General features: G+C 31.6%; 4 protein-coding genes and 1 pseudogene across 4 annotated transcripts; 2 read left to right on the forward strand and 3 right to left on the reverse strand.

The window, feature by feature from the left end:
* The first annotated feature begins 20904 nt into the window (after positions 1-20904).
* LOC132934793 (uncharacterized) lies at positions 20905-22495 on the forward strand (annotated as a pseudogene).
* A 54-nt stretch (positions 22496-22549) lies between these two features.
* On the forward strand, positions 22550-23606 carry LOC132937550 (uncharacterized). The gene is made up of 2 exons (XM_061004374.1): positions 22550-23400; positions 23458-23606. The coding sequence occupies exons 1-2, from the start codon at positions 22795-22797 to the stop codon at positions 23539-23541; spliced, it is 690 nt and encodes a 229-aa protein (XP_060860357.1). The 5' UTR covers positions 22550-22794; the 3' UTR covers positions 23542-23606.
* A 628-nt stretch (positions 23607-24234) lies between these two features.
* On the reverse strand, positions 24235-24980 carry LOC132934800 (uncharacterized). Its single transcript, XM_061001165.1, has 2 exons — positions 24342-24980; positions 24235-24270 (listed from the first exon to the last, which is right to left on the reverse strand). Exons 1-2 carry the CDS (start codon positions 24978-24980, stop codon positions 24235-24237), a joined length of 675 nt encoding a protein of 224 aa, XP_060857148.1.
* Positions 24981-30496: 5516 nt separating this feature from the next.
* On the reverse strand, positions 30497-35379 carry LOC132934808 (uncharacterized). The gene is made up of 10 exons (XM_061001178.1): positions 35340-35379; positions 35083-35142; positions 34960-35025; positions 34853-34909; positions 34730-34795; positions 34597-34656; positions 34466-34540; positions 31903-34399; positions 30956-31857; positions 30497-30510 (listed from the first exon to the last, which is right to left on the reverse strand). The coding sequence occupies exons 1-10, from the start codon at positions 35377-35379 to the stop codon at positions 30497-30499; spliced, it is 3837 nt and encodes a 1278-aa protein (XP_060857161.1).
* A 976-nt stretch (positions 35380-36355) lies between these two features.
* On the reverse strand, positions 36356-37853 carry LOC132934818 (uncharacterized). Its single transcript, XM_061001190.1, has 4 exons — positions 36718-37853; positions 36569-36661; positions 36455-36511; positions 36356-36391 (listed from the first exon to the last, which is right to left on the reverse strand). The coding sequence occupies exons 1-4, from the start codon at positions 37402-37404 to the stop codon at positions 36356-36358; spliced, it is 873 nt and encodes a 290-aa protein (XP_060857173.1). The 5' UTR covers positions 37405-37853.
* Positions 37854-72089: the final 34236 nt, after the last annotated feature.

Raw genomic sequence — 72089 nt, forward strand, 5'->3', positions numbered from 1 at the left:
AAATATATATATGTACCTACCTACTATATACCAGTAGTAATCAATCTGTGGTAAGCGTACTATTGGTGGTGCGCAGAAGGCTACGTGGTGCCATGGTGGTACGTGGAAGGTTATACATAGTGGTAGGTAGTACGGAAAACTAATAGATTAGGTAATAGATATATGTCTGTAACGGATATAATATTATTTTAAATTTTATGTAAATCGGTACTAAATAATAAATATACTAGGGTTAATTAAATAATGTATTTATTAAATTGTACCTAATATTACAAAATAATTACTAGGGTAAAAAATTTAATAACATTTTGAATAGTTGACATGACCGAAACGGTGAAACATAATAGGTACATTTGAGTGGTAGGTACCTACGTAAAAATAATACAATTTAAAAACCTTTGCTGTTTGTACAGTATATACTACTTATTAAAAAGCCCGGTTCCGGTTTTTTAAATTTTCCGCAAGTCTATATATTTTGAAAATTGAATGTTATATTTAAGCCATCTTAATTATAATACTTTTCCACTACTTGACTGTTTTTTTTAAAAGAATAGAACACTTTTTATGGGCTACATTGAACTTGGATTTTTTTATTTTATTTCAAATAATGGTACAATATAATTTGTAAAAAAAAGCTTAACATTATATTATTTTTGAAGACTTATTATAAAATATTGAAAAAGGAGTTGTATGCGGCCAGTAGAATATTACCCTCTGGGCTTCTTAATAAAATTCGAATAAAATCAAACGATAATTTTGTAATAATATTATAATTCAACGTATACAAACAAAGAAATTGTACGTGGTAGATGTATTGATAATAGAGAAGAGACTTCTATTGTTATAAAAACTAATAACTGAGCATGCTATACCGGACTACTGTTGTGGTGCGCCTGACAGATGTTAACAGGTACCTACAATCCTATTCATAAAACCTATTTACAAACGCCCCGGTGGGACTTTCATTTGGGCGAATGACCCAAAGTAACATATCGTTTTGGTGAATTTATACATATCATTTGAGTGAAATTTACATGAGCCCCTATTTATCTAATACATCGTTTGGGCGAGCTATAAATATATAATTATCAACATTTATATTGACTAATACGTATTCCTCCCCATTTTTAGATACTTAGGACCTACTGGTATCGTTAAAAATGTATTATATTGTCATATAATTTATTATATATTTATTATCTCAACTAATTTTTTTTCATTAGCATGGTATCTCATGCTTTATTGGTATTATACTTAAATGTATTATATTTTCATATAAATTATCATAATATTCAATATTGTATTAAAAATCATAACTAATTTTTTTTATTAGTATGGTATCTCATGACCATTTGTTTAATATAATCGATTATTGTTAATTTTCAGGTTTGATATTCTTCCCATGATTTTAATGTATAGTTTTGTTTTTCTTTAGTATTTTTACGTAATACATTGAGTAAAATGTTTTGTCTCCGTCTTAGTACATTCTAACAAATTACCGTTCACTATCTATGCTCACCAATCAGCCGAAACGATATAATAATAATATTTAGCTGTAGTAAATATTATAAAAATGATTGCAGTATGCCTACGTAATGTTACTTTACTATTATTCAATAATGTATAAATTCGGTTAATTTCTCGCCCAAATAATACATGCTTTACTCAGGTAAATTTTAGGTTATTCGCCCAAATTACTGACGCTCCGTAAAATACGTCCTATTAAGTACTGTAAAGATAATTTATTTCGCTGTTTGACATATTATTATGTTCCGGCACACGCCGCACGCACTCATAAACGGTTACAGGCGCTTCCAGGCGGAGCAGCGTTTGACTCTCAAAAAATAAGTATTGATGCCGCGCGGCTTTGCCGAAAATACGCCCACACACACGCGGCATAGGCGAGCGGCACAAGCCGGGCGGCTTTCCTTTGATGTAGACCGCCTACTAGGCCGATCGGATATTATGCCGCGCGGCATCAAAAAAAGCCGCGAAAAATGTATTTATGTATTCATACTCATGCCACGTGGCAAAAGATGCTCCGTCTGGACGCGCCTTACGAATTGCGTCCATAAATACGAAAATATACATAGCGACATCCTATTGTTGCGTCCGCGATGTGAAACACGATGATTCAAATCGGTTGAGGGCGAAAAAAAAATTCGAGTTATCGAAAACTCGATCCAATAAAACGAGTTTGTACTATCATACGAAAATGAGTGCATATATTGGTACTCTGTTCACCATAAGTCTATACTTTGAATTTACTGTGCATGGTTTCATACTTTTAAAATATAATGTATTAACGTTATATTTATTTTCAACAAAAAAGTGTGTCTTTTTATCGTTAACGTATACTGTTCATTTAATACTGCTGTAATGCTGTAGTCCAATTTTCGGTACACGGTTGAATAACCGGGCGATGAAATAAGCGAAATATAATATTGTTGTTTTCTAAATTCTAAACCGGACAAATAGATAAAAATAATGTGGCTCGGTCGCCAGATTGGTATCACAGAAGGCCATAGCCACCGGCCGACACCAATAATGTGTCTATATTATTATTATTTATTAAAATTAATATTATTGACATTCGCGCTGTGACCAACAGAAGCGTAATATAATATTTCTATGGAAAAAATATCTCTCTATAGCATGCATTGGAGTAGGATAAAAAAGAGATTTCTGGAACCTCATCACGCTGGCGCAGCCCTATACCTGATGACTCAACCCGTTTACACCTCTGCTCAACCCGTGGGTTGAGTCATTCTATCACACACGTATACGACATCCCCCCCCCCCAGCCGCCCCGCTTTTCCTATAACCCCACCATCTATCAAACACTTATACGATATACCCCGCACCACCCGGCTCATCAATATCAATTAGCCACCGCCACGCGAGGAAAATAATTTCAAAATTTATTTATCGAACCGGGATTTGAACCCGAGTCGGTCGCTTCTCTAACGACTACCTAATCGCTGCGCAACTTACTCGCATAATATGCATTAATGATAAATTCTATCTCATTTAACTGGTGTTTACGACTATCGCTCACATACGTACGAGATGTATAATTTCCCCCCACCACCACTACACCAAAAATGTTCATAATATTATTTTATAGTCATTTTCCATGCAGGCTCATGCTACAATGCGCATATATGTGGGAACATACATACATTCTTGTTATTGTATGTTTATATACACAATACTATCAGGCTAACCTATCCTGAATAATATTACAGATACTTATATTTTTAATCAATCATACATACATTGAAATATTGTATGAGATTACATTAGACTAAATTCATATAGCTTATATATACAATATACATACATGGATTATAGGTATATACGAGAAAAATAAATCTCTTTAACTCTTATTATTGTTATTATTATTCGTCAAGTGTAGTGAGAATTATAATATATATATATATATAACAATAAGTAAAAAAACAATAATACTAAAAACTATTATCGACCCATCACTTAGTTCTATAGTTACCTACATGAATACGCGATACCTAGTATGATATTATGAAAACCCACATTAAATTATATGTACATATTCGATATTACAAACGCCTAAACATATTTTATAGTTAACATAACTATATATACATATAAACATTCATATATATATAGGTACACATCAATAAGTCATCTACATATAGGCATACACATATTACTCACATAGTAAGCACACACTTGTATACCTATATCCTTACATATTTGATATTCTTATATATTTAAACAGTATTCATGCACGCATACATATAGACTCGATTATTTCAAATAATTATTCACATAAAATATTTTCGGTATATAATTTATTCAATACCTGGATTCTTTAACATATATTAATTATTATATATTTACATTAGATAAGTACATGAGATATATCACAACGTCGCCGTACATACTGAAACAACGATATCCAATATACAACAATTAAATGCAATATAGTACCTGATCATATATTATAATTTACTCATTTTTCGTTAAATACGTAGGTAGAATTTATGCAGGAACCTAAAAATATACTCAACAATGTGAATATACATTAAAATGTACTGATTTTGATAAAAAAAAAAACATAGCTGTCAGTGTGTAAATACAGAAATCTTGCTAATATAAGTAAAAATATCAAAATTGCAATAAAGCATAATATGGAAACATCACAATATTTTAGTAAAAAATGGGCAAAAATATCATAATTTCATTAAATATATGTAATATTATAAAAAATATCATACCCATGTCTAATTACCATCAAAGGCATATATATATAGTTTAGTTATTAAATGTATCTAAATGCATGACCATCACTATAACGAGTCATTATTACAAGTCTCAACATCCGAAACATATCGTTGCACTATAATATAATAGTTAATACATACATACATACATACACACACATACACACGTACATTTATTTGCATACATATTTACTTAAACAACATTCATGCATACATATTTACTTAAACAACATTCATGCATACATAATATAGACTCGATTGATTATTTCAAATAATAATTTATATAAAATACTCTCGATATATACCTATTTTGTTTGATACCTGAATTCTTAAACATATATTAATTATTATTTATTTACAGTAGATACATGAAATATATCACAACGTCACTGTGCATACTAATACAACAATTAAATGCAATATAATACCTAAACAATCATATTTAAATTCCATGGTTTCGATAATAAAAAACATAATATTATATAGTTATTTTCATCACATATTAACAAAAACAAAATAAAATGTACCTACGTCAAGCTGTGATAATATTTCACTTATGATATCATATAGAAAACCATAGATATTTCAATTATTTTTAACGCATATCTTACACAGATGGCCCAGCAAGGTACCTACAACTTTACACATACCTATCTACAAATATTATACAATAATATATAGCGGTGGTGTTACATGCCTGTGTGTATGCACACGGTAAAATAAAAATATTATACAAGTGATATGACTGTTGTACGTATGTGCTGATAAAATATACGCATCAGTCACTTGAGTGATATGTAAGTTGTTGATGTGCAAGCACACATGCGTTTGTATATATGTGATATGTCGGTCAGGTTATTGATAATATGTAAGTTGTTGTATGCGTTTTCTCATGCACGGGTATGAAAAATATAGAATACGAGATCAGAGGATCAAGGGATCAAGGATAAGTGATAGCTAAGGTAATGATTAAGGATTAGTGGTTAAGAGGGGTATATGTGTAATAATAATATGGTAGGTGTGATACATAATGTAAAAAATAAATATTACACAAGTGATACGGCTTTTACATGTATGTTTCTCTCATGCGTTCTTAAAATATATCAATTGTTGATTACCAACAGTTAAGGTTTTATTAGCACACAAACATATCGATGCATGACTAGTCCTGATGAATGTTGTTTTTCTCAGATGTATTACATAACAATTGATCAAGACGTTGTTTAATACATAATGTATCCGTTGGTTCGAAAGTATAAAGGAGATATGAAAATTAATATACCGTTGGATATATAATATGGATGGGGCATCATATAAGTTTTTATATATTACTACCTAGAAGATATTGAAATACCGAGAATTGTATGTTACTCGGATAATGATACAATTTCATAATCCATTTAATGGATAAGTAAGAACCTTGTAAATATTTATTGTAAACCTTAATAGTATTTTAATAATATTGAAAATACTTTTTATACATCGTGTCTTTTTGTTTCATATAAATTATTTAATTCCCTATAAATATTAGAATAATCTACGCCTCACATTGCGTAGGTGCTGGTGCGGGGTGTTTGGCGAATGTTGATTGAGACGGCTGTGGTGTAACCTTATGTAGCATTATTACCAATAAATAAAAAAACTTTGTATCATGATCGGGGGGGACGAGCAGTTAAATATAATATATCCAGGGAGAATCGTAGGATCCTATAGATATAAATACCATAGGTTAGGCGCAGATATGTAGATATCAGAATCTTAAATAATATATTTAAATTACTAGGATTCCATTTCAGTTATAATTATGGTTTATTGTCTACTAAACACTGGCAAATAAAATAATACTCGCAAATATAATATTCCTAAGCTATGTTCTATTATACTATGTGACTGTATCGTAGTCATACAGAGTCGTAGTGTGTATTGAGATCTGAGGTGTATAGTGAACTGCTTTACTAATCCATGGTGTGTGTTGGTCATAGCCCTTGCAATTATGTGTGTGTGTTTTAATATTAATGTATCGATCAGCAGTTAATCGTACATAAGGTAGAGTTCGTATTATATACATAAGTGTTATGAAACATATAAATATATGTTATATTATTATATTTATAATTGTTACAACTTGTTTTGAAATATCACGGTTGTTTTTATTTTACACAAAAATTAAAATATTAAAATGAAAAGTTAGTATAAGCATATTTGTGTTTAATTCAAATATATTAGATATAAACAGTGAAGTCGAAATAGGATAGTATAATTTTTGTATTTAGTGACCAAACTATATACTCAAAGACGACGTCTAAGACCCTCAGAGTCGATATCCTCTATTCTCCTTAGTCGGTATACCTACTAGTTACACAAATTCATAATATTGTGTGCCATAAATATATAATTTTGTGTATGTTGTCGAGTAATCCTTTGAGCTGTATAAAATAGTTAGATCTATGTATTTTAATAGGAATTACAATTTTGTAGTAGTAATTGACGAGGGATGGCGGGGGTGAAAATACTTTTTAGGGTGGATGGATTGGAATGTTTAAATGCATCTACGTAATTGCGACTATGTATTTTGTAAGTATGACTTTTGTGTCTTAATATATTGATATGTACCTAAGCTGTATAATATGTTTGGTTTGTGTGTGTGTTTGTGATGTTGTTTGTATGAGTATATGTACATAAACTAAATATATATGAATACTGCATATACATATATTTTAATAATACTTTAATTTTATAATATGTTTGGGTGTTTGTGATACCTGATGAATGTGTGTATGTATGTATATAATATGCGACTATGTAAGTATCTAAATATGTATGAACTATCCTATGGGTATATGAGTGTATGTGTGTTGTGCTAGAGAAATGTGTGAATGAAACTCATCATCATCTGTAAACGATTAAACGATTGACCATATATACATATATATATTATAAATATTTCTGTATGTTGTCGGGGAGAGAAATGTGTGAATGCAAGCGAATGTACCTATATTTCGACGTGTATATTTTGAAAATTAACATTTTTACAAGTTTATGTCTGTGTGTGTGTGTGTTTGAGATTTATTCTCATGTATAACGTATGCTTAGCGAGATGTTATTCCAATTTGATTATATATAATATTTTTTATGTATGTATGTATGTATGTATGTATGTATGTGTATGTGTGTTTGTACGTAAGTGCGTATGTAAGTAGGTATTTATAGATTTATGTGCGAATGCTTAAACGTTTGATGGGTTTAGAGTCTAGACGAAGGAATACATAAAAATAATATTTATATATATATACATTTAAAGATTATGCTGACGCCAATGTGATAACTGATAACATAGATATGATAACGCGGTGGCGGGTCGCGCGCGTTCGTGGCGGCCCTTGGCATGGTGTAGTGGTGGTGTGGGGAAATTATACATCTCGTACGTATGTGAGCGATAGTCGTAAACACCAGTTAAATGAGATAGAATTTATCATTAATGCATAATATGCGAGTAAGTTGCGCAGCGGTGAGGTTGTCGTTTGAGAAGCGACCGACTCGGGTTGGTAAATACATTTTTAAATTATTTTCCTCACGCGGCGGCGGCTAATTGATAGTGAAGAGCCGGGTGGTGCGGGGTATATCGTATAAGTGTGTGATAGTTGATGTGGGTATTGGAAGAGCGGGGTGGCGGGGGGGGATGTCGTATACGTATGTGATAGAATGACTCAACCCCTTCGGGTTGAGCCATCAGGTATAGGGCTGCGCCAGCAGGCTGAGGTTCTAGAAATCTCTTTTTTATCCTACTCATTGGTAATATCAAACTTAACTCTTAATATTAGGGTTTATGGCATTGTATACAAATCAGTAAACCAATACCACAACGCTACTGATATAGATAGCATTTAATTTGTTAAAAGGTCGCATTTGTCGTCTCCGTCATACAAGTGCACTTGTACACATGCGTATACCCAACATAGCAAAATATGAACTGATATTAAATATCAATAGGCATGTAGGCGATATAGCACTGTCCTAAATTCCAAATATAAACAATATGAACATTGAACGTTCGTCGTTCATAATAATATTATACTAAAAATAACTGGATCATTTTTATCTATATAAATGAAATCACTATTCGCTTGTTATAAATAAAAATAACATTATTTCAGCATTTACTCACAGAAATAAACAATAATACTCACTGGGACCCAACACCGAAGAAAACTAAGATAATAAAATTCCTGAAATTGACAGGCCTTTACAATTTAATTTAATAATATTTAACCCGACTGTACACTATTTAACCACACCTATTCTGTAATTTCAATGTTAATACCTAACTTATATATAAGAATACCTTAAAACTATAAATAACTATTGTATACTTCATATTTGTAGCTAATGACCATAGTTGTCGGGCATTATATTAGATCAAAAAAAAAAAAAAAAACAATAATAATATTATTATTCTTCAATATTATATACCTAATAAAAACACAAAATGGAATGTAATTTATGAAAATAAAATAGACAATGAACGAAGAACTTTAGTTATTAATTAAAAACAAATAATATTAAATTAATTATTACTTAACCACAAAAATTGATTTTAAATATATTTAATAAAACAAATTAAGTAGATACGACGCGGGCATCACATATAATAAAATAAGTACCTAGCAGGGGCGTATACAAGGGGGGGATGTGGGGGTCAGATCCCCCCCCCAAAAGGCCTTTTTTTAAATTTTATAAAATAGTGTTCTTAATGACTTAATGTAAGGAAATTACAAGAAAAAAAATGGCAAGGATTTTTTGTAAATTTTTATTTTAACACATTCAACAATTAACTAAAAATAATTTACTTAATATTAATCAGTAATCATATATTTATTTCATATTCATATAATCGTATTATGTGATATTTGATAATATATATGTTATATATACAAGTATAATAAATTATTATAAGATAATAATATGTGGCAGACCAGCCACGGGCCGTCGTCAGTCGCCACCGTCACCGATATCAACGCGGCGGAGACGACGCCCGCATGTCCGTGCGTATAATAATACATTTTCCTACACATTAGAAAAAGAAATATAAAAATAGCTAAAAATAGCTTAAATAATAAATATTATTATCTAAAAACAAAAATCAACCACAAATATTATGTCAGTTGTACGAACAAGTCATAACTACATATAACTACTTGTAGAATTTAAAATAAAATGTATTGAATATATATATGTTTTATCATTTATTAGGTATTTAAATGTGCACATACCTAGGTTTAGGTATTTTTGTTCCATAAAAATTTGTTTGCAACTGATCCCCCCCCATACAAAAGTTATGTATACGCCACTGGTACCTAGTACCTATACGTACGTAGATTTCTACTGAAAAATGCTAATCTATCAACTATCGATCTCAAACGTATGCATTGTCAATGTTTGAAACAAAAAAAAATTATAACAATTATGTAGGTACATTAAAATAATAATAATATTATTTAATAATTAATATCTACAAAATTTGTCGCCTCTGACCTAAGTTAGCATGCTACTGTTTTTCCTGGTTGTTTATTGGCTGTTCCTTTGACTTGTGTCACATTTACCGACAATCCTCGGGAACGGCACCAGTGACAAATAATATTGTACAAGACGTGCCGATTCGATGGCATGGCAAGTATTAACCACAAGTACCAAATATTGGCCGAGTCCCAAGTACACCAGTCGTGGGAATGTACGGCGTACGCAGTTGCGTCACGAACATACAATTTCCACAAACAGTTTTGAGTGGACGGGTGATTACTAATTTTTTAAAAATATTCAAATATTTATATTTACTTATCATTATTGAATTAATATGTTGGTATATTTTACTGGTTTATTCTATATAGGATTTAGCAAATTTAATATGCAACAAAACACGCTGTATAATTGTTGTTTTATGTATAATAGGGGAACTGGGAAGATAATAATGATAATATTATATTCTATGCGTATATAATATAATATTTAAAGTATAGGTTAGGTGATTAAACATTAAAACATATAATAAAATATATAAAAAAAATATATATATAAAATAATAAAAAAAATAAATAAATTGTTACCTACATTTATGTTAGTTGATATACCTACTGTAAAATAAACAAAAAAAATGATACTCATGCAGGTTTTTATTTTATGTATGTACCTATGTGTGGGAAGTGGGTGAGTGGGTGGTTTCAATATTTGCACCTATGGTCTATGGATAACGTCATGTTGGTGACGCCACTACAGAATGTACGGTTGCAAAATATTATTCGTACTGTAGTAAAAACACTCATCAATGTGGACTGTATAAAACTATTTTATTCTTGGGTCTCTCCCATGCTTTGTAACGGTGGCGGTGGAGGTAGAAGTAAAACGAGTCCGGAAACAATTATTTACCGCCACCGCGGTAGCACCGTCGAGACTAAATAATTTTACCGACACTGCTAGTCTCTGCATTGTGTGGGGGACCTTAAATAACATGATAATATTTTACAGTTTTTTCATACTGACCGGACAATAAGAAGGCGAGGAATACGCAACGGCTAACAACAATGGATACAACGTAATAATTAATAACAATATTATTTATTATTATTTTTGTTTTCCGATACGGGCGACGCGACAGTCGTCGCGAGTCCCTTCTCCCCGCCACTACATACCGTTCCAAACCGTTATCATTATCGTAATGTCGTCAACGAATTATAATATTATAAGACAAGTAACAACATATTTTCATAATAATAATAATATAACACTGTGCAATGTTTGTGAGTTTTTACGATGGTTCAATTTTTCAGCATTATTCTGTATAATATAGCGCAGATTAAAAATGCACATAACTCACATAAAAACTGAACTATCGTATAAGAGACCCACACACAAACACAGATAATTTTCTCATTCAGTATATAAGTTTCATAATTCGTAAAAGTTATAGCGAATCTACCTATAATAAAACTTGATGGTACAAGAATTATAAATTTTTAAGTGAGTCATGAGCATTTTTAATTTGCGCTATATAATATACACAACGCTTGCTAAAACATTGAAGCATCGCAAAAAACCTACATACAAAAACAGACAATGTTCTCACCATTATAATTTTAATAATATAGGTCGAACCGTTTTAATTAGTAAATTAATGAAGCTAAACGTGAACTGCTGAGCGTAAATTTGCAATTGTACGCACTTTTAAGACGAAGACGACTAATGCGAGGTTAGCGTCCTCTTGGAGGATAACGTTGGCGCAATATTTGTTTTCTCTACCAGGCCCACGCGCCCAACATGTACCTATAAAACGCATTCACGTAAAATCGTTTATGATTAGGTCGAAATCGCATACTACAACCAATTACTTAGTACAAAGGATAATAATTTTAGGGGTTTGACAATCGTCGGTTTTTATTATTATTCGACTTTAAAAAAAATTTAAAAATTGTAAATTTTAATGGATACCTATTTAATCGTTTCGAATTGAATATTCCGAAAAAATTATATTGTGCCATATATAGTTACGCTGATAAAAATTTTCCCCCATCATTTTTGTAACGGGTGAACGTTAATAAAGCACGACGTTATAAAAATTAAAAATGTAAGGTATAATATTAATGTTGTTATTGTTCACAAAAACCGCAGCAATTGCCACAACATGCGCGTGCGTGCGCGGTGCGTCATCGAAACGTGTTTCGGAGCTAGGGAGAAAAACATTCATTATCAGGGTAGCCGACCTCCTCGGCCAATCGTGTAGCCGCACGACTACCTTCCACCGCCATTACTATCGATAACAACCACAGCATAGGCCGCAGCCCCTCGACCAGTCGTCCGCGTTCTTCATTAGCGTAATATCACTGTTTCCGTTTGGTCTGTCGTGCTTACGTGCCATCGCCTATAGTGATATTATTAACATTACACACCATAACTGCGCTGTATACACGCCGCCGAAACACGAACGAAATGGCAGAAAACTTGAGATTGGAAGAACTGGACTGGGGCGTTGACAACAACAATAACGACGCACATGCCTGGGACGCCAACAACAACGCCCTCGACGTAAACTACAATAACATCGACGACAACAACAACGCACTCGACGTAAACGACAATAACATCGACGACAACAACAACGCACTCGGCGTAAACGACAATAACATCGACGACAACAACAACGACGTCGTCGACGTATTCGAACCGGATACGGAAAGGGAAAGCGACTCGGAGCCGGAACGAGACGTCATCGCCGTCGATGAATCCGAACAGGAAACGGAAAGCGATTCGGAACCGGAAGAAGAGATCGACGCCGAATCACACGCGACACGGGAACGGATATGTACCAGATTAGGATATTGGATTGGTAGACCAAACACTCACCGAAACGGACACAGAGCCAGCCCGGAACACCATCGACACAACAAACGACGGCGACTGGAATAAGACGTCCCTGTGGCGACGACTGCAGAATTACGATTGCAAGGTTTGACGTACCTATATATTGTTTATGTTATTATATCGAACTATGTAAAATAAATCGTATTTTGTGTCTCTTTATTACTGTAATAATTGTATAATATTATTGTTTACAAATATTGTTATAATTGTTAACTAATAAAAACCAATTTTGATACCAATTAAACATCTGTTTTTATAATTGTATTAATAACATATTATTATAATATTATGAGTTAGTTGATATTATATTATATCATATCATTATTATAGTTCTTATTAGGTACCTACATAAACGAAACGGTTTGCAATTATTTTGCATAAAGTAAAATAATATGGTAATATGGTTTTACTGCTGACCTACAGTATTATTGTGATAAATGGTATATTATAATATATTATTCTTGGAAATAATAAAAATCATAATAATATATAATAATCATAATATTATATTATGTTTATGGTTATTGTACTAAATGGTAGTAAATACTTAATTGTTTTATGAAAAAAATGTTGAATATTTCATATTATGTAGGAGAATTAGCTATCAGTTTGACATTGGCTCTGAAGTAACTGATAAGTACAAATAAATTGAAATATTCTAGGTAATTAAACTTATTTTGAACATCAAAATTATTACATAACTGAAAACTATTTTACACAGCTGGGAATATTTCAATTTAAACTACACTGGCACAGTTGTAAATTTCAAAAATGTATTTGATGGTAAAAAGGCAAAATATGTAACCAACACAAAATAGACTTTTTAACTGATAACATTAAAGACATATCAAAATATTAATACACATTTTTTCCCAAGTACCGTACACCCTCACACTATTAACAATTTGATAGTTCCTGAAAATTGTATTTTAGTGAGCTAGGCGGCTATCGAAACGTTTATAGTGAGTTTTGGCTAGTTTAGAGACAAATGGTATTTTGAGATCAGAGTGAAGGGGGGTGTGGTTAGAAACATAGAATGGTGCTTTTAGAATTGTACACAGAGTTTTGGGATTGGAATCTTTGAATGCGGTTGATGTTGAAAATGTTGACAGTGCCCCATAATTGAATCCCATAAGTTCATGAAATACCTTAATTAAACTTATTTTGTACATCAATAATATAACTGAAAATTATTTTATTACATGGTTGGGAATACTTTAATTTACATTAGACTGACACTGTTGTAAATTTAAAAAAATTATTTGATGATGGAAAGACCAAATTATGTAACCCACAAAATAGAGATTTTAACTGGTAATTATAGTGGCATAATATACATTTTTCCCAAGTAATATAAACACCTAAACCATTAACATTTTAATCGATTCTGAAAATAGTATTTTTGTGAGTTAAATCAACTAACTTTACCATTATGGTATTCTACTACTGAAAAAATTGAATATTAATAGGACATTTATAATACTTTAAACTTAAGAATATAATGGTATGGGATTTGGATCAGAGATATGGCTAAAATGTTAACTGAAACTGATTCTAATCAAATTTTAAGATTTATATAAATAAAATATAAGAGTACTAAAGTATTTATATTTAAAGAAATTTCAACAACATAACAAGTGTTTATAGGTAATTGTTTCAACCACCGCTGTAATTGTACTTAATGAGTAATTTAGAAAAAAGTCTTGATATCTTAAAATCAAAATAACAACTGGATATTTGGCGCTGCCAAAAAAAATGAGCTACTCTACTGTTTTATTTAAAATGTAATTTTTAAATGATTAAATTTAGATTAAATTTGTACATTTTACTCATTTTAGAAAATTGTGGTTTCAGAAATACCTATTATAGTGATTAATGTAAAATAACTAAGATAATTTTAAATTGTTATTATGAAGACCTAACTAATACATTGATAAATAATTGAAATAGGTACCAAAGGATACATATTATTATGCATAAAATATCACATCAATGTTCTTTGCATAGGATGCAAAAAAAATATAAAACCATTTAAATTATAATTACCTATATGTATGATATTATAGTACAAAGGTCATAAACTAAAATAAAATATTTCCAAACGTTACCAATTGTTAATAATAACTAGATCTCAGATTAACACTGATTTATACCTAATAATATAATATTGAAAACTTAAAATATGATGTAGGTACTAAAAATGTAATAAAAAAAAAAAAATTAAATGTATAAAATAATATTATATTTATTAAAAATGTGAAATTTAAAACCATGTTGTCAACATGGATGGGATAAAAGTATTCACATCACACACTTTACAAGAATATAAAAACAATATTAGAATAATATATGTGGTTTGTCTGTAGTTTTCTGGTTTAAGTTAGTTACCTTGAATAACATTGATGGGAAAGTTTTTAAAAATGAACTAGATCAAGTTCAAGGTGGGAGTGGTAGGTACTTATTCGTTATTAACGAATGTTGGCTTGGACAACTGTAGATAAATATTATTGACATTAAACTTACCCAAATAGATACATTGTATTACTTATAAATAACAAATTTTTTTGCAGAGCATATTTCCACATCACTATTCATTCACTTGGTAATTCCACGGACTGTCAATACCTAGTAAATTTCATCATCAGTTCAAAATTAATAAATAGTTGTTAAGTTAATTATTATACAAAACGTTATCTATTAATCATTTATTATATATTCTTATATTATATAGTAATTTTTTTTTTCAGTTTTTTGTAAAATATCCCAATGGCCTTTGCTGTGAACTGCGAAGGTTATCTTTAATTATAACAAAAAAAAACTTATTTCAAATACATATTTTGAGACTTGATTTATAGAGAGCTATCAACAAGGTTATTGTATTTTGTATTATTTTATTAAGTAGGTACAAGTGACCGTTTTAGCGGCACCTATACGAATTTGCGATCCATATTCGTAAAATATGATTGTTAGATACACGTAATTTTGTAATGTGATTACTGATTATAATTCGTATACCACGGTGGCCTGCCGGAAAAATAACGAAATAATAAATAATGAGTACCCGCATAATGTTCATTAGCCAAAGCGGTAATTTCTAATAATTGTAGTATTATTTTATATTTCAAAATAAAATATTGGGCATACAACGTAAGAATTATACTTGTGTCAGGAAATTCCCAAAAAGTATACATTAAAAAAAATATTGATATTTCAAAACATTTTAAGAATACTAAAAATAAACTCCTTGATTTAAACAAACATTTTATCATCAAAATGTGCCTAAAAATTAGATTTAGAAATTGGCTATTTCAATTTTTCCAAAATAATTTAATTTTTACGATTGGTTTTTAAAAAAATATTATACTGTACTTGTAGCGCAAGGGTCTATAAATGATTAATAAATAAATAAAATATATATTTAAACGATTAGAACAAAAAGTTATTTAATTTGTCAGGTGTTTCTGTTACCTACACTTTGTATAGACACAATTAGAGAAAAAAATAGTCCTAAATACGCCTTTATATAGGTAGGCTGCTAATGATTAATAAACTTGGAATAGTGGGTCGGGCCAAATCTGTACGCCTATTAGCAAACACTAGTACACCGCAACTGATAAGAATTTTCATTGTCAACCGCGACATAGTTAGGTACCTCATCGGCTACATCTCTTTCTTGCGTACCTATTGCTTGAACGTTATAGCTCCTTTATCGTTCAGAAGCTTCTGTGCTTCCATCGTTATCATTTCTCTCTCGGTTATGACTTATGTATTTTGCCATGTTGGCCTAAAACCGTATCCCGAATAAAAAAAGTTACAGAAAAATAACCAACATAATTAAAAACTGAAACCATTTCAAAAATGCTCCAACTACAATAAAACATTAATTTTACATGAAAAAATCAAACTCATTATCTTGCACAGAAAAATTGATTACAAAGGTATATATTTATTGTGTCCAATGTATTATATAGGTTCGAGGTAACTAACCATACATAGTACATGGTACGAGGTACCTACACCGTATGTAGGTACATGGTACAATAGGTTTTATACGCACATACTAATTTACCAACAAATAATAATAAATACCTAGATACTATAGAAATCACTATAAGCACTATTTTGTAGTACAAAATAATATCGATACTAGTTAGCTGTACATACACAATAGTATTATGTCTTTGCGAGTAAAGAACCGGATTCTCTTGAAATTTCAACTTTTTATTGCGTATTCCAAATCCTATAGAAACAATACATATTTGTTGTGAATCGGAATCGACTATCAAAACTATCGAGTGAGGTAGATTAATTATTTAAACAAAGTTTATTTTGTACTAATTTGCAGTTTGGGCACTGCAGTAGCCAGTGTTATTGAATTGTCGTTCATCATATAATAATTATTTATTTTATTGTATCATGACAGCAGGGGCGAATCTAGTGGTGGTGGTTATAATACCCCCCAATAATTGGTTTCTTCACTATTCAGTTGGCCATTTTACATTTATGAAAACTCATAACTGTACATAATGGCCAACTGATAATTTGTATACGATTGTGATAGTGATATACTGTCTACTGACATTGACTAGAATCAAGGTTATTAGAATATAGTAAATATACTAATATTATTATATTCTAACACTGTCTGGACTAGAATAATCAATAATACCTATTGTCTATTATCGGAAAAATGAGAATAGATTTTGAGCGGAGCGATGAATGTATATTGATTTTACAATGAAGTGGTCTTTCTTTTTTTTTGTGTGTGTGTACACGATAAGTAGTTGAAATAATGCTTCAATTTTCAACTTCAGTATCTTGTTTGATGGGAAAGTGAATATTGTTGGTGCATTAAGGAGGTAAAATTTTTAAATTTTCAAAAACGCCAGGAAAAACAACATAAAAATACGTAAAAATTACAAAAATTTGGAAATTATTTTGAGTTACAAATTCATTAAAAATTTTCTTTTTAAATCTAAGATTTGAAAATGTAATACAAGATTCCTCATAAATTTGTCTACCTTTATCAAAAAAAAATGTCTACAAGAAAGGCAAATTCAATTTTTATGAGCGTTTGAAGTTAAAAACGATATTTGAAAATTTCAATGAATGTTAATATCAGCATTTTCTATACGACATACAATTTTGAAAGCAATTTGACTCTTTTTGAGCTGTTTACGGACATTGTCAGTTTTCAATTTTTTTAGTTTTTTTTTCTATATATATCAATAAAATGTTATTTGCTGGGTAAAAAAACATGAATATTTAAAGCAAGGCTCCTGATATATTGTTACAATAGCAGTTCAAAAATATTAAAAATACATAGGCACAATTTTTTTTTATAAGCATTTAAAGTTTGAATTTTGACAAAATGTATCAAATTTAAAATTTAATAATTATTTTGTAGTAAAAAATTTATAAATTGTTCAAAAGGATTGAAAATTTAAAACAAGGTTCCACGTAAATAGGTAAATATATAAATTACTTAATTCACAATAATATCATCAAATATACTTGGTAATAAACTAATAACTAATAACATAGGCTGACTGACCGTTTTCGCTCAGAATCGTTTTTCTTAAACAATGATTTTATATCATTGAATTTAAATTTAACAACATCATCCATTACAGTGATCCACTAACTGTACAGCAGGGCGACATCCACTTACCCACTTTTTATTAATTACTTTGTTTTGTTTTTTTTATTATTATTTATTATTTTATTGCAAATGTGGTACTTACCTAATGGAATATATTATAAGAGCTTGAATTTTTAATTTACTTAAATAATTAAACATTGTAACAGCTTAACGATGAAAAGACGACAAAATAACAAAAACAAGTTATCCTGGATCAATTTTTAGAGTTGACCAAACTACTAACTTTTGCCCCCCCCCCCCCCCAATAAAAACCTCCTCGGTACGCCCCTGCATGACAGGTAGGCAGGGGCGGACTTACCATTTTTCTGCCCCTAGGCATTACAACACTAGCGCTCCGTACATTGGCGTGCTCCCATGTTTAATCTTTAATATTGTAATTGATATTTTTTTATAGGTAGCCAGGTAGGTACTGATTAAAGTGGTGAGCACTTTAGTCCCTATAATCGTAATCGATAAGTAGTTTTTTGAGCAGTATGCACTATGCAGGAGACGGGCGACAGTGCCAGCGTCGCGCGTCGTCACAATGTTTTTTATTATTAATTACTTTATTAAGTCTTATTCAGGACATCTGATTTCCAGAATTAATTCCAGTATTCTAAGAATAGACTAGTTTAGTGGCCGCGTGCCTGCGCACACTTATTGTGGTGCCGGGTACGGGGTGAGGTGGGTCATCCCTGTCCCCGCCTAGCTAGTAGAGCGGCTATATACCATGTACCCGGCGGCCCGAGGTAGTATATTTGACTGCCTTGGCTGGCGTTTTGCGAATGCGACATTCACAATATTGTGTTTACGCCGCACACATCGTATTATTTTGGCGTATTTGGGGGGGGGGGGTGTCCTCCATGTCTGGACACCCCCCGACTTTTTTAAACAAAAATCTTAATATATGGGACTTTGATGTTATCATTTATTTTATAGTATACTTTTTTTTTTGTTATAAAATAAATATTAATTTTTATATAAACGGCAAAACTAAAATTAATTTGATTGGATTCGATGCCAAAGAGACTTATCTAAAATTTATCAGGGACATCCAGAAATTATTTGAATTTCACCGGGTCATTACGAATCACGATAATAAGAATACCTGCAGGCCGCAGCGAAAATACAGTAGCAACGAAAATACTGTGATCGCATGTAGTATATTATTTTAATCTAGTTTACAGTTTATCAGTTTGGAGAATTTCATTATTAATAATATGGTATTTTAATATAGGGGCGGTTAAATGGTTTCAAGTCGGTAGTCCTATTATTCGATTTTTAATAAATTTTTGAAATCAAAATTTGCACAACTACCGGGTGATTTCTGAGAGATCGGCCAGACTCCAGCCGTCAAACGTACTTAAACAATTTAAATTCACAATTGTTATTACCTTAACCACTGTTAGTGGGCATTAACAGTATTTTGTGACACTTTGAGAACGATTCGACCGATTAATAGGCGTGTAACACCAAAAAACTAATTCTTGCCACCGCATTTAAAAATATAAATATGTTGTCAATACCCCTCCCCCCCCCCCTTTAACATATTCGTAGATATTTGTTTTTTCCTAAAACGTACTTAAACAATTTAAATTCACAATTGTTATTACGGGTCGTCCAAAACACGTATTAAATTCTAGTGTTTATAATCAATGATATTGTATGCGCCGGGTAGGGAACAATGATTAGCCCGTGGCCCGATCGCCGTGTACGTCGCGCGCAATACTCACACACCGACCGACCTTTGGTTTTGTGTGTATATGGTTATAGCTCAGCTAGAATTGGTTGGGTTCGCCGCGCAAATACTAGTGAGCTATGTGGTGTGGTGATGTGTAAGTGTGTGTATATGTGAGAGTGTACTATAAGCTTAAAACTATTGGACGGAAGGTAACTATGAAATGGTAACACGGTTGCTGGTAAAATTTTGTTGTTGTATTGTACACAAATAATAATGAGTTAAGGATACAAGAATATAATAAAAATCACAGCAACATGAAGGTATAAAAATATAAGTGGTAATATTATAGCCCTTCTGGCCCAACAAAATATAATAATAGTATGTGCCAGCTATTTGAGCTATGGCTAGTATATAGATAATAAATAATATTACTCACAATTTAGGCGGAGCACGGCTGGCCAGCTGCTCCTATCCTATAAAAATGATACAGAGAATATCGAAAATACAAAATAATACACAGTAGTGCTTAGCACATACTAAAAACAATATAATTTTAAATAATATAAAAATGCGCACTTGCGCTCACAGATAATAATAAAATGCAGCGATTTGCGCTCTTATAACAGAATAATAATAAATAAATAAATAAATAAATAATAAATAAATAAATAAATAAATAAATAAATAAATATTCGACTTTGAAAAATAATATAAAGGTCCGCTACGATTTGCACACACGGTCACAATTAACAATAATAATGAGATATTATGCTTAGGTATAACAAACGCAAGTAGTAAGTGGGTCCATAGAGGCGACACTCCACTCCACACAAACTCCACCGCCACACATACTCCACCCGTACCGACCGTCACTCCACCCGTGGCGACCATCACCACCACTCCACCGTCACACACACTCCACCCGGACCGACCAACACCACCCCACCTGGCAGTTCACCACTCCACCCCGGCAGACCGCCACTCCACCCGGCAGACCACCACCACCACTCCACCCGGACCGACCGCCACTCCACCCGGGGGCGACCACCACCACCACTCCACCGTCACACACACTCCACCCGGACCGACCACCACCACCCCACCTGGCAGTTCACCACTCCACCCAGGCAGACCACCACTCCACCCGCCATACCACACAGCACAACCCTATCACGCGTTATCACAATACAATTAATATGTGTACGTCAGAAAGTAATTATTTAAAAAATATTCGTGTATAATGTTCGGCTGTCCACCCCCCACTACCTCGGCAGACCACCACCGCCATCAACCTCCCTACCCCGTATAGCTGTAACCCCGACTGAACCACGCGCAATCTTCAGTCGCAGTTTTCCTTTCATAGTGACAAGTTGTAACACAGTGTATAAAAATGGCTTCAAGCAGTGAACGGGTATACAAATATATTGCGCCTGCACCACCGGCCGAACTCATCGACTGTACCAACTACACAATCGATTTTGTAAATCGCAAGTTTTTACAAGTCGGCATCGATCCTACACATGAGTTCAATGTCTCTGTACGCATAATTACTCCGTCGCGTTTTGTAAACATTTCCGTGGACTTTTTGAAACGTATATATTCATTGATGGGGCATATTCTATCACATATACTGGATACTACAGTAAAATACAAAAGATTTATTTTTCTGGAGAACGAATTTGTTTTGCTTACGTCTATGATATATAGAGGGGAGTGTATGTTGGTGATAGAATCAAAAGTTGAACATGGATGTAGAATTTTATTAAGTCCGAAAGAACTAATGGCAATTCAAAACATGGAGTGGACTATTTTCGAAACCGTAAGCAGAAAAACGATGGTCGTACGGCCAATGATTCTATTACAACTTGATCAGATAACGGAATATTTTAAAAATGATTATAATATTGAAAAAGACGCGACATTCGAAGAATTTGTAGCAATAATCAAAGGAATTCAAATTGAATTAATATCTAAACATGTACCGAAGAACAAATATAGTTTTATAAATCAGATAAAACTGCTTGCAACTGACCAACTAGCAATCGGTTGGATGGAGAAACTTAATAAATCATTAAAAGTATGAATGCGTGATTTTTATTTATTTTAATTATATTAAAGTATCTATTTAATTAGGGTGTCGAAGAAAATTACGGTCCGGAAGATTTCTTCTCGCCTCCGTTTACTCAGAGTTGTATGTCTCGGCCAAGCAAACAGTCAAAGAAGACGGTAATCTTATAAATAATAATAATAATAATAATAATAATAAATATACTTTATAATCAGGTGAACGATGAATACGATGGACCCGCCCCCCGCCAGAGACGAAACAAAAAATTTAAAAGTAAAGAAAGTATATTATAATCATTTGAAACCTTGAATATAATTGTATTAATTTTTTTTTAGGATTTTTTCGAGACATATGATTCAGCGATGACACCAATAGAAGCCGACAATATAGCAGACGAAAACAGTTGTTTTTCTCAATATTTGTTTTGATATTATATCATATAATTATGTCATATTATGTCATTATATGTTTTGATATACAGTTTGTATAATATTTAAAAAATAAAAAAATCTTTTTTCTCTAAATCATATATGTTTTTACTCCCGCCCATAAAAGGGGCGGGACCACCTTGAGATTCACCTATCTAAATACACCCACCCCATTAATACTAGCGGTATTAGCGCCCCCGGTATCACACCACAAGACAGTCGTGAGTCTTCCGTCAAACGAGTCGCGTGTGCCTTATTACTAACTTCTTTCGAGACAGTCGTGAACGTACATAACAAAAATGGCTAATAATCTGATCGATTGTACTACATTTTTTGTTGATAGCAATATTTTTATAAATATAGGATTAGATCCTGATTTTTTGTTAAATTGCGTTATATGCGTCTCAAATAATTTGCAGTGTGTTAAAATGAGTGTTGAATTATATAAATCTCTAAATATAGCTCTTAACAACATAAATTTTTTACTACCATCTCATTTACTGTTGGAGGAGTTTAAATTGATATCAATAGAAGAATACAACGGTGACAACGTTCTCTCAATAAAGTGTTTGCAACAGGATCAAGATGTGCAATTAACTAAAGAGAATGTTTTAAGGATCTTGCAATTAAGTGATGCCATTGAAGAAGTTATTCAGATGAAAAATGTATACACACGGTCTACTGCATTAAATCAGGCCAGTAAAATTGCAATGTATCTTGGAAAGGAAATGCCGTTACCCAAAGATACAAAAATAAACGATGTTGAAGATTATTTGACCCGTATCAATGTCCAAGAATTGAAAGAACAACTTCCGTTCGCTGGTCTTTGTTTAATAGCAGATTTGAAGATTAAAGCAGTCAAACAATTGGCAAGGGGTTGGTTATCTTCTTCGATCGAAACTAAGGTAATACAATTTTATTTTTACATATTATTTTATACTAAAGAAAACAAATTTTTTTAGCCTGAAGTCAACAGGCTGACGACGAGGGCATTCCTAGCACGTAAAAGGGCAAAAGCAACCCGCAGATTAAGTTTTCATCTATAATATTTTATTATGTAATTTTCATATTGTTGTCAATAATTTATAAAACTTTATATTTACAATATTGTTTTTTTTTTTATTTTTTTTATGTCATTATTTTTGTATTAAAACATAATGTAATATTTTATTGTAATATGACATTTTATTATATAATAAAAAGAAAAAACATGAAATTTAAAAAAAAGTATTTTTATTTTACAAACTATTTACAATTTTCTTACATCACCATTAAATGGATTATAAGTTATAATTTGGTCGTGTAAGATGAGACAATAGGCTGCAGTCTTTTCAGGTATGGTAATATCAGTCTCAAATTCAATACGTAGGTCCACGGTTGACGACTTCACATTGTCGTTTTGATGCGATAGATCGACAACGACGATTGGTACATGGTTTTGATAAATATGTTTTGACAGTAACGGCTCGCAGTAGTCTCTTTCGTAGTAAGATTTTTGAAAATCTGTGTAAGCTTTATACAGTATCGAAGTTTGTTTGTTTTGGAAGTCTGCTCGGAAATCTTCGTACGGATACGCTTCAGAATTTAAGTAAACCTTAAGATTTTTCAACCTACAGTGGTCAAATCGACCGGCATCGAGTGTTATATTATTTTTTCGATCCGTTTGAAATCCTATCAATACAAATCTAGGTTTTTCGAGTAAATTGCTAGACTTTACAGTCCACGAATGTGAAGTATTTTTAGGTAGCACTGGATATTCGCAGAGATCCCAGGTTCTGAACGCACACGATAACGTTTTACGAGAATCCAATATTTTTAACAGTCTTAACTTTTCTTTATCACTAACTTTGATAATAGGCATCTTCCATAATATCTTAGTCAGTTCGACGGTAATTTTTTTATTTTTCTCAGAGTTATCAGTAACGTGTAATGTGTCGAAATCGGTTGACGAGCGATTCAAAATCAATTGTTGATTACAATTAAGTAATATTTTTTTGTAATCTTCAAAAAATCCAAATAGATGTTTCAGTGGAACGCAGCCGGTAAACACATTGTTGGCCATGAAATTTTTATTATTATCGTTACTACCCAACGACGACCCCCAAGCCGCATTCTCCAGCGCGTTCAAGTCGTTTGGAGTATATGAACAGTAACCTTTCAAACAAGACGAAATTCCGGGTGATTTTATTTTCTGTACTTCTACTCCGTTTATCTCGTATCGCATTTCGGAGAATAAAAACGCCAATCCATTATTCGAAAAACTAACGTCTCCAACAGCATCGGTAGGTTTATTTACTTTTCCCTCGATGTACAGATAACTCTCACACGGAAAAGTGTAAGAATCCATGTTTAAAACACTTATCCTAATTTCATCGTTATTAGAAAAAGACATGTTTGAATATGGGGTGAACGAATGATAATTCTTTTGTGTTATTTTACACTCGTCGACATAGCCGGCTGCTACGTCTAAATACGAGTCATCCATGATTAAATTTTCAAGGAACGAAGAAAATTTAAATTATTTTTCGTGAGTTTGGTTTCGGGTTTTTTCGGTTTGGATGTTGACTTCTTGACTGTAGATACAATACTGATGGGTGTTTTGATTGTAGCTCTTTTTATATTGATGTTAAATTTGAGTGCCATACCCACGCGTTATTTGCAAGCGAATCGTAATTGGTTCGCCGCGTAGATTTATTAGACAATCGTTCTGATCTTTTAATACGATATTTACTCTAGATATTGAAGTCGTGTTGAGACCATAAAAAACAGGATGTCTAGGTACCTCGACGATTTTATAGCCTGGTGGAACAGTTGGATAGAGTTCGTGTATGATCTGGCTCGGTGCTCCGTCACAAAATGAACCAGTAATCAAGTTGCACTCTACTTTTATACTATTGATTTTCATTATTTTGACCGTACTTTCAGATTCATGATTAAGACCCGTGGTGTATACATCATTTCTGAAACCCAACAATTTCGCTATGCTATTCTCGACGCCCAAGTCCACATCATGACTACACGAGAGCGTACACTTTAATGTGGTATTGTTTGCTTTTAATTCAAACCAATCGACATATTCGGGCACATTTTTTTGTATAAAAGACTCTAACTGATCCAACTCATACGTCCCCGTAGGTATGATAACGTAATCATTTTGACCGATGATATTTCGGAAGGCAATAGTATTGCAACCAGGTTCTATGTTTGGTATAGAATTATTTGTCTGTAAACTCAAAAGACATATCTGTGCAGTATTTTCTACTTCCAACGGTGGAAAGATCTCGCATGACAACTCACTAGAGTTTCCGTTTAACGTTAATGTGAACATGATAAAAACTTTAAACACAAGTGTCCACAGTTTGTAGTATTATATTTCTGCTCTCTGCTATAATTGAAATGTATGTTACATCCGTGAAAATATTGTTGTACTTCTAATGGTGGAGGTAAATTTCCAAAACTGTCGTAATAATAGACTTGATTTCCGATTTTTTTATACGCTACCCAGTGAGTGCCTGTACCGCTTTCCGAATCCAAGTTAACAATCGCTGATTCTATTCGTTTGGGACGTTCAGATAACCTGTCTCTAGTAAACACGCCGATGAAATGAGGTATTTTCATTAAGCGGGCTATTTTTATAAGTTCGTAATCGTACAGTGCTCTTCTGGGTAACGTAGATATTAGTTTTTTTTCGCTTTTTTGCCTCCACCTCTTTTATATGGGGTGAGATATAAACCCGAACCGATTTTGTACGAGTTGCCCTTATACGGAGCGAGATATAACCCCCGGCCCAAATGCGTCGGTGTGTTTCTTTTAAATTCATTAGCCAGCTTAACTACGTTGGAAACGCCGCCAGTTAGAGCTCCCAAGGCCGATAAACCAGCAAAAATCGGAATAAGTGGCAACACGCCGCCTTTTTTCGGAACTGTTATTATTCTAGGAACTTTTGTCTTTTTATTTTTGAATGTTTTTCGTGCGACGGCTACACATTTTTTACTTAATTTCATCAGGTTTTTTTCACCTATATTTTTCTTTATAGCGTTTTTAACTGCTTTGACGGCCGCTTTAAACCCACATCCAGCTCCGATTTTACGTTTTGCTTTCATGGCCGTTGTCACACCCCAAGCCACTGCTTTTTCTTTTAGACTAGAATCTTTTGCCTTGAACCTATCCCAGGCTCGCTGCTCTAATATATAGTCGGCCTCGTTACGATCTGTGATAGAGTTACTACGATCGTACGCAATATCGTGATCTCTACACGCCGAGTCCAAGGGGTTGATTCCTTTATCTCCGTGAGCTAAACGTTTTTTCAAATTTGTTCCCGGTCCACAATATTGATAACCTACACAGATACATCATAGTTTAAATGAATTAAAAATAATCACCAAAACTTACCGGGCACGTGAATCTCGAGTGGTAATTTGTTTATAAGCGTGTTGATGAGGCCGCCTCCCTTATTCTTGTTGTTTCTTCGTACGAGTGACATTGTGTACTGATTACATTCTCATTGCAACAAAGATATTTATATATAAAAATGAAATTAATTGAACAAAAACTAAAACTTGCAGTTGAAAACGTGGACCCGCCTACATCGATTCAGAACTATAGACATGGAACGCTTCTCCCCAATACGATACGAGCGCTTATTGTCGGTCCTTCGGGCTGCGGAAAAACCAATTTAATTTTCGCTTTACTAACCAATATAAACGGAATAAGATTTCATAACGTTTACATATATTCTAAAACATTGGATCAACTGAAATATAAAATGTTGAGTGATATTTTATCAGGAATTGATGGAGTACAATTATTTACGTTCTACGAAAACGAACAAGTTATTGAACCCGAGAAAGCCTTACCAAACTCTGTGTTTATTTTCGACGATATTATTTCAGAAAACCAAAAAATCGCTAGAACATACTTTTCCAGAGGTCGACATAATTTAGTGGATGTTTGCTACCTGGCTCAGAGCTATTCAAAAGTACCTAAACAACTTTTGCGTGACAACGCTAATTTTATTGTATTATTTAAACAAGATGAAACTAATTTAAAACATGTTTACATGGAGCATTGCTCTGGCGATATGACGTATACTGAGCTTAAAGACTTTTGCACGACATGTTGGCGTAAGGGGAGATTTGAGTTTATCGTAATTAATAAAGACTGCGAACGCGACGACGGTCGATATCGTCACGGGTTCGACACATTTGTCGTTATATAAACCAACGTTTTTATAAAACTTTGTCATTTGCAAACATGGCTGGTAATGGTGAAGTACTCGGAGAATTGATTAAAGCCAAAGAAAACATTAAACGCAAGTATACAGCATTAAAACACGGTAAAGCCGATATTCATTCATTGGTATCAGAAACATTATACCCGATTATCGAACCATTGAAAGAAATTAAGCGAAATAAACCACCAACATTTCAACCTCAAATCGCAGAACTCGATTCAAAAACTATAAACGAAACAGGAGACACTTTAGATTCTGAAATTTTATTAGACTTTTTAGATTCTTCCAATAGAGACAAAAATTATGGGCCTAAAACACAATCAAACGGCGCTATACATTTAGGTAAAAAAGAAATTAAACTTACTGACAAGACGTTGACTATCGAAGATACTTCATACCCGCTAACGCGAGGTCTTAGCAGTTTGATATTTTCGAAAATCCCGAAATCATACACCGCAGACGATTTGAACACATATAAAACTATATTAATTCAAACATCAGCACATTTAACATTAGACGAGAAAAAAATTAAAAAAGGTGGAAATAAATTCACTGATATAATCAAACCATTGTTCGCATCCGGTAGTGGTATATCTGTAAAACTGCAAAAGCATAATTTAGTTTATTGGAACGACCCTAACGAGTTGGTTAGTCGCTTACGGTTACTTTTGGCCTCTCAATCTGCTGGTAATACAGGCGTTTCCAACGAAATACTTTCAATTTACGAAGAATTGCTTGAAGCAGGCTTAATAAAACGTATTCCAAATGTCTAAACGCGATATAGCAATCGAACTACACAAACCTGCCAGAAAAAATTATACGAGGCGAAGAGTTAATGTGTATGGTAAAAACGATCTATGGCAGGCCGATTTGGTTGAAATGATACCATATTCGAAAATAAATAAAGGTTATAAATATTTTCTAACGGTCATAGATTGTTACACGAAGCTAGCATTTTCTAAACCTTTAAAGTGTAAATCGGCTAAAGAAGTTTCAAATGCAATGTCAAAAATACTACTCAAGCGCTCACCAAAACTATTACAGGTAGATAACGGCAAAGAATTTTACAATGCAACATTCGATGCGTTGATGGAGAAACATAATATACACAAATATTCTACGTATAGTACAACGAAAGGGTGTATCGTAGAACGCTTCAACAAAACTCTTAAGGGAAAAATGTATAGGGAATTCACTGCACGAGGCTCACACGAATGGGTTTCTATTTTACCAAAGTTGGTTGATGAATACAATAATTCAAAACACAGAACAATATCTATGACACCAATACAGGCCGATGCAAATCCTTCATCAGTGGAATTAAAACAGCGCAAAATTATTAACGTAAAAATTAAATTCAACGTTGGCGATTATGTTCGCGTTAGTACATATAAAGGCGTATTTACAAAAGGATATTTACCGAACTGGTCCACGGAAATATTTAAAATTATAAAAATTAATAAAACGTTACCCGTTACATATCAATTACAAGATTATAATGGAAAACCGATCGCTGGTTGTTTTTACTCTGAAGAAATATTAAAAACAAATTATCCAAACGATTTTTTAATAGAGAAAATAATTCGTAGGAAGGGGAAACAGATATTGGTAAAATGGGTGGGGTTTGACAATACGCACAATAGCTGGATTTATACCCGTGATGTTAAAAAATAATTTCAGTCGCTCTACAGACATGAACGTGTTTGGTAGTTCTCGGGATAGTGAAACAAAAAAATTTATTTCAAATCTCGAACATTCGCTCAAAACGTATTCGTCCAAATTGGTTAAATTTGAGCGTTTACTCGAAGAAAATCAAAAATCCATTCAAATACAAGAAGAACAAACGGAAACGTTACAAATAACGTGTTCAGATATAGCTGAGCGTGTAAGTAAACTTGAAAAACCATTACAAGATATCACAGAACAGTTGAAAAAAATAATCAAGGCTGTCGATATTATAAACAAACTATAATGTCTTCGGCCATTTTGGATATTCATTGTCTTCGCGGAGTCCACATCAAATACGTGATTAAAGAGATGTCTATTTTAGACACGGAAACTTTCGCAACTCAACACTGGATCTTTAAACACACTTCTTTGACACAAGACGCAAAAAGTAGGAGTGTAAACAGTTGGTTACAACGTTTGTATCACGGTTTATCATTGGAATACGGAGATGTGGAGTATACAGAGATACAAAAAATATTTGATTCGTTCAAATTCAGTAGAATTTACGTCAAAGGTTTGCACAAACAACGGATTATCAACGAGTTTATGCCGCACGCCACCGTCTTTGACATGGAAAACTGGGAAAATTGTCCTCGGCTTCGTGAATTGAACGAAGAAACACTACCATGTTGTATTTTTCATATGGAGTTTAATCCAAAACAATGTACATCGTATAAAGTATTTGCATTAAAAAAATGGTATCTTGATAATGTTTAAGATTATAACAATATTTTTTTATTTAATAAACAATAATAATATTTGAACATTGGTTTATTTATTTTTTCCTATGTTTAAGAAGGTTTAATTTAAAAAAAAAATCACAGATATATACAATAATATTTAAACATTGGTTTATTTATAAGGTAAAATTTAAAAAAAAAATCACAGATATATACAATAATATTTAAACATTGGTTTATTTATAAGGTATAATTTTAAAAAAATCACAGATATATACAATAATATTTAAACATTGGTTTATTTATAAGGTAAAATTTAAAAAAAATCACAGATATATACAATAATATTTGAACATTGGTTTATTTATTTTTTCCTATGTTTAAGAAGGTTTAATTTAAAAAAAATCACAGATATATACAATAATATTTAAACATTGGTTAATTTATAAGGTATAATTTAAAAAATCACAGATATATTACACAATAATATTTAGTTTTACAAGTACCCCCAAGGTAACGTTTCTATTACGTCACCGGTCGAATACATAACCATACGTTTATCGTATTCCATTTTAAACGTCTTTGATGTTATTATTGTCGCTAATTCCTTAGTTTTTGAATTTCGTATTATTTGTTGAAATCGCAGTTCTATGTCCCTTATTTCATCGTTCATTATTTTTTTCATACTGTCCATATTTAATTTTTGAATATTTTCGAAACTAAGTGTGAATCCTTTTATTTTTGTCGTTGTTCGATTTTCAATATCTGTGTGCGCTATACTTTTAGGGCCTGTAGATACCCAGTCGGTTATATGTATACCTGGTCCTAATTCATCCGTCCACTCGCCTAGCATACACCCCGTCTTCACTTCGACATCATCGTAAATATAAAACACACTATCTGTATCGTAATATACGACTTTCTCGCCGAGATTATCTAACATGGTATATAATCTTAATCTAGCATTCGATGTTGTGAAAGCAGCTACGTATATACTAGTATTATATTCGTGCCCGACGTATTCGTTAATTTTTTTATACGACACTTCCACTAAATCGTCAGTCAAAAAAACTATGTTTTCAGTTTCCAATTTACTGTCCAACAATACTTGGTACCACCTGTCCGGTTTTGATATTATTTCGGTTTTCGTCTGATTAGGCCTTTGTCCAAACTTACCCCAAAACGAATTTAGACATATTTTAGCAAGTGCTCTTAATCCAGGATTTTCTTTTATATTTTCAATGTCCATATCGATTCCTACTGCATTTTTTACTGCTGAAATATAATCATTAACCGTCCGATAGTCATTTTTCCACGAGCTTGTTTCTAACTTAATTTTTAAAAATCGCTTAATATACTCCTTAAATAATGTGTTGGATTTTTTTTCAAAATGTTGCACTTCATAAATTTTCATGATTTTATATCCTTTTTCTAAAGCTTTTTGTACTTCGTCCGTTGTCCAAGTTCCTATAAGTGCTTTCTGCTCATCGTTGTGTGTACATTGTCTAATTTTATCTAGCTGGCACTGTTTACAAAGTGTAAATATTAATTTATTAGTTTTCACCGGAAGTACGGGATGATATAAATCGGTCGGCGGTAGTATTTTGCATTTGATGAAACCATACCAATTTGATTCCGAGTATTTTTTTATTGATGGATTAAAAAATTGTTTAGGATGACCTACGGGGTAATTGTCATAGTACATTACTGTTGGGTATAAACTACACACATCAATGTATTTAATTTTTTTATTTTTAACCATTAACTTTGTGGCATTGGTCCTTCCTCCGAAAAATGCGTCTCTGGGGTTTAGTGGTTCAATTACATCATTTTGATACTGCAACATTTGTTTGTAATTTTTGTGCTTTTTCCATTTACAACTCCACATCTCTTCAACTTGGTACCCTTTTTGTTTCAAATTAATTGTCCGTCTTATCGTATCATTGTATAAATCAGTCATAGTGTTATTATTAACGGGGTTAATATCGTTAGGATTAAAACACTCCGGACAACCGTGCCAGAAACAGCCATGATATTGGTATACTTTTTTCTCTGTCTCGTCGTAACCGTCTACTCTAGCACCGCATATAGTAACTTCTCCACCGTTTAACGCGTGTTTTATATTTTTATTTTCGTTCAATATTTTGCTTTTCAGCCACTTTATCGAATCGTCTGAAAAATTGTCTTTTTTAACATTTTGAACGACTGCTATAGTACCACCGGACAAGTCGCTCTGTCGATAAATGGCCATACAAACACTAGCGATCGTTATATATTTAAAAGGATCAATATTACACACGTCCAAAAATTGTTTTCTCAGCTCCAAACACCCTCTTCGTAATATGTCGACATCCGAATTGCAATATTCTTCCAACTCCAATTGGAAATCGAATACATAATTCTTATTTATCAATTCGTCGTGCCAATTTATAAATGCTGCACGGTGTTTTGTCGTCATAGAATTATAACCGTAATGCGTTTTGTCCGGCAAAGGTCCTACATATCTTTGATTTTCCGGCGTATTAAAAAAATGTGGAAAGTACCCTTTTTTTGCTTCTTTAAGTCCAAACGTTTTCGGAAATTCAGATAATTTTGACTGTATAAAATTATGACTATCTATGAATTTAATGTTTAAGCCCCCATATTTTATTTCGAGCATCATAATTTTGGTCCCGTTACGAATTACTTCGTACTTGACGGTCGGCATATTTTTTAAAATGTACTGTATAATGAAATAGGTGTCGTACGCTTTCGAATTATGTGCTATGTAAGTTGTTCCTTTCATTACTTTGCTCAGCGCCCATTTACAAAATTTATCATTGGCCGAACCAGCGTCGTCTGTAGAAAATACATATTTTCGGCCTTCAAAATCGTGAGCAATAACCATATTTGGTATGTGCGTACCGGTATTTTGCTGAGCTTCATAGTCAAAAAATACATAATTTGTCGAAAACGTACAGTTTTTCTGTTTTTCTGTTGATTTTTCGTTACAGATACATGATTCTACACAATATCCTCCTTTACCGGTTCTCCGTTGCATATAACATTTATGGTCACTAATTCGAATGTTTTCTTGCTTGCAATTATGACATTGTCCATAACCGCAAACACTGATGTGCGTGCGGTCATTCCTCTGTACGACAAAATTACAACCGTTACATTTATATTCTTTATCACAAACGTTTTTATGTTTTCTTAAACACTCATTATTAACACAATAACGGTTACACTCGTGACAAAAAATTTTTTTACATGTAAAGTTTTGTATGTGATATTTTTCGTTACACAGCCTACACTTTTGCCCAGGTCCATTTTTACAGGCGTGCTTCTTTTTATTGTTATACCCCGTATCGCATAACTCGCAGTAGTATACACGTTCTCTGAACGCTGACATAGAAAAAATACAATGAAAATGATCATTTTTTTTCAAAAGGTAAACTTTATATCTATTTTCAGTTCCTGTGTAGTCGATTTCACAACAATTATCTGCGTTTACGACTTTAACTTGAATTTTGAGTAGTTTTTCAACCTTTGATATGTCACGATACGTAAACGGCCTGCTGTCATTTATTTCTAATTGCTGGCATAGTTCTTTTGTCAAACGTGTTTGAATATCGTATTTACCAAGTCGCAGGTTTTTGATTTGGTATTTGTTTAATTTGTGTCCTAATATAACCGAGGTCTTGTAAGATAGTCCCACTATAATAGCACGGGGGCAACATAGTTCATCCTGATTTTTAATTTGTGCTATACATCTTTTGTTTTTGCTAAATAGGTCCAAGTACTCCCAGGTTGGTTTAGGTTTTCCACCTTTAGGCATTATGATAACTTGAAAACCGAACACCGTATCGTTGATCTTCACTGATTGATCCGACGTTAATATATCACTGATTTTATTTAAAATTTTTTCTCCTGACACATTACACGTCATATTGCCAGTGGATATTGGTGTAAAAAACTTCGGATTGTTGGCGTGCATATTAACGATGTCACCATCAGTGAAATTTGTAATTTTTTTAATATTTTCAATCATATTTTGTAATCCTTCCTCCAATAACGTATTTAAACTAACTATATCTAAATCCCCCGACATAGGTTTTAATGTGATATTATAATCAATCATATAAGCATTATACTTTTTTATAAATTTAGTTTTCTTATTGTTAATTTTCAACAAGTCAGACTCTAAGATGAGCGTTTCAACGTTGTATGCTAGTTTTGCTTTTTTTGCTCCGAGCGGTGTGTCTATGTGTATACGTTTACCTAAAAAAAAAATATGCACTCATATAAAAATATACACTAATATAAAAATACTAAATAAATACATACTTTGATTAGAAGGTCCAGCTGGTATATTCTCAACGAAAATATCGGGGGCTACTTCAATCATATTCTTATGCTTACCTATAGAAAAAAAAATATGTTGATATATAAATATAAATATAAATAGTTTATCATACTTTTTTCGAAATTATCCAACACTTTAGTGCAATATTCGTCGTCTTCAAACATTATATCATCTAGGAAAATAATAATATTAATATTTTACACTAAATATAGGTACATTTCATACTTATTTCATTATTTTCATACTTATTTCATTATTTTCGAACTTATCCATCACTTTAGCGCAATATTCGTCGTCTTGAAACGTTGTATCTAGGAAAATAATAATTATAATCATATTTAACACTAAGTATAGATAATTTTTCGTACTTGTTTCATTATTTTCGACATTAGTGCACAATTCGTCGTCTTCAAACATTATATCATCTAGGAAAATAATATTAATATTTTACACTAAATATAGGTACATTTCATACTTGTTTCATTATTTTCGAACGTATCCATCACTTTAGCGCAATATTCGTCGTCTTGAAACGTTGTATCTGGGAAAATAATAATTATAATCATATTTGACACTAAGTATAGATAATTTTTCGTACTTGTTTCATTATTTTCGACATTAGTGCACAATTCGTCGTCTTCAAACGTTATATTATCATCTAGCAAAATAATAATAATATTAATAAAAAGAAAATATACACACCCCTAACACTACTACTACGTAAATGTTTACAAATATTTTTCTAAGCTCCTTAAAAAATGATACAGGTTGAATAACTACGTATTGCCTAAACAAAACTCCTTAAAAATGATCGATGGGGTACAAAATATTTTTAAGTTATAACCATGTACTTACCGTGATTTTTTTTCATATGTTTTCGTAGATTACCATGCATATTTTTCGTGTGTCTTTTAAGACTGTCATTTCGAACAAATAAAACACCACAAACCGAACATTTGAATTTTTTTTTTATATGACTCTTTAAATGCCTAGTTAAATTATCTTTCCGAGAGAAAACGGATAAACACTCGTTGCATTTAAACATTTTTAAAAATATAACGTCTGAATGGTAGTGTACAAGTTGACAGACTGACTTGTCCTGGGTCTTTAGTGATTATTATTATAAAAAAGACTCTTTTACCCTGGAAGGGGTAAACATCCCTGGTAGGGGTTGACACATGTAATCAAATGACCGTATCGTCCTTGGTCTGCACTGAGTATTACAAAAGACTCAGGGTAGAGGGTGTTTACCGATTCTACTCACTTGTCTGATGCGATCATTTTTTAAGACGAACAATATTATGTAGGTCAGTACGACTGTAACACGTTATACGCTTGTGTGTTAAAATGTTTGGTTTAGCAATAGTTTTTATTTTTTATTTTATAAACACTCGGGAAGTTTCTAGACATAAAAAGAGTAATGACAATGAGTCCGAAATGCCATCTCAAATGGAATTAGATGCACTGTAAGTTTATTATTATTATTATTATTATTATTATTATTATTATTATTATTATTATTAATTTGACTTATTTAATGTTTAGTGTCAGAGTGCAACCAGTACCGCCCGTTGACGAACCAGCGCCACAGCTAGAAGACGTATGGCGTCGTTTAGACGAACTACTCATGGCCGTAAGGTAAGCAACTTTAACATTATTTACATATATTTCTTTTTAATTTATGATATATTATGATGTTTAGTCGAGACGAGCAAGTGTCACCACCAGTCATAAATATAATGGACCTCTATGTTTATGGAGAGTTATCAGATACCGATGATGAAATTGAATCGGTAGATATTGAAGATGGAATGACAGATGTCGACATGGATACCGATGAAACAATGTCCGAAGTATATTCACCGGCTGTATCAGATCATCGCTGAATCATATGTCTCGAAAAAATCCTAAAAAAAAAATTAATACAATTATATTCAAGGTTTCAAATGATTATAATATACTTTCTTTACTTTTAAATTTTTTGTTTCGTCTCTGGCGGGGGCGGGTCCATCGTATTCATCGTTCACCTGATTATAAAGTATATTTATTATTATTATTATTATTATTATTATTTATAAGATTACCGTCTTCTTTGACTGTTTGCTTGGCCGAGACATACAACTCTGAGTAAACGGAGGCGAGAAGAAATCTTCCGGACCGTAATTTTCTTCGACACCCTAATTAAATAGATACTTTAATATAATTAAAATAAATAAAAATCACGCATTCATACTTTTAATGATTTATTAAGTTTCTCCATCCAACCGATTGCTAGTTGGTCAGTTGCAAGCAGTTTTATCTGATTTATAAAACTATATTTGTTCTTCGGTACATGTTTAGATATTAATTCAATTTGAATTCCTTTGATTATTGCTACAAATTCTTCGAATGTCGCGTCTTTTTCAATATTATAATCATTTTTAAAATATTCCGTTATCTGATCAAGTTGTAATAGAATCATTGGCCGTACGACCATCGTTTTTCTGCTTACGGTTTCGAAAATAGTCCACTCCATGTTTTGAATTGCCATTAGTTCTTTCGGACTTAATAAAATTCTACATCCATGTTCAACTTTTGATTCTATCACCAACATACACTCCCCTCTATATATCATAGACGTAAGCAAAACAAATTCGTTCTCCAGAAAAATAAATCTTTTGTATTTTACTGTAGTATCCAGTATATGTGATAGAATATGCCCCATCAATGAATATATACGTTTCAAAAAGTCCACGGAAATGTTTACAAAACGCGACGGAGTAATTATGCGTACAGAGACATTGAACTCATGTGTAGGATCGATGCCGACTTGTAAAAACTTGCGATTTACAAAATCGATTGTGTAGTTGGTACAGTCGATGAGTTCGGCCGGTGGTGCAGGCGCAATATATTTGTATACCCGTTCACTGCTTGAAGCCATTTTTATACACTGTGTTACAACTTGTCACTATGAAAGGAAAACTGCGACTGAAGATTGCGCGTGGTTCAGTCGGGGTTACAGCTATACGGGGTAGGGAGGTTGATGGCGGTGGTGGTCTGCCGAGGTAGTGGGGGGTGGACAGCCGAACATTATACACGAATATTTTTTAAATAATTACTTTCTGACGTACACATATTAATTGTATTGTGATAACGCGTGATAGGGTTGTGCTGTGTGGTATGGCGGGTGGAGTGGTGGTCTGCCTGGGTGGAGTGGTGAACTGCCAGGTGGGGTGGTGGTGGTCGGTCCGGGTGGAGTGTGTGTGACGGTGGAGTGGTGGTGGTGGTCGCCCCCGGGTGGAGTGGCGGTCGGTCCGGGTGGAGTGGTGGTGGTGGTCTGCCGGGTGGAGTGGCGGTCTGCCGGGGTGGAGTGGTGAACTGCCAGGTGGGGTGGTGTTGGTCAGTCCGGGTGGAGTGTGTGTGACGGTGGAGTGGTGGTGATGGTCGCCACGGGTGGAGTGACGGTCGGTACGGGTGGAGTATGTGTGGCGGTGGAGTTTGTGTGGAGTGGAGTGTCGCCTCTATGGACCCACTTACTACTAACGCACCTTCTTGGCGATTAGCGCCCACAGAAAAAACAAAAATGTATGGCTATTTGAGCCATAAAAAGTATAAATTAATAATTACTGGCGATTCGCGCCCGTGAGCATTATAATATAATGTAACTTATTAACTTGCGGCGATTCGCGCACGTACAAGTAAGATAACTAGTCGCGTTGACCATTTGTAACGAACTGGTGGGATAGGCGGCCGTGGTAATTGCTCTCGTTCCAGCTAGACGGCGGCGGCTGGTATCTAGTCGCGCACAATCTACATATTATATAATTCACAATACACAGCTGACACAATTAAACAGAAATAAAACAATACAAATATAAACATGGAGATGAGTTGTGCGTGTGTGTGTGTGTGTGTGTGTGATCCGGTCGGTGGTGATGTCTATCGCGCTATTGCCGTATTGTCGCGGCGGCGACAGATATTATGTTCGCGATTTTAACGTATCTCCTCACGCACACGATTATACTGCACAATTAATTGAAAAAAATTATTTCTTTTCGTGTCACAACGTTTATGAGAGGTATACCGTATACCTACGTCATTATGTTACTTTTCTGTCTTATCTTCTGATAAACTCTAATTGAATAAGTACCTATAATGAATAATATTTTTATGTGCAGCCAGAATGGTAAACTTGGCCGTGGCCCAGTTAATAGTTTGAGCTTGACATGCCTGATGCAGCCATGTAGGGCGTATTCAGAACAGCTCGGATGACGATATTAATATTCGACCAAACACTGCATATTGTGTTCGCATGCGTAACCCTATTATACGCTTATTACGCTCCTGGTTTTTGAGAGAAACAATTCAATGTTCGCACACGATAAGATGTATTATATACTATATATACTATATAGGTAGGTAGTAGGTACTAATGTACTATTATTAAAAAAATGCAGCTTTAAAATAAAAATTTGATTTCAATAAAATAAATATATAAGCATAAAATAAATTTTGTTCTGTTCTTTAATTTTAGTAGGGGGTATCGTCTCGTCGTCCGACTGTCTGAACCACGGTCCACGAGCCCGCTGAAATATTTAAAAATTAGAACAATAAATTACGTAAATAAATTATTTTGCTATTTGGGTAATGCCAGAAACGCTCAGGATTTCGATTCGGGTAATCAAAATATCTATAATGATTGTATTCAGTTTTGCTTAAGGCGGGAGTCGAGCGGGGTGACCGCGGGTTTGCGCAGTACATAGGTCCTATACCTATTTGGAAGCGCTGCATTGAGCGATTATTAAAATACTTTCAGAAAACAGCTTTTCTTATACCGAACAAATACACAATATCATTGTTGTTTAAAATAATATTATTTGCAACAGATACAACAAAATATCTATATAGTCGACCTCAGTCTTTTTCTACGTGGTCTTAGTGTCTTACCGTGTCTTACTGAACAAAATTGACAACTTCTCGGGGAAGTCGAGGAAGTCTGAAAATTTCGAGAACCTAGATGGTATAGTTTATTAAATCAATACTTACACTCAGTGACGTAACTGGATAAAAATCAAAACCAAAACCCTGACCTCCCCCTCCCTCACTAGTTTAGTCTTAATACTCATTTTATGGTTTAGAAATCAATTGTAGGTAGCCAGGCGCGGACTTGGTAAAATAGGGCACGGGATGCTACACAATTTAAAGGGCAAATAACAAAAATTGTAGGGGCAAATTTAATACATGTAGATTATTTATAAAATATTAATATATTTTATTTTGTTTTAAAAAAATATTGAATATACGTTAAAAACGTAAATAAGTACCAAGTTACAACTAACTTTCAATCAAAATTGTACAATATTATAGATTCCTAGTGATCGTAAGTTGGTAACAATCTGTTGTTCATTAGGTGTCTAGATATATTTCAGGGCAAGGGATGCTGTAGCATCCCAGCCAGTCCGCGCCTGTAGGTACTGTGTAACCATATTGATAAATATTATTAAGAATCATGTGCTATATAATAAGTGTCATTGATAAAAAGTAGGTCAGCGCATATCGGTGGTGGATGTTTGTCCATCATCCCTTTGGGCCTCGGACAGGATAGTGTAATTTTACTGTATTCGATTTGAATGAAATGATTGCATTCGATAAAAAACAATTCTGAGCGGCCGAGGGAAACTTTTTTATTTAATTTTATTCGTTTCTATGGTGATAAACAAAGCGTTTTAAGAACAGCATATTAAGGACGATTTATATAATTATAATTATAATTTATAATTAGGAAATATCATAAAAATGAAAAAAAATATAAATTAAAAGAAAAAGCTCATAAGTCGCTCAAATGTTTTGAAAATTTTACCATGCCTAGGTATGGATAATGTAAGTAAACAACTTAAATTTCAAGTTTTTACGATTGTTTTTAATCGAATTACAACAAAAAACTCCCAAAATTAAAATGTATATAAATAATATCTCAAAAAATATCTGTTGTCATTTTTCATTTGGATCAATATTTCTGGTAGAAAACGTCGTTCGTAATTATATATTATTATAAAATCGTGAAATCGTACGTTTTTTCTCCTTTAACCTCTTTTATTTCGAGTAGCGTTTCGAAAATCGAAAAATGGCCTCTTTAAAGTACCAGCTCAAGAACATTACCTTTCAGAAAAGATGCTATACTTGATACTTTTGAGTAAGTTTAGAGGGAGAAAAAGTGTTTACAGAATAAAAAAGAAATAAACATCATTATAAAACCATTACATTCCTCGCTCCGCTCAGAATCTAAAAGGTGCTACAAGTAGTTTAAAAAGTAACAAATAGGTAACCCATAAATATGATAATCATATTTTATCAGTGGCGGTTTTGAGGGTGAGGCAAGTGAGGCACCACCTCGCTTGTAATTTTTACGAAAATAAAAAATATTTGGTTATTTATGTTGGTATTTTGTACTATTTTTAAATTTAAAATTTTAATCGCATAATTTAATTTTTAATTTTAATTTAAATATTTATATTTATTTATTTTAGACATAAAATGCTTTAGAATTTAAGTTTAATAAACAACAATATTGAATATTATTTTTTTGTACAGAACTTGTTTTAAACTTTAAAAAATACATTAACATATTTTGTTCCTGTGTTAGAGTAATAGTGTAATTACTATTTAATATTTTTCCGCCTCATGTAAAATTACATGCCAAAACCGCCACTGTATTTTATATTTGGTGAACAATAAATAATAATTAATAAACAACAAATAATTTAATGACTTTATTAAATGCGATTATTGGCATAACATTGACGGTACGTTATTATGCAACCTAAAATAAATGCACATTTTAATGAAAAAAAATACTTAAATATAAAATATAAAATATGTTAAATATATCGCGTTATTTCTTAACTTAAGGAGATTGAAAGATTTTTATTGTAAGATTATCTGGTAAGCGCAAAATTATAGCTTTGCCCTTACCCAAAAAAACGCCACTACCTACTTAGTACTTACACTGAATAAATTTTTTAGGTTATTTAAATTAATTTTATTAGTAAAATCTTATTACTAAAATGTTATACAATTTTGCTAAAACATGTTACAATTAAAAGCATCATGATTAAATCAATATAATACATAGGCACCTACAAAATTAATTTTAGGTATTTTTTTCTTCATTTGTTAGTTGTGTATACCGTACATAATATTCAGAACGATGATTAAATTATATAGGGTACCTACCTGTAATAAATATAGTATAACTATATACGAAATCAATAACTAAACGATAATGTTTTTCTTTGGTGTTCTGTTCGTTATTGTTGCAAAATAAAATAATATTATTATTTCTAATTTAAACTCTTTGAAAATAAAAATTTTTTTCAACTTTACACCTTTTTCATTGAAAAATAATCAATTTTAAGTAATATACTGATATGGTGATATCTAAATTAATTTAAATAACTGAAAACACTATCAAATAATAACATTCTTTAGACCATATTCTTAAGATAAAATGTACAAAATTGCAAAGCGCTTATGCCTTATTGTATAATAATAATGTAATTATCTTATTGTTAAAACTTCAAATAAATTTAAAAAACTTACAATAAAGAAGAATGTGAGTTTTTCTTCATGTTCAATTGGTTTTTGAGCCCAAATGAAGAACCAATGGTATGTCGTATTATTACTAGTATTTATAATCAATGATATTAGTAAGCCTAGTGAATTTAGTATTATATTAAAATTGTCATTCGTAAAATACCTATTTATTTTATTATTCATAGTATATTTATGTTAAATCAGTATGTAAACAATTCTAATAATTTATGGAAATATATACCTATATGTAAATATTGTGGTAATGGCCTTGCTATTGAAGTCAAAATGTAGTTTTCATAATCAATAATAATAATAAAAATAGTACCTATCTATACATTTATTTAATTTATTATTGTTATTAACTTTAAGCTTAAAATTAATCTATGTTTTGAAAATGCCACTGTGTACATACAATGTATATAAAAACATTTGTGGTTATGTATCTTTAATAATTTTAAATAGCTCAGAATCTAAAATAAGCAGCTATAGGTATCGTAGATAAATTAATGTAAAACAAAATGTTAATTGTTTCAGAATGCCTACTTACCTAATGGCATATATGAAGAATGGCCATGCCTATGTAAAGTTTCCATTAATTGTTTAACATTATACTTTGATTCCATATGTGAGAATCGTGACTAAATCCTGGATATTTGGCACAGACGTTTAAAATTCGTAGATTAACGTCACATATCTAAAATATTTTAGTATTCAAAATATTATTAATTTAATTTACATATTACCTAAATGTTTAAAAAAAAATGTTTGACTATAATAATTAGAAAATAAAAACTTACCAGTTGAGTGTTGATTGAATGGAAACCTTTCCTATTAATATAAATATGTTCGGGATATAACTCGTCATTTATCGGTGGAGGGAAAATCGCAATGTGAGTGCAATCAACAACTCCAACAACGCCTTGAAAACCAAATTTTTCATTGAATCTAAAATAATATTTTTATTTTATTATAATAACTAGCGCTACGATTTATTTGCAATAGCAAATTGTAAAATATGCATTTTATTTACCAAAATATGCAAAAATATGCAAAAACAAATTTTTAATTTATTATTTTACTCTCTGTTTTAAAAACGTCACTTGAAAATTCTTCAACGAAATGACGTAACTTGGCACTTTCACTTTGAACTTTCGGCATTTTATAAAACTTAAATTATTTAGTATAAATGTCCGCACATTTACGCAACACACGACATACAAATGAAGTAATTTTATGCTGTCTCACTGTATAACAATGTGTATAAGTAATCGAGTCGTCCGATCAAAATGAGATTAGATAGGTAGTATTTATACTATATATTTACGATAATTCAATGGATAAACCAAAAACTATCGATTTCTTGAAATAAACACCATTTAAAATTCACAATAACTTATAATAATTTAAAAATTTAAGTTAAAAAAAATCAAATTCTCAAAAATCTATGAATACCTATGCAATTATATGCACTATGTTCAAATTATGCAAAAATATGCAAATAAAAATGTGTTCTATTTAAACGAGAATAAGCCAAATCGTGGACAAATCCGACAACCAATCAATTTGGACTTAAGGAAAAAAACATGCAAATGCATATAAGTCTTAGCCCTAAAAATAACAAATATTATGTTTATTATTAGGTTTACATAATGTTATGGGTATTTATCTAATAACGCGAATTCAAAAATGTCCGGGATAGACTTTTAGTTAATTATATATTATTATAATATTAACATAATATATATATAGTTATAAAGCGTACCTACCCTTTTAGCACTGCATTCAATTCATCCAAAATTCTTGGAAAGTAGACAAACTGGTCAAAAAGTTGGCGATTATTGACTTAATGCCAGGGCCATATTTTCCATAAGGCAACTGTCTATGTCCTCCGTTATTAGAGTCTCAGATTTTTATGAACATTTTTTATTTTTTTTAGAGTAGGTACTACTTTCATCGTATAAAATAAATATAAAAAACATATAATATTTCAAAAAAAATAAAGAATTAATCCCTATCAGTGTAAAATGTAAAATAAATAAATACACGAAAATAAATATAAGTCTATTTTTAATAAGAAAGAATTGATAACTTAGGTTTACTATCAATAGAAAGCGATATTTCATCTTCTTTAAGCTTCGATGACATAATAAATGAATTTGCTTTAAAAAAAGCAAGAAAATAAATTTTATAAAATAGCTTATTAATTATTTTTATTATAAATATAAAAATGTGTTGTTTATTACAGTTGATAAATAATATTAAAAAAAAATGTTTAATTTTGTTTTCAATATCAATAATAAATATATATATTAATTAATAAATAATAGGTACAAGAAATCTGTAGCCTGTAGAGATAAAAATGAATAACATTATAATTATGTTTGTGAAAATGTATAAATTAATACTAAATTGATATAAATTATTATTTTGTTATAAACAACTCGTTTGAGGGGGGGGGGCTATAAACGCTACTGTTACCAAGGGGCGACGTTTTTATTTGGCCTAAGGCCACAAAATGCCTGCTTAATGCTAAGTATATATTTATACCTATTTCGTTTTGATAGCTTCCTGACGCAAACAACCGAATAGCAGTCAATACCTAAATTATAATTTGAGTTATTGTGATAAATTCAGTTTATATACCTATATGGTATAAAGATAAAAATTAACAAAATTTTCGTTCAATTGTTAGGCATCTTGACGTGGCTAAAGGTTTCGTGTAAGGAGACACCATATTAATGACCCATTTCATTACATTTTTTGATAGTCGATACGTCATAATGAATTACCTTTCGGAAAATTCTGTATAATTTTAAAACATTAAATTTACTTATATTTTCAAACATTATACCATGATACTTAAAAATAAAATTTGCATTGTAAGAACTTTCCTTCAAAAGGGTTTTTATTAGTATATACTTGTCTATGATATTCGGCAGCATATCTTCTTCGACAATTTCTAATGCTTCTATCGTGTCTATATTTTCAAGCAAGCCGAAGTCATCCATTTCGTGAATAAAACGAGAATGTAATTATTGTATAATATTATGTCGAAATAATTTTAAATTGACGACAACACCGTTTTTAAAAACTGTGAATGATTACGCAGCTATGATATTAAATAGAGATAATTTTTATTTTGTTGTAGTAGGTATACGAAAACCGGCTTTCCTTTCGCATACTCTACTACCATACTTAGTAATCATACCAAAACCAGTCGTACATATGAACGATTTTGTCGTACGAATATATAGTTACAAAATACTGCCAAACGAACGTTAATTTCGTACGGACAATTAATGTACAAAATATCATTTTCGTGAACCATACGTAAAATTTAAGTCAACCGTGCGTACGGTAAGTTTTCGTATACGAAAGTAGTTACAAAATACCGAATTGGAATTTCATACGAAAAATGTGCAGTTTTCGTATACTTACAAACTACATTTGTATGGCGTACAAAATACGGGCGGTACACGATTCCGCACAGTATACCTTATTACCTACCCGATTCCGCACTTTTTCGTGATACAAAAATAATAGTTAATTATAATTTTTTTCCTTGATATCGAGGACCAACTTGTGATAAAAATTGAAAAATAATTATAATAGCAATATTTTTTTTTTTTTTTTTATTTTTTATTAGAGAATATACAATCTATACCCATAGGCATAATGAGAATATGTGCTACATTAAAAAGAAAATACATGAATAGGGTGAGGGAAGAAACCATCCAGTGATAGCACTTCCTATAATAGCAATATTTAAAACACAAAATTGCGATAACAATATATACGTACGAACGGGTATAGAACAGGTAACTGATGAGCCCAGATAAAACATATATTTAATACACTTTAGACTATTCAAATAAGCTAGTATTTGGAGGAAAACCAAAATAATGTTATAATCTTAAATTGCTTATATGTAATATTAATATCAACTATTTTTATATTTAAATAATAATTAAATAATAATAATTTTTATAATACAATCGGCAAAGTCGCAAATTAGGTTTGTGCGGAATCGTGAATTGCCGCAAAATAGATCCCCAGGACGCGCGACACGGATGGCAAACACCACAACAGTAGACTGCAGACTCGTTGTCACGCACACGGTTATGACCAGCAAAAAGGCCGGCCGTGATAAAAGAAAATGCGCGACAACGAGCGACACGCTGCAGTGTCGGCCTGGCCCAGGTGGCTAGGAGGCGATAAATATAATTATATAGATAATAATATGACAAATAGGAAATTACATAATAATGTGTCCTATACACGAGTTTTCAGTTTAATCATGGTCTTATATAAGACCGTGAGTGCAATTAAATCGATTACAAGACACTGCACTAGTTCATTGAATATTGCAGGTAAAATCGTGATAGGACATAACGTCTAATCAGCTGCGGTGATTAATGATAATGGTTGTGTATCTACAACTGTCATAATATAATGATTCCAATTGAGTCCAAACAAGTTGGGTAGGTCTAATTGAATGAACTGAATACGGTTACCTACATCTAGTATCGATTATCAATATAATATTAATAATCATATATTGAACAAAAATGTAAGCAAACGGCCGTTTTTGGCTCATTCGATATTCATTATCAGTTTACGACCACGAAACTGCTGATGTCCTATTCGTGTTTTTATTTCTTATGTATTATATATTATGTAATATGTATTATTGTTATTATTAACCATATTCATATCCAAAATATTGATAATATTGTATAATTATATGTTATAATATAAACGATTATTAAATAATAATGGATTATGATGTGACTATAATATTTAATATGATAAACATAACTGACCAATTTAGCTCCCCTTTCATAAAATATAACGTATTTAGAGGTATGTATGATAACGTAAAATGTACAATATTGTATAGTAGTGGTTAAGGTCCCCACACACTGCAGCGATGGCGGTTGGCGGTGGCGGTTGGCGGTGGCGGTAGCGGTTACGGCAAAATGAGTCCGGACTAGTGATGGGAACTATCGAACTATTCGATAGTCATCTATAACCTATTCGAATATGAAAACTAATCGAATAGTTTATCGAATAGATAGTACTGGTTGCCCATAGACCTATGATAAGATAGTTTTAAACTCGCAACCAAATTAAATAACCAGAGCAGCTGGAATATTCACCACTAGTTAATCTTAACAAATAAGAATGCGATGCCGCCGTCAGTCTAAAGTCTAAAAAATACAATAGAGCAGCGACCCGTTTACCGATAAAGGTAAATTCAAATAACTTATGAGGGTCCTTCGTGACTCATGTTGTCATTTCTGTCTTACAAACAATACAAACATACAACATGATAAAAACCGTTTCACGCAAATAAGAACCACTTAGGCTATAACCCAAGTTAAACAACCCAATTTTCAGTCTTCACGCTATAAAAACACTTAGTCTTCACGCTATAGTCCACCGAACTATTCGATGGTTTTTATTAAAAACTACTAAGCGGTTATGTTAAAAACATTCGAATAGATATTCGATAGTTTATTTAAAATATCGAATACTAATCGATAGTGTAAACTATTCGATAGTGCCCATCACTAGTCCGGACACAATTTTACCGCCACCGCGGCACCGCCAAGACAAAAGAATTTCACCGCCACCGCTGCAGTGTGTGGCGTCCTTTAAAGGATGGGTTCATTCATATTATTGTGATAAAACATTATCAAGATGTATTAAGAAAAATTTGATACGTATTGATACGGATCCGTACCTACGCATTGCTGGTACCCCTCACGCTCCAATTATAAGCTTATTTATACCATATTAATATGATAGATGTATTAGTATACTCTAGGGTTATGTTACTTGTACTACTGTGTAATAACTAATATTTTAATACTATTACCTACAAAACTTATTTTTTAAAAATAAATAAGGTCGAACCATAAAATATAAATTAACTTTTAAATTATGGAAAATAATAATAACAATGCCATGTCCTTATATTTATCGCTATTGAAAAGGACCCTATAGGACAATGTAATGAAAAAAAGAGAGAAAATAAGTACGTCTGATCATCAGTGACTGTTCGCGTCGCCGTCACCGCCACTCGCATATAATAAATTATAACATTATTGCATTACAACTGTATATATTATTATTTTTAAATATACCTGTTTGGATTAATTCTTCTCCTATAATATTCTAAGTACGATATTTTTGGTCACTAAGATCGTACAGCCCAGAGTGTGTACACATACAATTAATTCGGCCCGGCCGCTCATTCCCACTACAACGATTCAAAGGAAAACCCGGACGGATACCCGTAAAAGAATCGTTGCGACGAATATTTTTAGCGCCCGTCCACGGCCCGTTATCCCGTTCCGTCGTCGTTCCGGACTAATATGAACGTTTATATTTAAAAATACAGCAACAATATTTTTCCAGGCACGGAGGGTTTCCCAGATAAGTACCTAAACAAATACATAATATTGTAAACTCAATTGGATATTAAATCGTTTTGAGACATTATCTAGACAAATCCATGTTGTTATAGCATACCTACGCTCATAAATATTATTATTCCATATTATAATTTATAATTATTTGTTCATAGTGAGTGATTTCACAGATTAATCAAAAATAATATTACTATTTTGGAATACGTCATACGATTAATCATATTGTCGTGTACGAAAAACATCGGTTGCATTTCGCCCGCCGCTCACTGCGCGTGCGTCAAGAAAAACACTCGTATTATCAGGGGGACCGACCGACCTCCGCGGCCAATCGCGAGTAACCACACGGCTCCCTGCTACCCGCCATGACTATCGATAACAATCGCGTCGTACACGAATCGTCGACCGTTGCCCGTCCGCCGTCCGGCCACCCGGCACCGCCGTCCACGTGCTCAGTAGCGTCATATCACTGTTTGCGTGTGCGCGTACGGCACTGTCATTTGCGATATCATCGTAGATTAGAGAACATTGTTCACACCGTAACGGCGCGGCAATACGCGAAAAGAAATGGCAGACAACAACTGGGTATTGGAAAACGTCAACAACGACCGACGTGTGCGTGCCCGGGACGTCAACAATAACGACATCGTCGACGAATCCGATCCGGACACGGAGAGCGCTTCGGAGACGGAAAGCGACTGGGACCCGGATCGAGACTTCGACGCCGAATTGCACGCGGCGTGGGAGAGGATATGCGTCAATATGGTACGATTGGGGTACAGGGTTGGTAGACCGAACGAACGAAACGGACCCAGAGCCCGCCCGAATCCGAAACGATTGCAACACCATCGACACGGAAGACGACGACCGGAATGAATATTTAGTACTTGTATTTTGTGTCGACGACTTCTGGGTCGCTGCGACTGCAAGGTTTGACCCATATTATTATATCGAACGATGTCAAATTAATTGTATTTCGTGTCCTATTGCTTCCGTAATAATTGTTTATTATTATTGTTTATACTAACCAAATACAAACCAATTTGATGCCTAATTATTATCTGTGTTTATAATATTATTATCTTGAACAATTACCCAACTACTAACTAGTTCTTATTACCATTGATTATAAATATTAGTATATGTTATTACCTACACACCTGTCTAAAACAAATGGTTTGGAATTATTTTGCACTAAGTGAAATTATATATTATTTATAATATTATATATATTATTAATTATTATTACAACATATTATTATAGTACTTCACTGACAATGGTGTTACTGCTAAGTGTATTCTTTTGATAAATTAATAATAATAATAATAATCTTGCAACAATAGAATATAATATACAATACCTATTTACAAAAATAAGAGTTAGATATTGCAGCACCTTCTATTGCTTATAATAAGCAAAGCTTGTGCTGGGAGCACGGTTCTTATTATTTAAAGTGCATACAAAATGGATAAATATTGAATAATAATTATTTTAAAAACAAAACAAACAAATTAAAATAAGAGTTTAACTAAAATATAAGAAAAAAAAACAAAAATAATTACTATTATAAATTATTAAAAACACAGACTATTTGTATCTAAATGTTTTACATAATTATTAAATAATAATATATTTTTTAAGTTTTTTATATTAATATTTAATGAACGACATAGTTTCAAACCCGTATACAACACACCATATTGACCAAATAGTTTGTTAAGAATGGTAGAATGGTATAATAATATATTCTTGGAAATAATATAAATCATATTTATACTATATTTATGTTAATTGTACCAAATGGTGGCAAATACTTAATTGTATTATGAAAAAGTGTTGTAAAGATCATATTATCCAGGAAAATTAATTAGGAGTTTGACATTGGCTCTGAAGTACAAGTGAAGTCAACAGTAAGTTATAAGTAGAACTTGACACAAGAAATGAGAACAGTGTTTTGTACTTTAAGGAACGAACATACCTACATAGCTCATATGTTCCTTTAATTATATTTTATACAGGTTAAAAACGTCAAGAAAATTGTTTGATCGCGAGTGCGGTAGTTCGACCTTCATCAATAAACAGTATATTATCGTAGGGTAGATCAGTGCCAATTTAAAATTCATATAAGCTGAAATATTCTCATTTAACTTATCTTATACGTCAACTATTACAACATTGAAGGCTGTTGTACATGGTTAGAAAATTTTCATTTTATATTAGCCTGATCCAGTTATAAATTTCATTGATGGTGGAAAGGCAAAATTATATACCCTACACAAAATAGATATTTTAACTGCTATTTGCTAATGATGAAGACCTAATAAATATAAATTTTTCCCAAGTAACGTTCATACTCAAAATATTAACAATCTGATTGTTCCTAAAAATTGTATTTTTGTGAGTTAAATCAATTGGCTTTTTCATTATGGTATTCTACTACTGAAAAACAATAGAATATTAACAGGACATATACAATACTTAAAACATTAGAATATGGTATGGGATTTGTCTCAGAGATATGACTAAAATTTTAACTAAAACTGAATATAATCAAATTTAAAAGTCTATTCAAATAAAAGATTAGAATACCCACTAAAGTGTTTATATTATTATTAAACTTAAAATGTTTCTAAAGAAATTTCAACTGCATTAGAACTATCAAGTGTTTAATTGTTTCAACTGCTCTCAAAACTGTACCTAATGGCTAATATAAAAATATTATTGATAATTAAAATCATATAAATATTATAATTGGTCTTTGTAATATTTAAAAGGGAATTTTCAAATGATTTAAATTAGAAAAAAAAAGTGTTTAAGAAAATTATAGTTTCGCAAATATTAAAATAATTAGGAGAATTTTAAATTGTTGTCATCAAGGCTTAATCCGTTTATAAATCTTTAAAATACCAAAGCCAACATAATACGCAAAAAATATCCCAACAATGTTCTAGCATTATGAAATAAACTAGAATTAACAAAGAACATGTAAAATCATTTAAATTATAATTCTGTTCATGAAACTTAACTGCTATAAGATTAATATAAGTGATTTGTAATTATTTACATAATATTATAATAGTCAAGTCACAAAGAAAATAAATTTTTCCAAACGTTATCAATCATTAATAATTTAATATTGAAAACCTAAAATATGTAAGAAATAAAAAATAATTAATAGGTATGTATATATAAAAAATATTATTTAGATACATTAAAAAAGTGAAAATTAGAACCATAGATAGGATAAAAGTCTACATTACACACTTCCCAAGAATATGAAAATAATATTAGAATAAATTATGTGGTTTTATGGTGGTTTTCTGGTTGATGTGGGTATATGTTTGTTACCATGAATTATCATAAGTAAACAAACCAGTTGAATAGTTAATATCAACATATTTACATAGAAATTAATCATTCAACTAGACATTTTTTTTTAAAGGAAGAATTTTTACAATTTATAATATGTTTAAAAATACCAGTCCAATTGGTAAATAAATTGTACTTGGAAAAAAATATGTATAATTTAAAATAAAATGTCCTAAAATGACTTATTTTGTTAAAAGTTCTACGCTATTTTAAGGCTAGAATAATTTATTAATTCTTAACGAATACAATTCTAATGTATTTGTTTATTTTTGTAGTTTAGAATTATGTATTATTGTTTATTATTAAATATTGATTAGTATTTAATAATTTAGATTCAATTGAACATAATTAGTCCATCCGGGGCATAATGAGACAAGTCACAACATTTCGGTTAAAGTATTACCAATGTCTGGCTATAAAATAAATTATTAGGTACTTAGGTTTGTTTAATATCTTTGTATTTTTTTGTAGAATTCTTATAAATAAGTTCCTATGTTGACATATTTGAAAAAATATATCTATTGGGCGTTTGTATGTCTGATCATCTTTACCCTTTGGTTTGGGTAAGAAGGACAAATTCGTTTTTTGTTTACATCATTTTTTTGTCTTCAATAATATTTTTAAATATTTTAAGGTAAATAATTTTAAAACTAAGGAACATTGAACTATAAATGGTACAAAAATTCAACATACTACAATGAGTTAAACATGAAGCCTAGCTACGGTTCCCCTATTTATACTATACTATGTATGTATAAACTAAATACTAAACTTGTACTATGTACTAAACTGATGATAATTTCTTAAAAAAAAAACAAAAATAAAATACATTTCATAATTTAATAATAAATTGTAAATAAATATACTTATTATTATACTATTATGTAATCAAGCTCATGATATATTGTCTTATAAAAATAAAAATATCATAACTAGGGTAACTTAATAACCTAAAAATCTTCATAAAATGACTTATAATTTATAAACATCAAAAAATTACCACAAAAATACCAGAAATTACTTTATTATTTTAATTCTTAAATAAATTTACGTTTTATATAATTCATGTATTATAAATTATAATCAAAAAATTACCACAAAAATACCAGAAATTACTTTATTATTTTAATTCTTAAATTAATTTACGTTTTATATAATTCATGTATTATAAATCGTAATTATTATAGATGCTATCTCTTTAAAAAATGTTGACTCTCGAAGGAACCTTGACCGGGCCTAAAATAGTAAAATATGCTTACAGTTTACTAAATAATGAACGATCGATAATGGAAACTGAATGCGTTACAATAAAGTGTAACTTTCAACAAGAAAAATGCAAATATAATAAGTAAAAAAAATTATAAAAATAAATAAAATGCACTAAAATTACTAAAAAATGCAAAATAAAAAAAGGTGGGTAAGTGGATGTCGCTCTGCTGTACAGTAGATTACAAGTGGGTCACTGTAATGGATGGTGTTAAATATGAATTCAATGATGTAACATCATTGAATAAGAAAAACGATTCTGAGCGGGGACGGTTCATCGGTCTGGATATTTTATATTGCTATTATATTTTATTATAGCCTATATGTTTAATATTATAAATTACAACAAAATAACTAAAATCGTTATTTTAATTTTTTTTTTATAGTTTTACAATGGTGTTTATTTTTTTAAGGTCAGTCATATAGGCTATGACATTGCCAAGTATATTTGATGATATTATTGTGAATAAAGTAATTTATATATAACATATTTACGTGGAGCCTTGTTTTAAACCTTGTTTCAATCCTTACTAGATTGTATGGATAGGACATTATATTTTAATTTTTTGAATTTTCAGTTTCATATATCCCCGAATAATAATTTTAAATTACAACAAAAACCAAAATCGTTTATATTGATTTTTATATGTAATTTCGTCCAAATTTTAATTTAAAATGTCTGTAAAAAATAACTGTGTTTATGTTTATTTTAGATTTTTTTGTTACAGTATGAACAATTTATGAGAATCTTTGTTTTAAATTTTAAAACCTTAGTTATAAAAACTGAACATTTTATAAATTTTTAATTACAGTGATTGACAATTTTCGAGATTTTGATAAATTTTGTCAAAATTTGAACTTCAAATGCTTATAAAAAATTGTGTGCCTATGTATTTTTAATATTTTTCAACTGCTATTAGAACGATATATCAGGAGCCTTACATAAAATTTTCACGCTTTCTTACCCAACAAATAAAATTTTATTGATATTTATAGAAAAAAAAACTAAAAATAATTGAAAACTGACAATGTCCGTAAACAGCTCAAAAAGAGTCAATATATTTGGAAAATATTAGGGTTTATAGAAAATGATAATATAAACATTCAGTGAAATTTTCAAGTATCTACAGTCATTCGTTTTTTAATTAAAATAAAATAAGAAAATTGTTACATGAGAAATCGAGTGAGTATCAAATGTTGTAAAAATATAAATTTCAGACGCTTATAAAAATTTAATTTAAGTTTCTTGTAGACTTTTTTTTTTGATAAAGGTAGACAAACTTATGAGTAATATTATATTACATTTTCAAATCTTAGATTTAAAAAGAAAAATTTTCATGAATTCTCAACTCAAAAAAATTTGCTAATTTTCGTGATTTTTCCGTATTTTGTCAAAATTTGAACTTTAAATGCATATAAATAAAAACTGTGACTAAGGATTTTTAATTTTTTTCATCTGACTTTGAACCCATAACCTAGAAGTCTTCTATTACATTTTTAAGCTTTTTTACTCAACAGGTAAAATTTTATTGATATTTATAGAAAAAAAACTAAAGAAAATGGAAATTGACAATGTTCGTAAACAGCTCAAAATAAGTCAAAATATTTGGAAAATGTTATGGTGTATAGGAAAAGCAATTATAAACATTGAATCAACATTTCATTTTGGCAGAAAAAGCCTTAGACGTAATTTAGGTAGGTATGAATTAAAAATATTTAGGCAGGCATACACACAAAATTATACCCAGGCCACAATTTACATAATAAACTAAAAATAAGACACAATAATTAATAGTGACCCATTAGCACACACTAAATTACTAACACTAAAACCTTACATAATCAAACCTATAGGAAGAAATATAGAAATAACTATTATCACTATAGATAATAGTAATATGGATCCTCGTTATTAGCTGTACCTACGAGTAAAGCTGGATTTTCGTGAAATTGCAACTTCTTATTGGGTATTCCAAATCCTACAGAAACAATAGTTATAAATCGGAATCAAACGAAGTAGGTAAATTGATTTAAACAAAGTTTTATTTCACTCAAAATTGCAGTTTACAAACTGCAGTGGCCAGTATTTTTGATATGCATTTATTTCGTAATGCACTTAATAGTTAACTGTATTATTACCGGTATATTATTCGTTGTTGTTTGTGTATTCTGTTACTTCATAGTGGCTCAGTCCCTGTTTTTTAGTGAACCCTGACACAATGTGTGTCGTCCAAAATTGAGAAGTGCGCTCTACGGATTGTAGAAGTGTGTATAGGTACTAATAGATAAGACTGCAAAAATAAATAGATTATAATTTATAGGTATTAGGCAGTTATGTAGTACACATAATAATATATAGTATAATAGTATACTGTATATATTACACTACCAGTGGCGGTCAAATGATTTTGTCATGGAGAGGGATATGGCTAATTTTTTTAACATAATGTGCATTATTTTATCAGTAAAAATATAATTTATGGTTATGTCTAATATCAATTTATAAAATTATGGTAAATACAAACTTTATTTATAACTTAGGTATACAGACTCGCCGACATTTCCCCCTCCCCCCATTTATTTTTTAAATATTTAATTATAATATAAATACAAATATATGAAATTATTATTTTGCCTAATGTCTAATATTTTCAAATATTTTCATAAATATAATAAATTAATAATTATAGATATATATTTTTGATCAACTGAACTACTTGAATCAAATTCAAAAGCAATAATTAAATTGTTAAATATCCAAACTGGTATATAATTAACAAAAAAATATGACCAAAGGCCAAAAAATATGTGTTTAGAAATAACAAAAGAATTAGTAATCAAATGTTTTTTACAAAATGTATCATTTTTATACCGGAATTTTTAGCTATTTTATTAATTATTAATTATATTTTATTGTATGTTTATTTTTTTTAATTTTTTTTTTTTAAGTATTTCAGTGGATCGAACATACCTATAGATTTATGAAGAAAAAATGTTTATAATATATATTTTTATATTAAAAAAAAAAATAATTTCATATTAAATAATAAATAATATTGTATTATTAAATTCAATTTTATTATTTATTAGTCAATAATAAACTTTAAAAAAAAAATAGGGTATAATTAATGCCTACATCAAAAATATATCGGGAGGAAAATGTCCGTTTACCATACAGACTTTATAATATATTATATAGTATTAACAATATTTTTATTATATTAGTAAATCTATTTTTTGGTTTTTTTTTTTGTTAATCCGTCCAGTACTTCGTTGGATGTTATCTTTATAACCCCACGATGAACAGTCATAGTAAACTTATTACCACTAAGTCCACAACTTGATTTTTTGTGACGATATTAGTGATCTTACTTATTTTTTTCATCCACCGAGCGTTTAGAAGAAGAGCAACTTGCATCAAAATAGCTAGTAATTTTTCTTTTATTAGACATAGTAACAATTATTGTGAAAATATAAAAAGCCAAAATTGTCAATATTACAAAAGACACCGTCTGTATAATACACTTTAGTACACTACACGGACACACAGTAGAAAACACGAGTATGAAAGAGTAAAGACGAATAACGGCGATAACTAAATATTATGAGTTATGACTTATGACAAAGAATAAGCAATCGATGTTTCAAGTTTTCAACCAACTAAAGACCTTTTGGCTGGAGGTACGTAATATTATAAAATATACCTACCGATCGCACTATCTCCCGTATGGGCCAATGTTCTGGGAAAGTTTAGAGCTGGTTGTTATTGAGAATTCTCATATTATAATATTTTGTGTAAACAAGTAAAACAACTTAATATTAAAAATAATAACCTAGTTCCTAGATAATAATACAGTCATGTCATATTAACACATATAAACATGTTTTGACATTTTGTCGAAATTTACAATAGTTGATAATTTGTTTAAAAAAAAAAAAACTGAACAAAATTGAATGCATTATAGAATATATTTAATCATAAATTATTATGAATATTGAAAAAAATTTCATGGGGGGGGGGGGGATCACACAACAATTAATCATTTTTGAATTGTTCAAATGAAAATCTGTTATGATAGGTACCAATAAAAAATTGTTTTCAGTAATATTTTATCTAATTGATCTTCACTTCTCTACTTTGAATTGTAAATAGTGAACACGCCGAGTAGTCGGTATAGTCGGTTGAGACAACTATCGTGAAAGAGACTTTTCCTTATATTTATTTCAAAATGTTATCGATGTATAGAATATGTATAGGTAATATACATTACTAAGGTATATGATATGTATACAAAATATTATAATATTTTTAACTAATTACTACGATTAAATAAGTACCTAATAACTTTTATTAAAATAATGAAATTAATGACGAAAAATTAAAAATATGTTACAATAAGATATAATATGTTGGTATGTCTAAAATTTGAACCAATCCATTTCGTTACATCATACAAAAAAAGCATGCTGTATCCTACAGTTGAAAGATAAAATAAGTTTTAAAGAAGTTTTAAAAATGCTGTTGAATTATTATGAAGGTTGGATACCCTTAATTGTTTCTGTGGTATGATTTTAATGTTCTTAAATTTATAAAAAGTTATGGCCTATATTTTACTGCATAATAATATTATATCAATTTAAATTTAATTTCTTGATCCTCTTCGTTACTGTATCTTAATATCATTGTAAATGAAATGTTTAGTACGAATTTTTTTGAAAAATAGTGGCTGTGACGTGACTGTATTTTGTTTGACGATAGATGCATAATTTAATATAGGTAATTATAATGTGGTGATACAGCGTCTTATCACCAGTTACTCCGGCTGTTCGCCGGTACTCGGTAATCAATAAGCTTTATAGATAACTATAGTATTATACATTTGTATTATGATTATCTATAAACCTTGGCCGACAGTTATCTTTTCACAACAAGAATGATTTATATTGTATTCGTTAAATGATTTATATTGGATTTGTTTTGTGAACTATACTGTAAACGACTTGTCAAAATAAAAGAAGGAGAACTCTGTTTACTTTTAATAAAATAGATTTACTATTACTTATTCAACGTTATTGAGCCGTGGTGGTTCAGCCCCCACAACCACAAATGCCCCTCTTTAAGTCATATAAAAAATATTTATAAATAATAAATGTCAAAAAAAATATAAGTATATATTCTATGACATAGGTTATTACTGTACCTATTATAGGCTGTCATATAGTATGCGGTCTAACGGTGAATTTACAAAATAGAGTGTGTGGTCTACCGCAAATAAATAAATTAAAAATAATATCATATAGTATATCATTCTACGAAAAAATAATAAAATTAAAAAAATGTATCTAAAAATAATGTAGGAACTTATTGGTTATAAATTATTATGTTTATTAATTGTGTCTAAATTATTGTCAAGAATTTTTAGTATTATCTTGTTTTATGTTCATTCGTGTAGCAACTGTTCGAAGTACAAAAATCCTTGGTTCATCCATTACTTTTACAGGGAGATGGTATTGTACGCCAATTTAGTTTCTTGTAATTTGCGCCACCAATAGGTACATTTAAGCGCTTATGTAATTTGCGACAATAGATAAAAATTAAACATGTATTTTGCGCCACCTCTAAAAATTACTTTTGGTAATTTGCACAACGACAGAAAAAAAAATGGAATATGTAATCTGAGCAACACTAAAATTTCTCAAAAAATTAGTTGGGGTAGTCCGTCACCCTGCGTGCCTCACTTCCTCTACCAATGTCGAACACTGCCTGTCTGCCTGTAACAATGATCTCGCGCCCCCCCCCCCCTCACGACGCTAACGACTCGTTCCTGGATGGGCGACGGGGACCGTCCATCGTTTTTGGCTCATTGCAGTGGAGCGGCGTGTCCCCTCGACCCACGTTACCGTCTAACACCAGGTTTCTCGATCGACGCCACTGACCCTGTTCTATCGAATCGACCTCAATGGTTATCGCGCACACCGGATGAGAAAACCTTTACTCATGAGAAAAAAAAATGTTAGGTTACTTTGAACGTCGGAGTTCCTTGTACCTTGTTTCCTACCACCGATTCCGGTGTTCCACTCGACACACGACCGACCGATAATTCTTATTGTAGCTCCAAGTCGCGTAACACCGTAAACGTAGTCACTAGTACTGTGTATCTCAATCAATAAACAGCGTTCAAATAATAATTCGATTTGACGCACCCCGCATCTCAACTCTCAACATCAAAATATTTTGTATGCTCCTATTTATCCTAACTTCGTGCTAAACTTCTGACGGAAGAGTCAGATTTTCGTTATCACTACCCATCATAGGCGCAACTAGACCACCAAAACGTGGGGTGATAATGTGCTATATAATAGTTAATAGCTCACAGAACCGTGGCTTTGTCCCTCAAGGCCCCCACCACCAACAAATACTACTAAATTACATAATCTCACATTCTTACAAGTTACAAATCTGTAATAATATAAGGATAACAAATTTATATTATGGCTTACCTAAAATATTAAATTTATGGTATTTCACTATAATATAATAATAGTGAGACCTAAAAAAAAAGGAGTGCTGAATTTGAACTCGGGGTGCTTAAGACCCAAGCCCGGATTAAGATAATTTTGGGCCCGGGGCCAAACAATTTTAGGGACCCATAGGCCATAACCATAATCAAAATTTCGGTGACCCATAAATAAAAATAATTAAGACAAAAAAAAGTTATATTTATAAATTTAAATTTATTTTTTTTAAATACCAATAAAAATAAAAATTTTATGAGTATAAATAAGTTTTTCTTGATTTTTGGGCAGCAAACTTTAATTATTTCATCGGTATTAATTGCCTCCAAAACATCACTCTCCGAACACTAAACTATAAAATTATTTCAATTCTCTTGAGAAGAGCTTGTTCTATATTTTTTTTTTATACGAGCTAATTAGAGAATGCTCTTTCAGCTGAACAATATGCAACAGGCATGGTTAGATATATTTTAATTGCAGTATATAAATTAGGAAAAGAGAGTAATAGATTTTTTTCATTGAAATGCTTCCAAATATCTAGCCGATAATCTTGTGTGTCATCATATGAAGGTTTACTGATAGACCAATATTTTTTGAATTGTATAATTTAATTTTCTATAGTATTTTCAACATCTTTTTTATACAATAAAATAAAATTTTCAAGACTCTTATTAACTTCTTTTTCTTCATCATCAGTATCTTGTGGTAAAACAACATGTAATTTTGTGATGAACGAAAAATTGTTTTTTAGAAAATTATAAGCTTCAATTCGTTTTTCTAATTGTGAACAAAAACTATCTATAATAACATTATAAGTCTCTACTCTAAACTTGTCATAACCACTTAAAGATACTTGGTTACAACCAGTCATTTGGAAATTTCTTTTTTTTTATTCTCTCTTGTTCATCTGAGTATGGATCTTTTACGGTTAATTCATCAAAACAGTTGTCATCAATATCTGCATGATGTATTGTACCAATATTAGTAGTATCATCAACAGCTTTAATAATAACAAATATTTAAAATAAAACATTAACCACCAATAATTCTGAAAAAAATTAATTTTTATACTTACAAGTAGAATTAGTATTTTCAAGACCAATATTATTTTGATTTTGTTTGGCATTGGCTGGTAACAAACCTACAAATAAATAATTTAAAATTTAAACCGTTGGTACCTATCATTAATTTATATTTAATAGGTACATACAATGAGTTTTGTTTAAGTGATCAGTCTGTACAGTTTCTTTTAAGTCAATGCGCAAATTAATTTGATCTTTTACATTACTGGAATGACTGGAAACATTTTTGGCATTATCATCTAAAAAAAAAAATATTATTTAAATTTATAATGTATTTTATTATTTATATTATACATTTATACTCATTATAGTAAGTATATTTAATTATTTAACTAAATTTTTTTTTAAATTTAAGTGTTTGAACAATGAACATAACATAGATCATAATATATAATTAATTATAAATATTATTGTTTGAATGTGTTCATTATTCTAATTAAAATTCAAATGTAGGTACTTACAATTGATATTAGTTTCATTGTTTATATTTTCCTTTGAAATATTATGATCTGATTCTATAACATTTGAAACTGGTTTATCATCACTTTTATTAGTTGAAGAAAAAAATCCTGTTAATTTAGTGCACTTAACAGCAGATGTCATCAAAAGATCTTCTTTTTTCTTTTCTGAGCACCACTTAAATATTTTTTACAGCCACTCATACTCGGTTTTTACTCCAAATTTCAATATTATAAGTTATAAGTTGTATTTGTAAAACAAAACACTAAAAGACTATACAAGACTATCGAGGAATATGTTTTATCATCAAAAACAGTTTGATAGATAAATCTATTACTATTTATTAGTAATGATGTTTCAACCATCGTAAATTCGTAATCGACGGTATTCATTGTACTTGGGATTCCTATAAATTCCATCGCATTATCATTAACACCCTGCTAAAAATAGACGATATTGCCGATATTACGATACCATAATAATAATAATAATAATAATAACATATTATCCATTATCATTTTATCAATATAATATTTACTATTTTGCCAGGGTATAGATTCATAGAGTACGCTATGTATAGCTTATAGGAAACGTTAATTATTTACTACTCGTTTAATTTCCTCTGTAATTTAAAGGAGTTATATTATTACGAGTATTCTTTTCGATTTTATATTTCCCCATCTTGTAACTAATATTTCTACTACATTTTTGTTTTTGAAATGTACAAAAAAAATTGAATAGACTTAACTTATTTAGCGCATATTTTTGTGATTTTAGGCGCATATTTCGATAGTTTTTAAAGCATGGACTTCCTGCGGTCCCTATATATAATATAGGTATTATGATATATAATATATATAGATTATAGACCATAGGTAATAGGCATAGTTTATACTTCGTGCACATAGGGAAGTCGTAAACTTATAATCTTTAGTAATATAATAGAAATTCAAAGTATTATAATATTGTCTATTTTGGCATATCTATTGAATAAATATATCATTAAAATATCGTTTGGAAATAAACATTTAACGTACAGTTGTTATCGGTAATTGAACTTATTGGTACAAAATATATTCTTTAAAATAAAATACTGTGCTGCCGTAAAGAATTTATTATATAAATAGACGTTAGGTAAATACTGACACAGTCCTGCGTAATAGCTGTTTGAATTCAAATAGCCTTTTACGCGGAAAGCCGCGCAACGCTTCTCAAACAAACCGCCAATCGACGATGGACGACGCCGGCGCGCGACACCCGCGCCGTGAACCGTCGGCCGGCCGTTGGGTGAACCGGATTGTAATGTCTTGAGTTTTTTTCGACGACCCGCACGAGACGGACACCTACACGTCCCCGGCCAATCGTCTTTTCTTTTTTTTTCTTTTCTTTTTTCTCTCTCGTTAAAACGGTTACCGACAGGGCAAATAACCCTGGCCATAATCGCCTTGTTTTTTTTATCCATTCAATAAAGTTAACCATCACATTAAAAAAGTTGTGTTTTTATTTTTTGTCGTATAACCTTGGTTACCTTGGTTAATATTACATATTAATACTTTATTTCAAAAATCATTTAAGATGTTAGGATTCATAAACAGCAATACTATTAATTTTAAAAATATTAACTCATTTAAAACATTATATTATTGAATTTCAGTGTTTTTCCTTTTTCCCCTATATTCTTTAAAATAAAATACTGTGCTGCCGTAAAGAATTTATTATATAAATAGACGTTATGTAAATACAAATGAATCATTTTAATTATATACATATTTTTATATATATAACCTAATCTACCCAACCATAACATTTTTTTTATATTTCTTATGAATAGAGTATTAGACGTGTAGTCATGTTATATGGCTTGGGAAGAGCATCCTATAAGAAAACCTCAGTTCAAAAAGGAAACTGGCCCCACATTTTTGGGAACCACTGGACTAACAAAATCATATACAATTTTCAGAGACTAAAAAAATCTCTCTGTTGTAGGCATGCATTGATATTAATAAACTTATTGATTTATGGCATAATATTATATAAAAATCTGTAAATTGTAATCCAGCACAACAACACAACACATATATATTTGTTGTCTCCGTATGTGAAGTGCGTAACATAGAATTTACGCTCTGTAGAACACGTTTAGCTGCGTCAGTTTAATAATTTGAGTGAATCGACCTTTAATGTAACATAATAGTAAAAAAATTGTTTGATTTGTATATGATGGATTATTGCGATAGTTCAATCTTTAGCAAGTTTTGTGTATATAATAAAACGCAAATCAAAAATACTCATAAAGCACGTACAAATTGAATTATCCTAAAAAACCCCAATACAAACATATATTATGTTCTAAGTGTACATTTTTCCTGCACTGTCTGGACGCGTCATTTAGCGTCCATAGTCCATACCGGTTCGGGCATTGTTTGACGTATGACGTGGCCCTGCTGCTTCACCGTCCATTGTGTTACGTACGTGCACACAGAAACTACAGCAGAATAATAATATGTTATGATGCTACTGTGTAACACAATGGACGGTGACGTACGTGCACACAGATGATGCTATTGAACACGTGCACGGGGGCGGCCGACGATGCGTGTACGACGTGTTTTTTATCGATAGTGATGGCGGTGGCAGGTGCTCGAAGGTCGTTTGGTTACTCGGTTGGCCTTGGTTGCGGGTAGGAGTAGCAGTCCCTCTGTGAAAACGAGTTTCTTTCTCTCCAGTACCGCGTTTCCTACCGCGTTACCTAGTAACACGTTTCGACTACGCACGCGCAGTGAAATGCATATTGTGTCATTCGTACCTACTAAACAGTATTATTGTTATTATTATTACGGCATCGCATTCCTATCCTCCTACCGTTTGTCGGTGCAAGGAAACCGTAACTTTACCTCTAGGATTCATAATAATATATCGATTCATTATAAACTGACGAAGCTAAACGTGGTAACTGCTGAGTGTACATTCGCCATGTTATGCACTTGCAAGACGGAGACAATATTTATTTTCTCTCTCTGACACACGCACAATAGAGAGTGAACGCATTCGCATAAAATCGTTTATGACTAGAGAAAATTCACCTATTGTCTATTACATAAACATTTTATAAATAATATTTTTGTCAGTTTATTATTATTTGACATTATAGGTATTCAACTTTAAAAATAAAAAATCTAAATTCTAATAGATATAGAATATTTTTGGGACAATTTTTTCGACGAATCAATATTATTATGTCATACCCAAATAAATATTCTTCCCTGTAGAATTTTTGTAGTGAGGGATTTTACTAGAAGATCAATCAAAAATATGTTTAAAAGACGATTTACATGAATTCGTTTTGTTCAATACTCCAATGGGTAGTCCAATGCTTAGAAAAGAGATAGGAGGATAGGAATGCGATGCCGTTATAATAATAACAATAATACTGTTTAGTAGGTACGAATGACACATGCATTTCACTGCACGTGCGTCGTCGAAACGTGTTGCTAGGTAACGCGGTAAGAAACGCGGTACTGGAGAGGAAGACACTCGTTTTCACAGAGGGACTACCACCCCTACCCGCAACCAAGGCCAACCGAGTAACCAAACGACCTTCGAGCACCTGCCACCGCCATCACTATCGATAAAAAACACGTCGTACACGCATCGTCGGCCGCCCTCGTGCATGTGTTCAGTAGCATCATCTGTGTGCACGTACGTCACCGTCCAATGTGTTACACAGTAGCATCATAACATATTATTATTCTGCTGTAGTTTTTGTGTGCACGTACGTAACACAATGGACGGTGAAACAGCAGGGCCACGTCAAACGCCAAACAATGCCCGAACCGGTATGGACTATGGACGCTAAATGACGCGTCCAGACAGTGCAGGAAAAATGTACATTTATTTATTTATTTATTTATTTATTTATTTATGTATGAACGGGCTAAGAGCCCAATAGTACAACACAATTTGTAGTAATGAAAATGAATATTATAACAATAAATAGGTAAACGCCAAACAATACCACGGCGATTATATACAAATAAAAATAAAACAATAATTAAACAAAGGTAAAAACAGTAATAAGTAATAACAGAGTAAGTATTAAAAAAAGAAAAAAAAAACAACAATAAAATAGAACTTACTAAGAGAAGCATAGGTGCTCATTACAAATGCGCATCATACGATGGATTGGATTATTTCTACCATAGTAGACACATATTTATATACACAAAACTTGCTAAAGATTGAACTATCGCAAAAATCCATCATATACAAATACAGACAATTTTCTTACTATTATGTTACATTAAAGGTCGATTCACTCAAATTATTAAACTGACGCAGCTAAACGTGTTCTACAGAGCGTAAATTCTATGTCACGCACTTCACACACAGAGACAACAAATATATGTGTTGTGTTGTTGTGCTGGATTACAATTTACAGATTTTTATATAATATTATGCCATAAATCAATAAGTTTATTAATATCAATGCATACCTACAACAGAGAGATTTTTTTTAGTCTCTGAAAATTGTTTATAATTTGATTTTGTTAGTCCAGTGGTTCCCAAAATTGTGGGGCCAGTTTCCTTTTTGAACTGAGGTTTTCTTATAGGATGCCCTCCCCAAGCCATATAACATGACTACATGTCTAATACTCTATTCATAAGAAATATAAAAAAAATGTATTGGTTTTGTAGATTAGGTATATATATATATAAATATGTATATAATTAAAATTATTCATTTGTATTGTTGCGGACCTAGTGGGTGCCTTGTGGGTGAGGTGAATCGAGGTAACCAAGGTTATACGACAAAAAAGAAAAATACAACTTTTTTAATGTGATGGTTAACTTTATTGAATGGATAAAAAAAACAAGGCGATTATGGCCAGGGTTATTTGCCCTGTCGGTAACCGTTTTAACGAGAGAGAAAAAAGAAAAAGAAAAAAAAAGAAAAGACGATTGGCCGGGGACGTGTAGGTGTCCGTCTCGTGCGGGTCGTCGAAAAAAACTCAAGACATTACAATCCGGTTCACCCAACGGCCGGCCGACGGTTCACGGCGCGGGTGTCGCGCGCCGGCGTCGTCCGTCGTCGATTGGCGGTTTGTTTGAGAAGCGTTGCGCGGCTTTCCGCGTAAAAGTCTATTTGAATTCAAACAGCTATTACGCGGGACCGCGTCATACTCCCCCCCCTCCCCCCAAACTGCCAACGGCGGTGGTGTTCCGGCCGTTGCCGGTGTTGTCAAAGGGTGTGTGTGGAGGGTGGTTGTGGTAGACACCTGTCCGTGGGTACGCTTTTCCAGCTGTGTTCAGCGGACGTGGCCCTGGTGGTGTCTAGTCATGTTGGGGGGACGTGGGGGGACTGAAGTACATGAGGCTGACCTCCATGTCTTCAGTGCCAGCCATGCCTGCGTCCGTCTCACCTAACAGGTCCGCCTCCTCTTCCGGGGATATTTCCATATCCGCGGTTTGAGGGGTCGCGGCTGTTAGCTTTTCCGTGGTTCCGGTTGCTCCGGTCACTTCCGGTACCGTGACCACGGTGAGGTCTGGTGTCGCAGGCTCTGGCTGTGACGGGACGGGGGCTGGTGTTGACGCCGGTTTTTCCAGGCGGTGTTGCTGGGACGTCTGCTTCACCTTGTAGTCCCGCATTCGCTGCTTGTTCCGGCGCTGGCGGGCATTAAGTGAGGCCGGTGGTGTTGTGTCGGTGGTGGTGTCCCGTATTGGCAGCGGGTTGGCGGGCGTTCCTGGAGGCGGGATGGTCGACGTCCTCGGCGCTGGTACCGGTCTCTCCATCAGTGGGTGGGGTGGCAGTCTCGCAGGTGCCCGACTTGTTGTCGTTGGTGGCGCCGGTCGAGTTCTGGTCGCCGGTCGTGCTGCGGCTACCGGTCGTGCCGTGGCCGTCGGTCGTGCCACCCGTCTGGGGCTGCGCGACCTATTGAGCCGCATTGCGGTTATGGGTTCGCCGCTCGTCGCCCTCTGGAACAACTGTTTTAAATGAGTTAATATTTTTAAAATTAATAGTATTCCTGTTTATGAATATTAACATCTTAAATGATTTTTTAAATAAAGTATTAATATGTAATATAGGTACTACGATTAACAATTTTATAATTAATTATGATTCATGAGTAATAATAAGTAATAACATAATCTAGATGAGAGAAAGTAATAACACTATAATTATTCATATTTAGTGGGAGGTAATTTTGACGACTGAAAGTAACAAATTTGTCTAGACTTTCCTGTAAAATTAAAGTATCAGTTGGTTTTCGGTACCTGATCGGAAACAGTATAACTACTACCTAAACGCTCAGCAGATTTCGTTAGTTTAACAATTAGAGTGAATTGTAAAATTTTAACGGAAGATTATTAAGGGGATTCGATACCGTGATTTTCTGTTTTTGTCTAACACACACGCGACATAGTATTTTAGACGTGTTTTTTGCCAAACATTCCAATTGATCTATTGAAGCGATAAGAATTCTGAAAACAGATTTAAATTCGTCGTCAAGTCTACTTGAAATCGATTTTCCCACATTTTTGATATTATCCCCCAAATTACAAAAAACGTCACATTAAAAAGAGTATTTAAACATTTTTCAATTTCAATTTTTGGAGAAGCTAAAATCAAAAAATCAAAATTGTGGGAAAGTCGATTTCAAGTAGACTTGACGACGAATTCAAATCTGTTTTCAGAATTCTTATCACTTCATTAGATCAATTGATATGTTTGGCAAAGGATCCGTCAAAAATCCTATGTTACGCGTGTGTTGGACAAAAACAGAAAATCACGGTATGGAATACCCTTAATTAGGCATTATTAACATAATACAATATGCTTATTATTATCATATTTTAATTTGAAAGCGTGTTATGAGTATTTTATGTTGTACAATTATCTGTAGTTATTATGTAAAAATTGCTTTGAGATTTTTTTCCGATTACCATTATGACAGTATTCAACTATGTACAGTAAATTATACTATTATAGCGGTAACGATAATTACACGAAATTGTTATTATTCTTTTCCATAATTTTAATATTCATTTCTATTTTATGGTGCGATTATTTTATTAATAATATTACGCAGTAGTAGGTACAGAATAGGACACTAGTCACATGTGAATTTTGTAAAGAATTATAGCTACCGAAAATCGAATATTTTTTGTTTATAAATAGGGCTTTATTCGTACCATTTAGTAACAAAAATAGAGCGTTAATATTGAATTTTTTCGTATGAAATAAAACAAAAGCTAATGCCTGTATGTTCTCAAAAATAACTTGGTTTGAATATATACGATGGAATATATATAGGTACCTAAACTAAAATATACTCCGATTAAGCGTCGTATTTTACATAATATTCACATTTTTTTGCTGACAGAAGTCATTGCTAAAAATTATAAATCGATTATCAAATTAAATGTGAAGTTTTAACTAAAGAGTAAGGATATCAAAATTGATGTAAATGATTTCAGTAGTTAGATATAAGACAATTTTCAAAACAAAAATATATTATATTCTGATTTGCATATCAGATTTAAATAGGTATTATATTATAATGAATATTTAAAATACTAAAACAAACATTTATTTTTTAACAAACAGTTATTTATCATTTCCCTGAAAAATTTAATTTAAATATTTAACACAGTCCCTGTCACATCAGTTTGACTTTTATTTTTATGTTTGTATTCTTACTTTCAACATCTAGAATTAAGTAATATTTAACATATAAAGTTAAAAATATACTAAAATTAAAATGTACTATTACTACGTAACGGTTTTTAAAATCGTAGGTAATTAACAATTTATGATAGAGCAGTTCCTGGGGATGCGCTTATTAATTTAAATCATAACTTTACTGAAAATATCAACATTTACCGAATTGCTGATACTTTAATTTGTTTTAGTAAAAAACTGTAAGAAAAATGTGCGTACATTTTACATCTCTAAAAAACATATATTGTGTTGTTCACTTATATAACTTTAAATATCTCATTTTGTACCAATAAGTTCAATTACCGATAACAACTGTACGTTAAATGTTTATTTCCAAACGATATTTTAATGATATATTTATTCAATAGATAATATGCCAAAATAGACAATATTATAATACTTTGAATTTCTATTATATTACTAAAGATTATAAGTTTACGACTTCCCTATGTGCATGAAGTATAAACTATGCCTATTACCTATGGTCTATAATCTACATAGGGACCGAAGGAAGTCCATGCTTTAAAAACTATCGAAATATGCACCTAAAATCACAAAAATATGCGCTAAATAAGTTTAGTCTATTCGATCAAAATATATTTAGTATATAGATTTAATATACTATTAAACACCATACAGTACTCATCAGTTTTCATTCTGAACTTATATAATAATATACACAAACACACATATACATACATACATACATACATACATACATACATACATACATACATACATACATACATACATACATACATACATACATACATACATACATACATACATACATACATACATACATACATACATACATACATACGAACATACATTATGCTCATAATATAATATAAGGTACCTACAACATCACACATACCTATATACAAATATTAACCATAATATTATATACTTATTACTTATACATATCAATAAAACGCATAGGTATATTTATACATATAAATATGATATAACCATACACATACAGTAATACATAAACACCATACAGTACTTATCAGTTTTCATTCTGAACTTATATAATAATATTTACAACACACACACAAGCTCAACATATATATTATATACCTTATCATACATACACGCATGCATGCATAGATACATACTTTCATATCACATCACACACACACGATCCCAGTATACCATATACAGGGGCGTATACAAGGGGGGGATGTGGGGGTCAGATCCCCCCCCAATAGGCCTTTTTTTAAATTTTATAAAATAGTGTTCTTAATGACTTAATGTAAGGAAATTACAAGGAAAAAAAAATGGCAAGGATTTTTTGTAAATTTTTATTTTAACACATTCAACAATTAATTAAAAATAATTTACTTAATATTAATCAGTAATCATATATTTATTTCATATTCATATAATCGTATTATGTGATATTTGATAATATGTAATATGTATATTATATATACAAGTATAATAAATTATTATAAGATAATAATATGTGGCAGACCAGCCACGGGCCGTCGCCAGTCGCCACCGTCACCGATATCAACGCGGCGGAGACGACGCCCGCATGTCCGTGCGTATAATAATAGGTACATTTTCCTATACATTAGAAAAAGAAATATAAAAATAGCTTAAATAATAAATATTATTATCTAAAAACAAAAAACAACCACAAATATTATGTCAGTTGTACGAACAAGTCATAACTACATATTATAACTACTTGTAGAATTTAAAATAAAATGTATTGAATATATATGTTTTATCATTTATTAGGTATTTAAATGTGCACATACCTAGGTTTAGGTATTTTTGTTCCATAATAATTTGTTTGCAACTGATCCCCCCCCATACAAAAGTTATGTATACGCCACTGACCATATAGTATACAAACAAGCCGCCCAGTCCTTCGTTATACATGGGAATAAATCTCAAACACACACACACACACACACACACACACACAGACAGACATAAACTTGTAAAAATATTTATTTTCAAAATATACACGTCGGAATATAGGTACATTCGCTTGCATTCACACATTCCTCTCCCCGACAACATACAGAAATATTAATTATAATATATATATATATGTCAATCGTTTAATCGTTTACAGATTATGATGAGTTTCATTCACACATTTCTCTAGCACAACACACATACACTATTATACCCATAGGATAGTTCATACATATTTAGATACTTACATAGTCACATATTATATACATACATACACACATTCATCAGGTATCACAAACACCCAAACATATTATAAAATTAAAGTATATGCAGTATTCATATATATTTAGTTTATGTACATATATTCACACCTACAACATCACAAACACACACACAACCAAACATATTATACAGCTTAGGTACATATCAATATATTAAGACACAAAAGTCATACTTACAAAAAACATAGTCGCAATTACGTAGATGCATTTAAACATTCCAATCCATCCACCCTAAAAAGTATTTTCACCCCCGCCATCCCTCGTCAATTACTGCTACAAAATTGTAATTCCTATTAAAATACATACATACTCAAAGACGACGTCTAAGACCCTCAGAGTCGATATCCTCTATTCTCCTTAGTCAGTATACCTACTAGTTACACAAATTCATAATAATAATATTGTGTGTCAAAAATATATAATTTTGTGTATGTTGTCGAGTAATCCTTTGAGCCGTATAAAATAGTTGGATCTATGTATTTTAATAGGAATTACAATTTTGTAGCAGTAATTGACGAGGGATGGCGGGGGTGAAAATACTTTTTAGGGTGGATGGATTGGAATGTTTAAATGCATCTACGTAATTTTGACTATGTATTTTGTGAGTATGACTTTTGTGTCTTAATATATTGATATGTACCTAAGCTGTATAATATGTTTGGTTTGTGTGTGTGTGTTTGTGATGTTGTTTGTATGAGTATATGTACATAAACTAAATATATATGAATACTGCATATACATATATTTTAATAATACTTTAATTTTATAATATGTTTGGGTGTTTGTGATACCTGATGAATGTATGTATATAATATGCGACTATGTAAGTATCTAAATATGTATGAACTATCCTATGGGTATATGAGTGTATGTGTGTTGTGCTAGAGAAATGTGTGAATGAAACTCATCATCATCTGTAAACGATTAAACGATTGACCATATATACATATATATATTATAAATATTT

The sequence above is a fragment of the Metopolophium dirhodum genome, chromosome 1 (genome assembly GCF_019925205.1).
Source record: "Metopolophium dirhodum isolate CAU chromosome 1, ASM1992520v1, whole genome shotgun sequence".
NCBI lineage: Eukaryota > Metazoa > Arthropoda > Insecta > Hemiptera > Aphididae > Metopolophium > Metopolophium dirhodum.

Coding starts and splice junctions, on each gene's coding strand:
- LOC132937550 (XM_061004374.1), top strand. CDS start 22,795: ATGGCTAATAATCTGATCGATTGTACTACATTTTTTGTTGATAGCAAT. Junction 23,401..23,457: donor CTTCTTCGATCGAAACTAAG/GTAATACAATTT, acceptor AAATTTTTTTAG/CCTGAAGTCAACAGGCTGAC.
- LOC132934808 (XM_061001178.1), bottom strand. CDS start 35,379: ATGCATGGTAATCTACGAAAACATATGAAAAAAAATCACG. Junction 35,143..35,339: donor ACATATGAAAAAAAATCACG/GTAAGTACATGG, acceptor TTATTTTGCTAG/ATGATAATATAACGTTTGAA. Junction 34,400..34,465: donor AGCTGGACCTTCTAATCAAA/GTATGTATTTAT, acceptor TTTTTTTTTTAG/GTAAACGTATACACATAGAC.
- LOC132934818 (XM_061001190.1), bottom strand. CDS start 37,404: ATGGCTTCAAGCAGTGAACGGGTATACAAATATATTGCGCCTGCACCA. Junction 36,512..36,568: donor GCAAACAGTCAAAGAAGACG/GTAATCTTATAA, acceptor CTTTATAATCAG/GTGAACGATGAATACGATGG. Junction 36,392..36,454: donor ACGAAACAAAAAATTTAAAA/GTAAAGAAAGTA, acceptor TTTTTTTTTTAG/GATTTTTTCGAGACATATGA.
- LOC132934800 (XM_061001165.1), bottom strand. CDS start 24,980: ATGGATGACTCGTATTTAGACGTAGCAGCCGGCTATGTCGACGAGTGT. Junction 24,271..24,341: donor GGAAGATGCCTATTATCAAA/GTTAGTGATAAA, acceptor GTGTGCGTTCAG/AACCTGGGATCTCTGCGAAT.